General features: G+C 48.4%; 2 protein-coding genes across 2 annotated transcripts; both read left to right on the forward strand.

Moving 5' to 3' along the window:
• Positions 1-30172: 30172 nt before the first annotated feature.
• Positions 30173-31070, forward strand: LOC149390079 (uncharacterized). The gene is made up of 2 exons (XM_089618941.1): positions 30173-30602; positions 30678-31070. Exons 1-2 carry the CDS (start codon positions 30237-30239, stop codon positions 31068-31070), a joined length of 759 nt encoding a protein of 252 aa, XP_089475067.1. The 5' UTR covers positions 30173-30236.
• Positions 31071-50636: 19566 nt separating this feature from the next.
• Positions 50637-51534, forward strand: LOC149390080 (uncharacterized). The gene is made up of 2 exons (XM_089618942.1): positions 50637-51066; positions 51142-51534. Exons 1-2 carry the CDS (start codon positions 50701-50703, stop codon positions 51532-51534), a joined length of 759 nt encoding a protein of 252 aa, XP_089475068.1. The 5' UTR covers positions 50637-50700.
• Positions 51535-71578: the final 20044 nt, after the last annotated feature.

The raw sequence follows: 71578 nt of genomic DNA on the forward strand, positions 1-71578 counted from the left end.
ATTTTATCAAGTCTTAAATAAAACTTAAATACTAAACCAAAGACTAATCATAAACTTGTTTCAACTTAATTAAGCAACCTGTCTCTCAAACCTCTCTCGATCATCCTTTCCTCAAATAAACTCGAAACCAAAAAAACTACATTAATTGGATACGTAACCTCGACATCACCTTACCATTAACAAGCACAAATGGGTACTCACCACCCCGTGTTATCCTCAAACGAATGATGATTCGACTCAAGAGAACAAAAAGGCCTTGGCGGCCTGGCTCTGATCCGATGAGATTGTGAGGTGCTTAGCATCAATGAACAATGTGTTGCAACAACAACATCGTGACATCGAGACTGCCGCCAACATGCTCTATAATCTCCCTGAGATGTTTCGAGGGCAAAGGAGTCAAGCAAGGCAAAAAGCAGTCCGACAATTTATGAACTGTAGCATGAAGGGTAGGACTCCTTTCAGGAACCATATGATGCTGATCATTAGTTACCAGAATAAGATGGAAATCCTAAGATCTAAGATTAACAAGGAGACCAAAATAGATATGATCTTGGAAACTCTCCTCAAATCTTTTGATACCTTCAAGTGGAACTACTCCATGTACAAGCTAGAGTACATTGTTACCGAGCTTATACAGGAGCTTCACACTGCTGAAGGTCTCACGAAGAGAAAGATGAATCAAGGAGAGGCACATACTACTGAGCACAAAGCCTCCGCCGCTGGAACTAAGAAGAGACCTCACAAGTCCGAGAAGAAGAATTGTCATGCCTATCTCAAAGCAAAGGAACATAGTATTGTACTAATTACCGAAGCATGCTTAGTAGCTGTTAATGTATCAACGTGGATTCTCGACTCCACTGCTACTAACCATATTTGTTGTTCCTTAAATGGTTTCAAGAAAACCAAAAGCTTAGAGGAAGTGTTGTCGCCGTTTTTCGGACAACTATTTAGGAATCAAAGACGGTTAGACCCAAGGCAGGACCAAGTGGTCTCGTCTTGACTCGAGCGTGTCGGGCTTGGAATCCCAAGCCGTCCCTTAGCTGTAGGTGGTGTCTATCTCGTCCAAGCACCTAAAAAGGAAGAATGAACAGGTGTGAACTACAAAGGGGAAACAGAGGGGTCGCCTCTGTTTACCTCTCCGACGCTCAACATTAGTAGGATTGAGGTGGATATAGAGGGTTCAAGTGTTTAGAGGCCGAGACTTGAGAGAAACGAGCGAGGTATGAGTTCGGCAACGTTTCGGTACTCAAGAATGGATTACCTCGACTGGGGGGGAGACCCTCGGTATATATAGGCGACCGAGGGGCATTTTGGGCATGGAGCTGGAGGCCGGCTCTGGGTCGTCCATGGAGCTGGAGGCCGGCTCTGGGTCATCCATGGAGCCGGAGGCCGGCCCTGGGTCGGCCATGGAGCCGAATGCCGGCCCTGGGTCGGCCATGGAGCTGAAGGCCGGCCCTGGGTCGGCCATGGAGCCGAAGGCCGGCCCTGGGTCGGCCATGGAGCCGAAGGCCGAGCTCATGAGGCCGAGGTCCAGCTCATGAGGCCGAGGTCGAGCTCGTGAGGCCGAGTGGAGGTCGAGCTCGTGAGGCCGAGGTCGAGCTCGTGAGGCCGAGGTCGATCTCGTGAAGCCGAGTGGAGGTCAAGCTCATGAGGCAGAACGGAGGTCGAGCTCATGAGGCCGAGGATAGCCAAGCTCGGCCTTTGGCCGAGGCTATCGGGCCGATGGCCGAGGATAGCCAAGCTCAGCCTTTGGCCGAGGATATCGGGCTGATGGCAGAGGATAGCCAAGCTCGGCCTTTGGCCGAGGCTATCGGACCGCTGGCCGAGGATAGCCAAGCTCGGCCATTGGCCGAGGCTTTCGGGCCGAGGGCCGAGGATAGCCAGGCTCGGCCATTGGTTTGAGCTGGCCCCCTGGTTGGGTCAGGGTTTCGCCGTTCAAGACCTCGCACCAGTCACGCGGGTCGAAGAGATGCCTTGTCCTAAACGGGCCGAAAACATTAGCCCCCCGAGTTTCCGGTCGAGCGTAGGTCGACTGGAAACTCAAAACCTACGCTTTCATGCGGATGCGGGATGAACGCCCTCGGGTTTGCGAGCATGCCGTAGAAGGGCTTTCAATGCAAAGCGCGGGGACGGCCTCCGGTGCGTCACGAAGGACGGCTTTATGCGTGTCTTATGTTCTCGACATACTATCGTAGTCGACTCGCACGGTTTTGTCGGTGCGCGTCTTACTTTCCCGACTTACCAGCGCAGGCGTAATCGATTTGCGCGGCTTGGCAATGCGTGGCTTATTTTCTCGATTTACCAACGAAGGCGTAATCGATTCGCACAGCTTGGGCCTCAGGGGGGCCTTGGTGTCACGTTGGTGTGAACAGGTTTTCCGTGGACGCATGCTAGACCAGTTTCGTCCGGCGGGCGCAGGCCTTTCAAATCCATTTGTAACTCGCTGCCTTTCGGCTCACGAGCTGGGCGGCGAGCGCGGTGCCACATTTGTGTAACCAAGTTTCCCGTGGACGCTGGCTAGACCAGGTACGTCCGGCAGACACAAGCCTTTGAAACCCATTTGTGACTAGCTGCCTATCGGCGCACGAGCTAGGCGACGAGCGCGGTGCCGCATTTGTGTGGCCAGGTTTCCCGTGGACGCTGGCTAGACCAGGTACGCCCGGCGGACGCAAGTCTTTGAAACCCATTTGTAACTTGCTGCCTTTCGGCTCACGAGCTGGGCGGCGAGCGCGGTGCCACATTTGTGTGGCCAGGTTTCCCAAAGACGCTGGCTAGACCAGATACGTCCGGCGGACGCAAGCCTTTGATACCCATTTGTGACTCGCTGCCTTTCGGCCCACGAGCTGGGCGGCGAGCGCGGTGCCACATTTGTGTGGCCAGATTTCCCGTGAACGCTGGCTAGACCAGATACGTCCGGCGGACGCAAGCCTTTGGAACCCATTTGTAACTCGCTGCCTTTGGGCTCACGAGCTGGGCGGCGAGCGCGGTGCCACATTTGTGTGGCCAGGTTTCCCGTGGACGCTGGCTAGACCAGATACGTCCGGCGGACGTAAGCCTTTGAAACCCATTTGTAACTCGCAGTCTTTCGGCTCACGAGCTGGGCGGCGAGCACAGTGCCACATTTGTGTCGCCAGGTTTTCCGTGGACGCTGGCTAGACCAGATACGTTCGGCGGACGCAAGCCTTTGAAACCCATTTGTAACTCGCTGCCTTTCGGCTCACGAGCTGGGCAGCGAGCGCGGTGCCACATTTGTGTTGCCAGGTTTCCCGTGGATGCTGGCTAGACTAGGTACGTCCGGCGGACACTAGCCTTTGAAACCCATTTGTGACTCGCTGCCTATCGGCGCACGAGCTGGGCGGCGAGCGCGGTGCCACATTTGTGTGGCCAGGTTTCCCGTGGACGCTGGCTAGACCAGGTACGTCCGGCGGACGCAAGTCTTTGAAACCCATTTGTAACTTGCTGCCTTTCGGCTCACGAGCTGGGCGGCGAGCGCGGTGCCATATTTCTGTGGCCAGGTTTCCCAAAGACGCTGGCTAGACCAGATACGTCCGGCGGACGCAAGCCTTTGAAACCCATTTGTGACTCGCTGCCTTTCGGCCCACGAGCTGGGCGGTGAGCGCGGTGCCACATTTGTGTGGCAAGATTTCCCGTGGACGCTGGCTAGACCAGATACGTCCGACGGACGCAAGCCTTTGGAACCCATTTGTAACTCGCTGCCTTTGGGCTCACGAGCTGGGCGGCGAGCGCGATGCCACATTTGTGTGGCCATGTTTCCCGTGGACGCTGGCTAGACCAGATACGTCCGGCAGACGCAAGCCTTTGAAACCCATTTGTGACTCGCTGCCTATCGGCGCACGAGCTGGGCGGCGAGCGCGGTGCCACATTTGTGTGGCCAGGTTTCCCGTGGACGCTGGCTAGACCAGGTACGTCCGGCGGACGCAAGTCTTTGAAACCCATTTGTAACTTGCTGCCTTTCGGCTCACGAGCTGGGCGGCGAGCGCGGTGCCACATTTGTGTGGCCTGGTTTCCCAAAGACGCTGGCTAGACCAGATACATCCGGCGGACGCAAGCCTTTGATACCCATTTGTGACTCGCTGCCTTTCGGCCCACGAGCTGGGCGGCGAGCGCGGTGCCACATTTGTGTGGCCAGATTTCCCGTGGACGCTGGCTAGACCAGATACGTCCGGCGGACGCAAGCCTTTGGAACCCATTTGTAACTCGCTGCCTTTGGGCTCACGAGCTGGGCGGCGAGCGCGGTGCCACATTTGTGTGGCCAGGTTTCCCGTGGACGCTGGCTAGACCAGATACGTCCGGCGGACGTAAGCCTTTGAAACCCATTTGTAACTCGCAGTCTTTCGGCTCACGAGCTGGGCGGCGAGCACAGTGCCACATTTGTGTCGCCAGGTTTTCCGTGGACGCTGGCTAGACCAGATACGTTCGGCGGACGCAAGCCTTTGAAACCCATTTGTAACTCGCTGCCTTTCGGCTCACGAGCTGGGCGGCGAGCGCGGTGCCACATTTGTGTTGCCAGGTTTCCCGTGGATGCTGGCTAGACTAGGTACGTCCGGCGGACACTAGCCTTTGAAACCCATTTGTGACTCGCTGCCTATCGGCGCACGAGCTGGGCGGCGAGCGCGGTGCCACATTTGTGTGGCCAGGTTTCCCGTGGACGCTGGCTAGACCAGGTACGTCCGGCGGACGCAAGTCTTTGAAACCCATTTGTAACTTGCTGCCTTTCGGCTCACGAGCTGGGCGGCGAGCGCGGTGCCACATTTCTGTGGCCAGGTTTCCCAAAGACGCTGGCTAGACCAGATACGTCCGGCGGACGCAAGCCTTTGAAACCCATTTGTGACTCGCTGCCTTTCGGCCCACGAGCTGGGCGGCGAGCGCGGTGCCACATTTGTGTGGCAAGATTTCCCGTGGACGCTGGTTAGACCAGATACGTCCGGCGGACGCAAGCCTTTGGAACCCATTTGTAACTCGCTGCCTTTGGGCTCACGAGCTGGGCGGCGAGCGCGATGCCACATTTGTGTGGCCATGTTTCCCGTGGACGCTGGCTAGACCAGATACGTCCGGCAGACGCAAGCCTTTGAAACCCATTTGTGACTTGCTGCCTTTCGGCTCACGAGCTGGGCGGCGAGGGCGATGCCACATTTGTGTGGCCAGGTTTCCCGTGGACGCTGGCTAGACCAGATACGTCCGGCGGACGCAAGCCTTTGAAACCCATTTGTGACGCGCTGCCTTTCGGCTCACGAGCTGGGCGGCGAGCGTGATGCCACATTTGTGTGGCCATTCCACCTTACGAGCGTGGCACCCTTGGGTGCGCGTGTCGTGTGATAGGTGGGGTTAGGTGTAGACTTGATCCCCCGGCGAGTTTGGCACCTTAATGCACTGGTCGCGTTTTCGGGTTGAGTCTCTTGGGTCGAGTCTTGTGCCCTTGCGAATGCGACGCCATGGCGCGCGCGTCATGCCTGGGGACTCGATTGGCCCATTCTTACTCTCACGAGAGCGTCGTGGAGCAAATTTTGGTTTACCATTTAGGGGTGATTTTTCTTGCTTGTGTGAGAGCACTTAGATTTATCATTGAATCTTGTGAGTCTATCGTTGACTGGTGACTCAAGAAGTCGTGTATGTTTTACACAAGGATTCGTAAGTCGACTTTTGGGTTTGTGACGTGACTCGAGGAGTGAACCCGACTCGCGGGGCCGTGTGTAGAGTTGGCACGAGGACTTATTAGTCGACTCATGGACTCGGGGCTCAATTTTCGAGGAGATCCGTAGAGTCGGCGCGAGGAGTATCAGTCGACTTGCGGACTCGGAACTCGACTCGAGGAGTGGACTCAACTCGAGGAGATATGTAGAGTCGGCGCGAGGAGTATCAGTCGACTCGCGGACTCGGGACTCGACTCGAGGAGTGGACTCAACTCAAGGAGATACGTAGAGTCGGCGCGAGGAGTATCAGTCGACTCGCGGACTCGGAACTCGACTCGAGGAGTAAACTCAACTCGAGGAGATATGTAAAGTCAGTGCGAGGAGTATCAGTCGACTCGCGGACTCGGGACTCGACTCGAGGAGTGGACTCAACTCGAGGAGATACGTAGAGTCGGCGCGAGGAGTACAGTCGACTCGCAGACTCGGAACTCGACTCGAGGAGTAAACTCAACTCGAGGAGATATGTATAGGGTGTGTTTCTCTTTGGGACCTCCGTCCTGACCATCGGCCCCTTGAAACTTTGCTACACTTTTGTTTTTGTTTGTTGGTGTTTTTTTTTTGTTGAGTGAATGAGTTTTAGTCTCGTTGAGCATTGTTTCCCATTAGCCCCCCGATTTTCTTGTGTACTCGTAAAGGAGGCTAGAAATTATAATGCACCAAGATAAAGGCTTCGAGGCGAAATGTAATCTAATCACCATGTCGAAATAGTCAAAAATTACATTCCCAGGCCATTGGCCTTACTGAAATTTGAAATTGTCTTAAAACCGGAAATAAAATGACATAATGTGAACAGGAGCGGGCTTCTACTGTAGTACCAGCTTCCGTAGCTTGACCGAGCTAGAGGATGGTGCTCACCATCATTTCCTTCCCCTTTCCGTCCACGCCTTGGATGTAGCACATCCTCTCCATCGACTGGTCTCCCAACATGATGGCAATCCCCTTCTCAGTCAGGAACTTCATCATCAGGTGATAGGTGGACGTTATGGCCTTCAACCGGTTGAGATTCGGGTGGCCGATGATGATGTTGTACGCCGAGGGTTGGTCCACGACCAGGAATGATACAATGCGAGTGACCTCGAGCCCCCCCCGGTGTCCCGAAGGTGACCGGGAGGTCGATAGTGCCCTCCGTCATAACCCTCTCCCCGGAGAAGCCAAAGAGTGGGGTCGAGATTGGGGTCGGTCTCAGTCCGATCAGCTTCATCCTGTCCAACGCTGATTTGAAGATGATGTCGGCAGAGCTGCTGTTATCAATCAGGATTCTTCAGACGAGATTGTTGGCGACCGGGGCCGAGACGACTATTGCGTCATTGTGCGGGTGGAGAACTCGTGCCGCCTCTTGGCTGGTGAAGAACATGGATTTGAACGGGGCCGGGGGAGGAGCCTCACACGTGAGGTTGATGTAGTGCGCTACCTTCCCTTGGGAGACTTCTCGCACGTACTTCTTTCTTTGCGTGCTCGAGTCCCCGAACTCTGGGCCGCCCATGATTGAGCCCACGACGTGCAGTTGTGAGCTCTCCGGTCCTTGGTTCGCCACTTGGTCCGTAACGGTTACCGTCGTCGGACCTTTCCTCTCTTGCCGTGGGCGGCCTCCGTTTGCCGCGGCCGTCCCGATTGTCCTAAGGACGTACTCTTTCAGTTTCCCATCCTGAATGAGGGCTTCGATCTGGCGCTTGAGCTGGTAACACTCGGACGTCAGGTGCCCATGGTCTTGGTGGTACTCGCAGAACTTGCTTCGGTCCCGCTTCACGGGATCCTTTGTGAGCGGAGTTGGGCTCCCTAGTTCGTCACGGTGCGAGCTAGGATCCGCTCTCGCGAAGTGTTCAGAGGGGTAAACGCCGAAAACTTCCGGAGGCTATCGACGTGCGGGGGTCTAGGCCCAGGGAGGGAGTGACCGTTAGGGGTCTGGCCTCCCTTATTCCTCTTCTTTCGAGGGTCAGGACGATCTTCATTTTGATCGTCCCGGCGACGACCGCTTAGCCCCCCGGACCATCGGCCGTCTCGGTCGTCGAAGTAGTCCTCGATTCCCATGTACGTGCGGGCTCTCGTCATTAGCTCCACCATGTCTCGCGGGACTTTTCCGACGATAGACTTGAGGAAATTGCTCGTGTGAACTCCCTCGGTGATTCCCGTGATGGCATCTTTGTCATCGAACCCTTCGACCTTGTGAGACTCCTCGGTGAAGCGAGCGAGGTATTGTCTCAACGTTTCATCTCTCCCCTGCCGGATGGAGATGAGGTGGGTCTTTGACTTCTTTTGTGCCACAAGGGTGGCGAATCGAGCAAGGAAAGCCTCTCGTATATCCAGGAAAGATGAGATGCTTCCCGGCCTCAGGCTTCGGAACCACTCAAACCCCGACCCCGTGAGGGTCAGGCTGAAAGCTTGACAGAGAGTGGCGTCTGTCTGTCCTTGCATCGTCATCCACGCCTCGTAGTGTTGGATGTGGAAGTTTGGGTCAGTCCGTCCATCATAGGGAGGGACGGCAACTTGAAGTTCCCCACGCAAGGCTGCGCGAGGATTTGAGCGGCGAAGGGAGAGTATGACTCCTCGATCCACCAGTAAGGCCTTTGCCTCCCTGATTCCCTCATCTCGATGATTTGGTTTTGGAGGCTCTGAATCATTGTGACGCCGGGGCCACGGGAGTCGGCGGCTGGCGCTCGTTGCACGCTTGGTCCACGATATTGGCCTGAGGTTGGCCGAGAGTTGCGGCGGGGAGCGCGTCCCTCCGAGAGTTGAGCCTTTGGCGGAGATCCTCCCCTCGAGAGTTTCTCTGCGCCGTCAAGCACTCTCTAAGGTCCATGCTCGGCGCGTGGCGGGGCGAGTTCGCCCTTGGTCGGGCCGTGCGGCGAGCGCTTCGGCTATCGGCCCCATCATCACCCAGAATCGCTCTCTCCTCGGCGAGGGGCCGTGTCCGGCCGCCTCTTGAAACCGAGGGGTGAGTCCCCAGGAATGTGACCGTGCCTGTCGTCGCGACGGACCGGCCAAGGCACCATTGGGCCTCTCGGGTCGCGAATGGGTGAGGCTAGCAGTCGCCTCGTCGGTCCTTGACTCCCCCACGTAGTCGGGGTCGGAGTCGTCACTGGCGGATCGATCCTCGACGTCGTAGCCGAGGAGATCGGCAATGAGCGAGCCATCGACACCGGGGCGGTCTAGAAGCTCTGCGAGCCGCCGAGCCGTGTCCTCTCGGAGCGCGGCCTCGGGGTTGTTCGCCGGGTCTTGGGGCCGGCTCTCGTTATCACGAGGTTGCCCTTGAGCGAGGCTTCGAAGGCCGTACCTCGAACTCGTCGCTCGAGTGCCGGCGAAGGTAGTGGGAAGGTGACTCATCTCTCGAGAGTCGTAAGAGTAGTGAGAGTATGGAATGGAAGGGAGAGCGCGCTAAGGTCGGTGGTCCCTCCTTCTAGCACCAAAATGTTGTCGCCGTTTTTCGGACAACTATTTAGGAATCAAAGACGGTTAGACCCAAGGCCGGACCAAGTGGTCTCGTCTTGACTCGAGCGTGTCGGGCTTGGTATCCCAAGCCGTCCCTTAGCTGTAGGTGGTGTCTATCTCGTCCAAGCACCTGAAAAGGAAGAAAGAACAGGTGTGACCTACAAAGGGGAAACAGAGGGGTTGCCTCTGTTTACCTCTCCGACGCTCAACATTAGTAGGATTGAGGTGGATATAGAGGGTTCAAGTGTTTAGAGGCCGAGACTTGAGAGAAACAACCGAGGTACGAGTTCGGCAGCGTTTCGGTACTCAAGAATGGATTACCTCGATTGGGGGGAGACCCTCGGTATTTATAGGCGACCGAGGGGCATTTTGGGCATCCCCTTGGCTGAAGGCCGGCCCTGGGGCGGCCATGGAGCTGGAGGCCGGCTCTGGGTCGTCCATGGAGCTGGAGGCCAGCTCTGGGTCGTCCATGGAGCTGGAGGCCGGCTCTGGGTCGCCCATGGAGTCGGAGGCCGGCCCTGGGTCGGCCATGGAGCCAAAGGCCGGCCCTGGGTCGGCCATGGACTTGAAGGCCGGCCCTGGGTCGGCCATGGAGCCGAAGGCCGAGCTCATGAGGCCGAGGTCGAGCTCGTGAGGCCGAGTGGAGGTCGAGCTCGTGAGGCCGAGGTCGAGCTCGTGAGGCCGAGTGGAGGTCGATCTCATGAGGCCGAACGGAGGTCGAGCTCATGAGGCCGAGGATAGCCAAGCTCGGCCTTTGGCCGAGGCTATCGGGCCGATGGCCGAGGATAGCCAAGCTCGGCCTTTGGCCGATGCTATCGGGCCGCTGGCCGAGGATAGCCAAGCTCGGCCATTGGCCGAGGGTTTCGGGCCGAGGATAGCCAGGCTCGGCCATTGGTTTGGGCTGGCCCCCTGGTTGGGTTAGGGTTTCGCCGTTCAAGACCTCGCACCAGTCACGCGGGTCGAAGAGATGCCTTGTCCTCGTTGGCCCTAGACGGGCCGACAACAGGAAGGCGACTTCTGTTTCAAATGGGGTGATGAGAGCCTGGTGTCTGCAAAGGCTTTGGGATCCGTGACGCTGTCTTTTGAAGACCATACTTTAAAGGGAAAATATCACGAGTATCCCTTGTGTTTAATCGAAATGCAAGATTTATCCCCTCTATTTTTAGAAATATCAGACATATCCCTCCAGTTTAATATAAATGATATATACATCCCCTAAAAAAATGTTATATTACAAATATCATCATTTTCGTTTATTTTTTACAAAAAAATAATTTGAAATCCCCCAAATACCCTTAATGAAATAATTTTTTATCTTCTATTCTATATACAAAAAAATTAAATTAAAAAAAATTCTTTATAAAAAGTTAAGGTTTTTTTTTATAAAGAGAGATTTTGATTTTTTTTTATTAAAATAGTAAATAAATATTTATTCTATTAAGGGTATTTTGAGGAGTTCAAATTATTTTTTTAAAAAAATAAACGAAAAGGGTGATATTTGTATTATAACATTTTTTTAGGGGATGTATATCTCATTTATATTAAACTGAAGGGATATGTCTGATATTTCTAGAAATAGAGGGGATAAATCTCGCATTTCGATTAAACACGAGGGGTACTCTAGATATTTTCCCTACTTTAAACTTGAATAATGTTTATTTTGTTCCTACCTTTAGGCAAGATTATTGTTTAAAGTTCGTTAAGAATGGAATTCGTATTTCGTTTCCAGTTAATTCTTTTGTCACTGATGCATGTATGAAGAATGGTCTTTTTGTTAGATTTATCCCACTCAACCCTCTCTTTTAGACACCGAAATAGATAACGATCTAATTACGGAGCCAAAGAGGATCAAACTTTCTGAATCCTCCGATCTAACAAAATCAACATACCTATGGTACTTAAGACGTGATCATATCAGTGGATCCACTCATTACAATTAGGTTGAATTCTTGAGTAGAATATAAATTTACTTGAACCGAGAGATTTTCAGTGTCAACTCTTTAGCGGAGTCAGTTGACATTAAGCTAAACTTTGAAAAGGTTTGTGTTATCGGCCCGTCTCGGACCGACGAGGACAAAAGCGTCACTTCAACCCACATGACCAGCGCAAGGCCTCGGACGGCCACCGGACGGCAAAACCTTGCCTCGGCTGTTGGCCGGCCCAAACCAATATCCGGCCCAAGGATGACTCGGCCATTGGCCGACTCAAGTTTCACTCGGCCGTTGGCCTGCCCAAACCTTTGGCCGGCCAATGGCCGACTCAAGTTTCACTCGGCCATTGGCCGGCCCAAACCTTTGGCCGGCCAATTGCCGACTCAAGTTTCATTCGGCCATTGGTCGGCCCAAACCTTTGGCCGGCCCAAACCCTTCAACCGGCCAATGGCCAACCCAAGTTCACCCGGCCATTGGCCGGCCCAAACCCTTCAACCGGCCAATGGCCGACCCAAGTTCACCCGGCCATTGGCCGGCCCAAACCCTTCAGCCGGCCAATGGCCGACCCAAAGACTCACTCGGCCAAGGGGTTGCCAAAAACACCCCTTGGTCGCCTATAAATACAGAGGTCCGCCCTCTCCTAAAGGTAATCCATCTTTGAGTCCTGAAACGCTGTCGAACTCGTACTTCACTCGTTTCGCTCATTTTTTGCTTCTCACCCTCTAAAACCTCAATACTCCACCTCAATCACACTAATGTTGAGCGTCGGAGAGGTAAAAAAAAGGCACCCCTCTGTTTTCCCTTCTTAGTTCATGGTTCTCTTATCTTTTTCAGGTGTGCCGGCGAACTCAAGGACCATTCACAACAAAGGGGAGACTCGAGATATCGAGTCCGACACGCCCAAGCCAAAGCGAGACCGCTTGGTCCGGCCTTGGGTCTAACCGCTTGAGGCTTCTAAATCGTTGTCCGAAAATGAGCGACAACATTTTGGCGCTAGAAGGAGGGGATCTCCCGAACTTGGAAACGCATTCCCTCTACTACTCTTCTTCTATCTTCGATGAAAAAACTCTCGATAAATGAGTCAATTGTCCGTCACCTCCGCGGCGAAGCGAGCGACTAGCTCGAGACACGCCTAGGGAAGCTTGGCACGCCGGATTTGGGATCAAGGGCCTCATGATAACAAGAGCCTACCCCTCGAACCAGCCATCAATGAACCGGCCGGCGACGCCAACGACGCTCTCCATGAAGACACGGCCTAGAGACTCTCTAAACTGCTCGAGCGGCCAGGGGTGAATGGCGCACTCATCGCCGACCTCCTCGGCTACAGCATCATCGACGACGTTAACCATGACAAGAAAGACCCCAACTACAAGGCAAAATCAAAAACCAATGAGACCAACCTCGACCGCGCAACTCACGAAAGTGAACGCGCACGCACGCCTTCAAAGGGACACCCTCAGGCGACCGCACCAAGACATCAATCATTGATTGAACGCATACAAGCGCCCTCGAGGGGACACCCTCGAGAGACCACATCAAGGCGTCAAAGATTGAATAATACTCAAGGACACTCAATCTCAAGGTCACGAAAGAAACGTTCCGAGCTTACCATTTGTGTCCAAAACCCCCGAAGAGATGACGACATCGATGGCCGTGGCGTCCGTCGAGGACGTCACTTGAATGATATACCCTTGCCAGGGGTGATAGGAACGGCCAGCGGAGACTTGAGAGACCGCCTCAATTCCCGAAGGGAACCTCATGGGAGTGAATTGAGAGAAAAACTCAATGCCCAATGCGATATCGTAAGAGAATTCATCTCGGGACACCAACCACCCAACGTTGTTAATCGAGCGCCCAACAAGAAGCGTGTTGCCACACTCGTGGCACTAGCCGTCGGTCCCAAGTTGCGAAGGAAAAGGCACAAAAATGGTCAGGTCCCAAATGACCATCCTTCTCCGACCCCGAGGCGATCCTTTGTCCCTCTCAACAACGACACCCGACCGGATCCTCAGCTTACACAAAGAGAAGCTAGGATCTCCGCCTCCAACGAAAAGGGACCCCGCAATGCGGGACAGGAGCAAACAGTGCGAATATCACCAACACCACGGACACGTGACAACTGAATGCTACCAGCTTAGAAAGCAAATTGATTCCCAGATTCGAGGCGGGGGTCTCTAAGAATGCATGGCATGCGCTAGCAAGGTGACAAACCCGACTGAGCACCCGACTCGTCAAGGGGAAGGAAACATCATCACCGCTACGACAACCTCCACGACAGACAATGGCTCAGAAACCTAGGGCATGAGAGCAATGAGATGGTGAGTGTGGTTTATCTACTAAAGAACAAGTTCCCACAATTTGTAGCTACGATTGTTACAGCTTTCGCCGTTAAACTCACGCCTAACTTGCCCGACTTTGTGATCATTTCATTTCAAACATGTAATTTTCTTTTTTCTGAAAAATCCAAATGTCAAGGAAAGCTGTAAACAACCTTCTCATTGCAATAAAAAGTTGTTCCACCCATTTTCACGTATTATTGTATATCCCTTACATGAGAGTTTTCTGGTTCTCATCTCACAAACACAAGAAACTCGAGGGGCTAATAGGGAGCAATACTCAATGAAACCCTCAAAAACAAAAAAGTATAACAAAGTCTCAAGGGGCCGATGGTTAGGCCGGAGGTCCCAAAGAGAAACAATCTCCATCCACGAGTCGACTAATAATTCCTCGTGTCGACTCCACACATGACTCCTCGAGTTGAGTTCCGAGTCCACGAGTCGACTGATAAGTCCTCGTGCCGACTCTACACATGACTCCTCGAGTTGAGTTCCGAGTCCACGAGTCGACTGATGACTCCTCGTGTTGACTCTCCACATGACTCCTCGAGTTGAGTTCACTCCTCGAGTTGAGTTCCGAGTCCACGAGTCGACTGATGACTCCTCGCGTTGATTCTACATATGACTCCTCGAGTTGAGTCCCAAGTCCACGAGTCGACTGATGACTCCTCATGTTGACTCTACACATAACTCCTCGAGTTAAGGTCACTCCTCTAGTTGAGTTCCGAGTCCACGAGTCGACTAATGACTCCTCATGTTGACTCTACACATAACTCCTCGAGTTTAGGTCACTCCTCGAGTTGAGTTCCGACTCTACGAGTCGACTAATAAGTCCTCGTGCCGACTTAATACATAACTCCTCGAGTTGAGTTCTGAGTCCACGAGTCGACTGATGACTCCTCGTGTTAACTCTACACATGACTCCTCGAGTTGAGTTCCAAGTCCACGAGTCGACTGATAACTCCTCGTGCCGACTCTACACATGACTCCTTGAGTTGAGGTCACTCCTCGAGTTGAGTTCCGAGTCCACGAGTCGACTGATGACTCCTCGTGTTGACTCTACACGTAACTCCTCGAGTAGACTTCGCTCCTCGAATTTAGTTCCAGGTCCACGAGTCGATTGATAAGTCCTCGTGCTGACTCAATACATAACTCCTCGAGTTGAGGTCACTCCTTGAGTTGAGTTCCGAGTCCATGAGTTGACTGATGACTCCTCGTGTTAACTCTACACATAACTCCTCGAGTTGAGGTCACTCCTCAAGTTGAGTTCTGAATCCACGAGTCGACTGATGACTCCTTGTGTTGACTCTCCACATAACTCCTCGAGTTGAGTTCGCTCCTCGAGTTAAGTTCCGAGTCCATGACTCGACTGATGACTCCTCGTGTTGACTCTCCACATAACTCCTCGAGTTGAGTTCGCTCCTCGAGTTGAGTTCCGAGTCCACGAGTCGACTGATGAGTCCTCGTGTTGACTCTCCACATAACTCCTCGAGTTGAGTTCGCTCCTCGAGTTGAGTTCCGAGTCCACGAGTCGACTGATGACTCCTCGTGTAGACTCCACATGACTCCTCAAGTTGAGTTCACTCCTCGAGTTGAGTTCCAAGTCCATGAGTCGACTAATAAGTCCTCGTGCCGACTCTAAACATGACTCCTCGAGTTGAGGTCACTCCTCGAGTTGAGTTCCGAGTCCACGAATCGACTGATGACTCCTCGTGTTGACTCTACAAGTAACTCCTCGAGTAGAGTTCACTCCTCGAATTGAGTTCTAGGTCCACGAGTCGACTGATAATTCCTCGTGCTGACTCAATACATAACTCCTCGAGTTGACGTCACTACTTGAGTTGAGTTCCTAGTCCACGAGTTGACTGATGACTCCTCGTGTTGACTCTACACATAACTCCTCGAGTTGAGGTCACTCCTCAAGTTGACTTCCGAATCCACGTGTCGACTGATGACTCCTCGTGTTGACTCTTCACATAACTCCTCGAGTTGAGTTCGCTTCTCGAGTTGAGTTCCGAGTCCACGAGTCGACTGATGACTCCTCGTGTTGACTCTCCACATAACTCCTCGAGCTGAGGTCGCTCCTCGAGTTGAGTTCCGAGTCCACGAGTCGACTGATGAGTCCTCGTGTTGACTCTCCACATAACTCCTCGAGTTGAGTTCACTCCTCGAGTTGAGTTTCGAGTCCACGAGCCGACAGATGACTCCTCGTGTTGACTCCATATGACTCCTCAAGTTGAGTTCACTCCTCGAGTTGAGTTCCAAGTCCATGAGTCGACTAATAAGTCCTCGTGCTGACTCTAAACATGACTCCTCGAGTTGAGGTCACTCCTCGAGTTGAGTTCCGAGTCCACGAGTCGAATGATGACTCCTCGTATTGACTCTACACGTGACTCCTCGATTTGAGTTAGCTCCTTGAATAAAGTTCCAGGTCCACGAGTCGACTGATAAGTCCTCGTGCCGACTCAATACATAACTCCTCGAGTTGAGGTCACTCCTTGAGTTGAGTTCCGAGTCCACGAGTCGACTGATGACTCCTCGTGTTGACTCTCCACATAACTCCTCGAGTTGAGTTCGCTTCTCGAGTTGAGCTCCGAGTCCACGAGTCGACTGATGACTCCTCGTGTTGACTCTACACATGACTCCTCAAGTTGAGTTCGCTCCTCGAGTGGAGTCCCGAGTCCACGAACTGGCTGACAAGCCCTCTTGTCTACTCTACGAGTAACTCCTTGAGTTGAGTTCATAAGTCGAGCCGAGTCTCGATTCACGGGTCGATTAACGAGATATCCCGTCGACTTTACGCATAATTCCTCGAGTTGAGTTTACTCTTCGAATTGAGTCACAAGCCCACGAGTCGACTTAAATGTCCTCGTGTCAAACATGCACAACTTCTTGAGTCACCGGTCAACGGTAGACTCACAAGACTCAAGGGTAAATCTACATGCTGTCTCACAAGCAACAAAAAATCATCCCTAAACGACGTGCTTAAGTCGCCCTTAACAGTGCACCAACATTCGCTTTACGACACTCTCGTGAGAGAAAGAATGGGCCAATTGAGTCCCCAAATGTGACGCGTGCGCCATGGCGTCGTGCTCACAAGGGCACAAGACTCGACCCAAGAGACTCAACCCAAAAACGTGACCAGTGCACTAAGGTGCCACACTCGCCGGGGGATCAAGTCTACACCTAACCCCGCCTATCACATGACACGCGCACCCAAGGGTGCAACGTTCATGAGGTGGTATGTTCACGCTCGCCGCCCAGCTCGTGCGCCAATAGGCAGCGAGTCACATATGGGTTTTAAAGGCATGCGCCCGCCGGACGAAACTGGTCTAGCCAAAGTCCACGGAAAACCTGGTCACGCAATGTGGCACCGAGGCCTTCCAAGGACCAGGCCATGCAAATCGATTACGCCTTCGTTGGTAAGTCGAGAAAATAAGCTGCGCACCATCGAGACGTGCAAATCGATTACGCATTCATTGGTAAATCGAGAAAATAAGCAGCGCACCACCAACAAAGCCGTGCAAATCGATTACGCCTTCATTGGTAAGTCGAGAAAATACGCCACGCACCGACAAGATGCGCGAATCCATTATGCCTTCGTCGGCAAATCGAGAAAATAAGACGCACATCAACAACACCATGCAAATCGATTACGATAGTGTGTCAAGAACATAAGACACGCAAAACAAAAGACAACAAAAGCCATCCCTCGCGACGCGCAAAAGCCATCCATCGCGACGTGCTAAAGTCGTCCTTCGCGACGCACAAAAGCCGTCCCTCACGACGCGCAAAAGCCGTCCCTCACGACGCGCAAAAGCCATCCCTCGCGACACACAAAAGCCATCCCACGTGACGCGCAAAAGCCGTCCCTCACAACGCGCAAAAGCCGTCCCTCGCGACGCAAAAAAGCCGTCCCTCGCGATGCATCAAAAGCCCTTTTACGGCGCGCTCACAAACCCGAGAGCGTTTGTCCCATATCCGCATGTCAGCGCAAGTACTGAGTTTCCACTCGACCCACGCTCGACCGGAAACTTGGGGGGCTAAGGTTATCGGCCCGTCTCATACCGACGAGGACAAAAGCGTGACTCCAACACACATGACCGGCGTAAGGCCTCGGACGGCCACCGGACGGCAAAACCTTGCCTCGGTTGTTGGCCGGCCCAAACCAATGGCCGGCCCAAGGATGACTCGGCCATTGGCCGGCCCAAGGTTGACTCGGCCATTGGCTGGCCCAAACCTTTGGCCGGCCAATGGCTGACTCAAGTTTCACTCGGCCGTTGGCCGGCCAATGGCCGACTCAAGTTTCACTCAGCCATTGGCCGGCCTAAACCTTTGGTCAGCCAATGGCCGACTCAAGTTTCACTCGGCCATTGGCCGGCCCAAACATTTGGCCGGCCAATGGCCGACTCAAGTTTCACGCCTTCAGCCGGCCCAAACCCTTCAGCCGTCCAATGGCCGACCCAAGTTCACCTGGCCATTGGCCGGCCCAAACCCTTCTGGCGGCCAATGGCCGACCCAAAGACTCACTCGGCCAAGGGGTTGCCCAAAACACCCCTTGCTCGCCTATAAATACAGAGGTCCTCCCTCTCCTAAAGGTAATCCATCTTTGAGTCCTGAAATGCTGTCGAACTCATACTTCACTCGTTTCGCTCATTTTTGGCCTCTCACCCTCTAAAACCTCTATACTCCACATCAATCCCACTAATGTTGAGCGTCGGAGAGGTAAACAGAGGCACCCCCTCTGTTTTCGCTTCTTAGTTCACGTTTCTCTTATCTTTTTCATGTGTGTTGGAGAACTCAAGGACCATCAAAGGGGAGACTCGTGATATAGAGTCCGACACACTCAAGCCAAAGCGAGACCACTTGGTCCGGCCTTGGGTCAAACCACTTGAGGCTTCTAAATCGTTGTCCGAAAACGAGCGACAACAGTTTGTGAACTTTTGAGTCCAAGTATTTAGCTCAAGCTTTCTTCATTTGGATCCATGAGGTCACTGTCACAAATCATATCGAGTAGGAATAGTTAAACTAGAAGCTGAGTCAAAACAAGAACGAGACAAGTTTTACGAAAATTGTCAAAAGGGTAATTTTGTCTTTTTGGACATGGCATGAAATGAATGTCAATAAATTTTTTGACATGGTCATATGATGACTTAAATCACTCGGCCATGATGTGTTCATTGGGCCTTGTGAATTAATTTCATTTCATAGAATTTTATTTGAAAATTCTTAATGGCTTTTCTTATGTTGTCATGAACAAGTAAAGAAAAATCTAGAAAGGCTTTCTAGAAGCCTTTTGGCCGTCCAACCCAAGGAAATGGGAGACTAAATTTCGTGCAGCCCTAATGTGAAAGAGAGTTTATTTTGTGCATTAATGTATGAAGATACTTGCCAAAAGAAAAAGAAGAAACAAATTTCCTCTATGTGGAAGGAGGGTAATCGGTCAAGCAAGGCAATGGAGGAAAAGAGGAAACAAATTCAAGCCTTCTAGAAGCCCCCTTGGCTGCCCAAATGAGAAAGGGACATAAGGCAATTTTGCTCATGAATATGTGATATTCTATAGAAGACGAAACTACCTTATTGAAGGTAAAGCCTCTCCTATAAATAGGGGCGTTATTCTTCTCATTTCATTCATCCCAAGTTTTAGAGATTGAGAGCTTCTCTCGCTAGCTTGGCCGCCCATCTCTCCTTCTCTCTCTTAGTTCTTTTCATTTTTGTTTTGGCACCTAGGTCCTCACTTGACCTAGCGAGTTTAGCTCTTCGACTTTGAGACTTGTTCTTGAGTCCTAGTGTTTAAAAGTGCCCACACACTAATTCCTATTTTTCTCGAGTGATTATAGTGATAGAAACTTTCGTGGTTGCTCGAGATGGCGAGGAAAGAAGAAAGACGTGCTGCGAGGGAGACGAACGTTTTCAACCTTCCAAAGGCTCATCAACGTTCAAGCTTCTAAAAAGGTTAGTAAATTATATGTGCTCATAATAGTTTATATTTACATGTGTTTGCTCTTTGTCTAGGTTAGTAAAATTGTTTTACTTGTCAAAAGAAAATTTTTAAAATTCCGCCGCTTACCCGAAGCGTTAAACTTTTTCTTAAACCCTAGATCAATTCCAACACATGTGTCACTAAGGCACTTGGATTTGTTTCCTCAATTGTTTTTCCTCTCTCTTGGCCGCCCACTATGTTTCCTCATAGAGGAAATTTGTTTCCTCTTTTTCTTTTGGCAAGTATCTTCGTACATCAATGCACAAAATAAACTCTCTTTTCCTCTTGATGTTGGACGGTTTGGTGCTTCTAGAACACTCTTCTAGATGTTTCTTTATTTGTTCATGACAATATAAGAAACACCCATGTAGAATTTTCACATAAAATTCCATGAAATAAAATTCAATCCTCAAGGCCCAATACACTAATGTAGCCGTGTGACTAGAATTTATTGTCATCATATGACAATGTCAAAAAAACTTATTTATTGATATTAATACCATCCTATGTCAAAAAAGACAAAATTACCCTTTAGACAATTTTCGTAAAACTTGTCTAGTTCAACATTTGAACCTGTTTTTACTTAGGTTTGTTGTTTAACTAATCCTACTCTAATGATGATTTGTGGTAGTGACCTCATGGATCCAAATGAACAAAGCTTGAGCTAGCATACTTGGACTCAAAAGTTCACAAACCTTTTCCAAGTTCTAGCTTAATGTCAACTGACTCCACTAAAGAGTTTACACTGAAAATCTCTCGGTTCAAATGAATATATTTTCTACTCAAAATTCTACTTAATTGCGATGAGTGGTTCCATTGAATATTATCTATGTTTACCCTTCATGAATATCATCAACTAGATGGGATTTATAAAATTACCATTTTACCCTCTTAGTTGTTATTTCCCTAACTCCTTTGTCACTTGTAGGGCCTCACGTCCGCGTACGACCCGGGCCTGGCCAGGCGTCTCGCCTCGCGCGCCCCGCGCCCTGGCCGAGGATGCGGCCCCCGCACGCACGCCACACCCCATCTGGTGGCCCTGAATGGGGCCGGCCCAAGGCCTCCTCCAAGCCTATAAATACCCACCTCCTCTTCACTTGAGGGGGACCTTGATTTGGAGATTTTGGGAGAATTCTCTCTTCTCTCTTCTCTCACCATTCTCTTAAGAAAGTCCAAGAGCTCTCTCTCCTCCTCTCCCGGCTCGGCTCAGAAATCCGAGAATGCACATGTTGCGTCCCAGCTTCTTGGCCCTTGAGTTAGAACTCTAAGCTACGAACCGGGTCCTTCTCTAAAGTCTTAGATTCTCAACATCCGAGTCCAAGATAGCCTCCACACCTACATTGAACTACGTACTAACCTGATCCCGGACTACGGGTACATAGGCAGCCAACATTTGGCACGGTCACACCCTCCAATACACACATCAGGGTCTCGAGGGTGCAACTCAGCCTTCGAGTTCACATTTTTGGCCCGAGCGCGATCACTTGGTCTAGCCTTGGATCAAACCGCTCGAGGTTTTAAATCGTTATTCATTTTCATGCGACAACATTTTGGTGCTAGAAGGAGGGGACTTCCCGACATATACAGTCCGAAATCCCTTCTACAACACGACCTCTTCTTTCTCGACTTGGGAACGACATGATCGATCAACCACCCGTTCGTTCTGACGGCGTGAACAACCCTGAGAACGCAACCGGAATGAAGAAATACTTCTTGCGCTCCTGAGTGCATGGCGACGGGGACTCTCTCAACGACGAGAGTCACACTCCCTCACCATCTCCACCTCAGGATAGCCACGATAACCGCATCCTTGAGATGGAGGAGAAGATCCGCCAACTAAGGGCGACCAATGTAAGGAACCACCGCCAACTGGCGGGCAAGGAACCTATGCAAGGTGTTCCTCAACGGGAACCCAAAGACTTCGTAGACCAAGGATATCACTACGATCTTGACTACGAGGGCTTGGAGATTTCGGCGAATATCGAGACTTCTGTAACTAAAGACGGGGAACTCCCCGTAGAGATCGAAGCCGGTCCTTCGAATCCACTACCTAAGACAAAGGCGATACCTGTTTCCTCCCAAGTCCCAAGAGGAGACTTCTCGACGTTTAGCCCATGACCGACTTCGTCAGAGAGGAAATGTCAGGGAAGGTCAAGCAAATCGGCGAGTGACGCGTGTTCCTTGAAGCTCACGCCACCATGCCACTGACCCTGGCCTAAGGGATTGGCTTACCGCCCAATGGAACAACCATGGTGAAGATCTACGAGAGAGGTTGAGTGCCCGCCAGGGTCACAACCCCACGGCCCCAATCAATGGGGACCCCGCCACAGCACAAAGGTCGAATGAAAGGCACCAGGTAACTCATCCCCAACAGGGAGTGACCCCGAACACTGGTCTTGACGTCGTCACCATTATTCACAATCTTCGCAATAAAGTGCATGATCTACATGAAGGCGGCTTGGTCGGTGACACATACGGGATCGTAGAAGAACACTCCTCGCCGTTCGCCGCCCAAATCATCGCTGAGGTGTGCACGGGAAACTACAAACTCCCGAATCTCCCTCTCTATTGTGGAAAAACCGATCCCACTTATCACATCCAACACTACAAAACTTGGATGATGATGCAGGGTGTCTCACATGGGGCTCTTGTTGTCAATGGTGCCCACAAGAAAAGTTGTAGTCTTTATTTTGTACATTTGATGTAATAAAGTCTCATGAAGACTCTTTCTTGTAATTACTTATTCATTAATAAAAATTTGAAACGTTCATTCATTCCTCCTTGTCTGCTTGAAGCTTTATGATAAAACATTAGTCTTCAGTCCGTAAACAAACTTAACAACTTACGAAGAGACAAATGTAGATTTGCATGAACAAACTCTTCGTAGTTTGCTTAAAACGATATATTCGCAATCTAAGGGTCAAAGGGCTATTGACCTCAGTACGATTGTTAGGAGAATCTATGATGTCTGGTTATGGGCATTGAGAGTTGGTGACTCTATAGTTCTTCTAGGTATCTTCCGAAGGTACTGAATTGACCAGTGCACTTCTAGAGACAAGATAAGAACAAACCATTTAACCTCTTATGTCTCGAAGTCACTACGTATGAATTGCATCGTGCTTACCTTAATCCTGAAATGAGACATGCCATTCCACACCTTACGTATTCTCATTTGAGAAAGTCAGAGTTCGGACTCACTATGTGATTCCGAACAAGGCCTATTGGTGAAGTACTAAGTTTCGAGAATGTCATGAATAACTTTGTGAAGTTCTTATAGATATGGAATTCTTTAGTGGAGTCAGTTGACATTAAGCTAAACTTGGAAAAGGTTTGTGAACTTTTGAGTCCAAGTGTTTAGCTCAAGCTTTGTTCATTTATATCCATGAGGTCACTGTCACAAATCATATCGAGTAGGAATAGTTAAACTAGAAGCTAAGTCAAAACAAGAACGAGACAAGTTTTGTGAAAATTGTCAAAAGGGTATTTTTGTCTTTTTAGACATAGGATGAAATGAATGTCAATAAATTTTTTGACATTGTCATATGATGACAAATGAAATTAAAATCACACAGCCAACTTAAAGAATTTGGGCCTTGAGGATTAATTTCATTTCATAGAATTTTACTTGAAAATTCTTAACGGGTTTTTCTTATGTTGTCATGAACAAATGAAGAAACATCTAGAAGCTCCTTCTAGAAGCTCAAATTTCGTCCAACCCAAGGAAAATAAGGCTGACTTTCATTCATGCCATAGTGGGAAAGAGAGTTTATTTTCTGCATTAATGTATGAAGATACTTCCCAAAAGAAAAAAGAGGAAACAAATTTCCTCTAGAAGGAAAGTGCAATTTCGGCCAACTAAGAGAGAAAGCAAATGAGGAAACAAATCCAAAGGCTTCTAGAAGCTCATTTGGACGTGCAAGGGGTATGAGGAAACTACCTTTTGAAGGTAATCCTCCTCCTATAAATACCCACCTCATTCCTCTCATTTCATTCATTCCACATAAGTTAGAGATTGAGAGACTCTCTCTCTAGACCTTGTGGCCGATTTCTCCTCTCTCTCTCTCTCTAGTTATTTTTCGTTTTTGTTTTGGCACCTAGGTCCTCATTTGACCTAGTGGTTTTAGCTCTTCGACTTTGAGACTTGTTCTCGAGTCGTCGTGTTTAAAAGTGCCCACACACTAATTCCTTTCTTTCTCGAGTGATTCATGTGATAGAAACTTTAGTGGTTGCTCGAGTTCCCGAGGAAGGAAGAGAGACGTGCTGCGCGGGGAGACGAACGTTGCAACCTTTTCCAAAAGCTTCTCAATGTTCAAGCTTCCAAAAGGTTAGTAATCTTTTATGCTCATATTAGTTTTTTATTTACATGTGCTTGCTCTTTGTCTAGGTTAGTAAAAACTGTTTTACTTGTAAAAGAAATTTTTTAAAATTACGCCGCTTACCGAAGCGTTAAACTTTTTCTTAAACCCTAGATCATTTCCAACAGCTCTACGCCAAGCTTTTAGTCTTACCCTCACCGGACCCGGTTTTGAGTGGTTCAAGAATTTAAGATCAGGGAGCATCCAATCATTCAAAGACCTAAAGTACATGTTCCTAGCACGATTTGCTACATCGATGGTTCAAAAGAAAACCAAGATGTACATAAGGTCAATCAGGCAAGAGAATAACGAGTCCTTGAGATAGTATCTCACTCGGTTCACCGCGGAATCGAACAAGGCCGACCACTTCGATGACAGTGACGCAATAACAGCCATCATCAAGAGCTTGCGCAATGGGGACTTCTTAAAGTCCATCGTAGGCAGAGTTCCTGCTACAATAGCCGAGTTAATGAACCGAGCCAAGACATTCATGGGGTTGAAGATTACCTCGACCGCCGTAGTAGCAATAATCAAAACTCCCGCCGTCGAGACGAGTCCGACAATGAGCAGGGCAACCCCCAAAAGAAAGTGAATAAGGGAGGTCAAGCTTCCGATTGCCGACCCTCTACGTCTCAAAAGCCGCGTCTTGCGAACAATTTCAGAGACTATTCATATTTCACATCTTTGAACGCCCCAGTAGACCGAATCTAAGTTGCAGCACGTGATAAATTCACCACTCCAACTCCAATGAAAGGCGACCCCACATCTCGCGATCGGTGCCGTTATTGTGAGTTGCACCAGGATATGGTCATATGACCGCTCAATTCTTTGAGCTCAAGTGACAGATTGAGACATTGATCCAAAGAGGCGAGCTCAAAGAGTTTGTTCTCCGAATGATAGGTGCTGCCCACCAACGATAGGCCACAACATAGGAAGGGTGGAGGAACCAACACTAACATCGACCACGCCACGGTCGCAGCTACGGCCGACACACAACTCCACGTCGTCACCACCATACTAGGTGGCCTGCAAGACGGGGATTCAACCCGGCAAAGGAAAAAGCTCCTTAGGTCTACCTCTCGAGAAGACCTTACCAGGAAGGTTAACCTCACCTATGAGGAACCTTCGTCCGTACCATACGAGACGATACAATTCACCAATGAGGAGGCTAAGCGAGTAATACATCCACACAATGATGCAATTGTTGGAATTTATCTAGGGTTAAGAAAAAGTTTAACGCTTCGATCAAGCAGCGAAACTTTAAAAAATTTCTTTAAAACAAGTCAAACGATTTTACTAACCTAGACAAAGAGCAAGTACATATAAATTAAAAACTGTTATGAGCATTATAAATTTACTAACCTTTTAGAAGCTTGAACGTTGAGAAGCCTTCAGAAGATTGAAACGTTCGTCTCCCCTCGCAGCACGTCTCTCTTCTTTCCTCGGGAACTCGAGCAACCAGTTTCTATCACTAAAATCACTCGAGAAAAAAGGAATTAGTGAGTGGGCACTTTTTAAACAAGACGACTCAAGAACAAGTCTTGGAGTCGAAGAGCAAAACACTAGGTCAAGTGTGGACCTAGGTGCCAAAACAAAAACGAAAGAAAACTAGAGACAAAAGGAGGGGGGGCGGCAAAGCTAGAGAGAGAAGCTCTCAAATCTCTAAAACTTGGGATTAATGAAATGAGAAGAATGGGGGCTCTATTTATAGGAGAGGCTTTACCTTCAATAAGGTAGTTTCCTCCTCTATAGAATATCACATATTCATGAGTAAATATTTCCTCTTTCTCGTTCTCATTTTGGGCGTGTGACTTGAGCCTTCTAGAAGCAAAATTGTTTCCTCTTTTGCTTGCCTTGGCCGCCCATCATAGTTTCCTCCTAGAGGAAATTTGTTTCCTCTTTTTCTTTTGGCAAGTATGTTCATACATTAATGTAAAAAATAAACTCTCTTTCACACTATGGCATGAATGAAATTCAGCCTTCTTTTCCTTGGGTTGAACGTGCAAGGCTTCTAGAATGGGTTTCTAGATTTTTCTTCATTTGTTCATGACAACATAAGAAAAGGCCCATTAAGAATTTTCAAGTAAAATTCTATGAAATGAAATTAATCTTCAAGGCCGAATAAACTATTCATGCCCGAGTGGTTTAAGTTTCATTTGTCATCATATGACAATGTCAAAAAATTTATTGACATTCATTCCGTCCTATGTCCTAAAAGACAAAAATACCCTTTAGACAATTTTCGTAAAACTTGTCTCGTTCTTGTTTTGACTTAGCTTCTAGTTTAACTATTCCTACTCGATATGATTTGTGATAGTGACCTCATGGATCCAAATGAACAAAGCTTGAGCTAAAACACTTTGACTCAAAAATTCACAAACCTTTTCCAAGTTTAGCTTAATGTCAACTGACTCCACTAAAGAGTAGACAGTAAAAATCTATCGGTTCAAATGAATTTATTTTCTACTCAAGTATTCAACCTAATTGTAATGAGTGGATCCACTGAATATTATCTATCAGCTAGTCGGGATTTATGAAATTACCAATTTACCCTTCTAGCTATTGTTTCCACAACGCCTTTGTCGCTTGTGAATAAGTTAGAAACAATGTATTGACGAGGAGCTAACAAGTCACATTTTTTTGTTAGAATTTCCCAAAGTGGTTAGACCCAAGGCCGGACCAAGTGGTCTCACTTCGGCTCGAGCGTGTCGAACTTGGTATCCCAAGTCGTCCCTTAGCTGTGGATGAAGCTCACGTCGTCTCGATACCTGAAAAGCAGTAGACGATACGTGAACTACAAAGGGGAAACAGAGGGGTTGCCTCTGTTTACCTCTCCGACGCTCAACATTAGTATGGTTGAGGTAGAATGTAGAGGGTTTAGGTGTTTAGAGGCCGAGACTTGAGAGAAATGAGCGACCTACGAGTTCGACAGCGTTTCAGTAATCAAATTCAGATTACCGGGACCAAGGGAGGGACCTCGGTATTTATAGGCGACCAAGGGGTGTTTTGGGCAACCCCTTGGCCGAGGATAGCCTTGGCTCGACCATTGGCCGAGCCTGGCCCTTGGGCCGACTAATGGCCAAGGCTATTTGGGCCGGCCATTGGCCGAGGCTGGCCCTAGGGCCGGCCAATGGCCGGTGGTAGCTTGGCTCGACCATTGGCCGAGGCTGGCCCTTGGGCCGGCCAATGGCCGAGGCTATTTGGGTCGGCCATTGGCCGAGGCTAGCCCTAGGGTCGGCCAATGGCGGGGGGTAGCTTGGCTCGGGCATTAGCCGAGGCTGACCCTTGGGCCGGCCAATGGCCGAGGCAATTTGGGTCGGCCATTGGCCGAGGCTGGCCCTAGGGCCGGCCAATGGCCGGGGGTAGCTTGGCTTAGCCATTGGCCGAGGCTGGCCCTTGGGCCGGCCAATGGCCGAGGCAACTTGGGTCGGCCATTGGCCGAGGCTGGCCCTAGGGCCGCCCAATGGCCGGGGGTAGCTTGGCTCGGCCATTGGCCGAGGCTGGCCTTTGGGCCGGCCAATGGCCAAGGCTATTTGGGCCGGCCATTGGCCGAGGCTGGCCCTAGGGCCGGCCAATGGCCGGGACGAGCTACCGAGACACGTTTTGACGTCGCTTTGCCTTCGTTCGGCCGCGATCGGGGTCAGGTCGATAACATTAGCCCCCCGAGTTTACTGCCGAGTGAAACTCTTGCGGTAAACTCAAGATTCTCGTCGTCGCCGGCCCACCGGAGCAGCCCGTTGTGAAAAGGTTTGTTCGAAACCCTTTAATTATTATTTTTTCTTTTCTCCGGTCACTTTTTGTCTTGTCTCGTTGCACGTGTCAATGGACCCTACCAACCACTTGTCGGGGTGTGGGTCCATCGAAGATGACCTCTTCCCTTTGCTCGGGAATCAAGACGTAAACTTAGACGATTTTTTGGCGCAATTTTCATCTCCCTTGGTTTCCCACAACGTGCCGCCTTTACGTTCTTCGAGCAACCAAGTGGCAGAGATGACCGGGGGCAATTTTCAATCAGTCGCAGCATGGCTGGCCAATGAGGAGGAGGACACGCGCACCGGGGACGGCCCTTTCCGTCAGGGGGATGCCGGCCCAGGGGTGCCGGGCGCCGAGAAGGGCAGGGCCGGTCAGGGTCGAGGTGCGCCCGGTGAGGCAGGTTTGGGCGAAGGTGCGCCGGCCCTCGCCGGCTTCGTCTGCGCCGGGGGCGTCGCCGGGGGAGACCCAGACGGCGTTGGGGACACGTGCGGCCTTGGTGGAGGCGTGCTCGACAAGGCGGGCTCAGGCGAAGGTGTGCCGACCCTCGTCGGCCTCGTCTGCGCTGGAGGCATCGCCGGAGGAGACCCCAGCGGCGCTGGGGACGCGCGCGGCCACGGTGGAGGCGCACTCGGTGAGGCGGGCTTGGGCGAAGGTGCGCCGGCCCTCGTCGACCTTGTCTGCACTAGGGGCGTCGCCGGAGGAGACCCCAGTGGTGCTGGTGGAGCGCCTGCCCCGGGAGAAGTCGCACTGGTCGAGCCGAGCGCCGGGGGCATCGCGTCGGCCCTGGGTGGAGGCGCGCTCGGCGAGGCAGGCTCGGGCGAAGGTGCGCCGGCCCTCGTCGGCCTCGTCTGCGCTGGGGGCGTCACCGGAGGAGACCCCAGTGGCGCTGGTGGAGCGCCTGCCCCGGGAGAAGTCGCGTCGGTCGAGCCGGGAGCCGGGGGCGTCGCGTCAGCCCCTGGTGGCGACGCCGGGGCTGTCTGGCAGGTGAGCGGTGGCGTGGGTGGCCCAGGTAGCTTGGACCCGACCTCTCTCGAGGGGGGCGCACTGGTGGAGGCCGACGGGAGGCGGGCGGCGCTGCTGGCGGGGACGCCGGCGCCGGAGACGAGGAACGCCGGCCGGACAATGCCGGCCGGGGGGCGGTGACTCGGCCAACGCCTGGGCAAACCCTAGGCCCACCTGGGCCGGGCCTGCGTGATGAGGACCTTGCCGGCCAGGAGCCTGGCCGGGCCGCTGGTTGGACGCGCGCGAGGAGGCCCTCACCGGCCAGGAGCCGGGCCGGGCCGCCGGGCCAGGCGTGCACGAGGAGGGCCTAACCGGCCAGGCGCAGGGCCGGGCCGCCGGGCTGGACGCGTGTGAGGAGTACCTAACCGGCCAGGCGCCGGGCCAGGCCGCCGGGCTGGACGCGCGCGAGGATGGCCCGACCGGCCAGGAGTCGGGCCGGGCCGCCAGGCTGGACGCGCACGGGGCGAGTACCGGGACGCCCGGGTGGGACTCACGGGCCGAGGGCCCAGCCGACCGGGGGCCGGGCCGGGCTGACGAGCTGGAGGCATGTGCTGAGGGCGAGGGATCGCCCGGATCGGGCCCACGCGTGGAGGAGCTAACCAGCTAGGAGGTGGGCTGGGTCCTCGGGCTGGACGCACACGCAGGGGGGGTCACGGCCGGTCAGGGCCTGGGTCGGCCCGACGGAGGTGGCTTAGCCGGCCGGCAGCCAGGCGCGCACCTGGGCGGCCACGCCGGGGCCGAGAGGAGCCGACCAGTCCGACCAGGCGACCGTGACGCTTCAACCGCCGAGCTCTCTAGCGGCCCGTCGTGCCACCACGCCACACCTGCGGCGACGCTTTCCTCAACCCCACGGGAGGAAATGCGGGCCCTATCCTTCCCGATCGGAGAGTCGGCAACACGTGGCGGCCTCGACTACTAGGGCGGTGACATTCCGAGTTCGCTCTCGATCGCCAGCTTCACGAGCCTGAGGAGGCGTTATGGTATCCCGGACTCAGTGTCAATCCTGCGACCGTTACCCGACGATCTTCCTACTCGCTCCCGGAAGGGACATGCCGCCATTCACAAGGCGAGCCTTCATAGAGGGCTACGGTTACCCTTCCAGCCGGTGATCCAAGAGCTATTGATTCGGTTGGGGGTGCACGCGTCACAGATGTCTCCGTCCTTTTATCGGGTAGTCGCTCCGTGCCACATGACTCTATCGAGCAAAGAAAAGGGCGATCACCGCAGACGATATTCAAGATCTCGTGGTCGTTCGCGGGGTCCCGGGGAAACCAAGTTTCTACTCAGCGTTCCCTCGGAAGCGCATCTCCATCGTTACCAAGGTTACCTCGAAGCATCGGTACCCTTGGGTGTGGGTGTCTGAGTCGGCCTTCGGGGCGGCACATTTATCGTTCGGGCCAGCGACCGACTTTTCCCCCGTCGGGGACGCCGAGGATTCCGAACTCGTAGCCGCGATCAAGGTAATCCCGGACTCGAGGCGGCAGGGGTCATTGTTCGAGTCCCCGGACCTAATGGCGAGGACTGGGTGGTTCGTGCCGGGCGGCGACGTTCCTCCACACCCTGGCCCCGATGCGGAGGTTGTGGAGGATCCTGAATCAGAGGCGGGGGGTTCGTCTGCCCCTCCCCCCGATGCGGGGGGTACTAGCCATGCATACGCTTTCGCGTTATCGCACGTTTCGTTGTCCTATGCATATCGTTACGTTCTAACCGACTGACACCCTTTCTCCTTTGCAGATACCATGGCCCGACGACATCGACCGCGCACACAAGTGCCGAGAGTGGCACCTACCGCCGAAGCTACGACCGCGGCTCATCCCCGAGCCGAGGCTCGCCACGGGGGGTCGCCACCACGGGCGAGGAATGAGGCGATCTCTTCCAACAAGCGACCGTCGTCGTCAACCTCCTTCGGATCACCCTCCGGCCACAAGCGTGCCCACACATCGGCGGTGCCGGACAGCATGGATTCGATGCTCCTAGCGGAGGCGGCAGAGCTGAGGGACCAGTGCTCCCGAGGGATCCTTGAAACCTCTCTGCAAGATTTCAAGGGTCTACTGACGACGAGCGACCTTGAGCATTTCCAAAATGGGATCGGAGATGCCCGTAAGGTATGATTCGTTTGCTCGTCTCATGTGTAATCATTATACTTATTCGGATTATTCTTATATCACTTGCTCCCACAGATGCTCGCACGCCAAGAGCGGAGTGACCGCATTCTCCGGGACCTGTTGCGGCGCATGCAGATCATGGAGAAGGACAAGGAGAGCGCGGTGGCCGCCCATGCTGCCGCTCTAGCGAGGGTCCGTACTGCCCGAGAGTTTCAAGCGCTCGAGGAGGAGTTGGACCGAGTTCGCGGGGAATCGGCGGCCGAGAAATCGCTTCGCATGGTCGATCAGGCGTCCCGGGAGAAGGCGGAGCAGGCGGCTGACACCTTCTTAGGGAAGAAGAGGAAACTCCAGGCGGCACTCTCGAGCCGGTATGAGGAGCTGAGCATCGTCCACGCTCAACTATCGGCTAGCGAGATCTCTCGGGTCAGGGCCGAGAAGGAGAGGGATTATCTGCAGGCGGAGGTGTAGACCCTCATCGAGGAGAAGGACGATGCCGTGCGATCTAAGATAGACTTGGAGGACGACTGGGACCTCGCGCAGGAGGTGGCTCGCTATGAGGCGGCCATACGGGTCCAGGACGCGACCGCGAAGGAGAATGCGTCTCGCGGGACCACGTTTTCCTTCTTCGATGCCACGTTCCCTCCTTTGGATGACGAGCCGCAGGAGGGCGACCTGTGCCCTCGAGCTCCCGTGGAGGCCGCCCAGTCGACGAACCGCCAGTTTGACGGAGAATCCATTGGCGGGTCTGGCGCCCCTCGCCCCGAGGATGATGACGAGTAGATCGACTTCGGCTCAGAGTAACCACACTTCGCGCATTTGTTCAGCGCTCGCCTTACGTTTCCTTTCGGATATTTGTTATGCTTCTTTTGCTTGACATTCGGTGTGTTTTTCTTGTTGGGTTGTTTATGTGACATTGTTTGCTTTGGTCAAAGCTTTTCTTATCTGTTATGCGTCTTATTTTCTCAACACGCTATGCTTTAGCGTAATCGATTCGCGCAATCCAATTAGTGCGCGTCTTACGAACTCGGCTTACTATATCCAGCGTAACCGGTTTGCACGGCTTACTACCACACCTGGCGGCGAGGTTTCCCGCGGACGCTGGCTAGACCAGTTTCGCCCGGCGGGTGCGACTCTTTGCCATCCATTTGTGACTCGTTACCTATCGGCGTGTGCGAGTTGGGTGGCCGTCGCACCCGTCTTCCGATGAGTACGCTACCTATCGGCATGCGCATTATGCGTCGGGACGGGCTTGTTGTAAACTCAGTTCCCAGCGAGCGTGGTACCTGTCGGTACGCGTGTCGCGTTTTGGGTTTTGACTGCTGGGATCGGCGGTCTGGTGCGCGGACGCGATCGGCTGACGCCTAACTACCTATCGGTACGTGGGGCATCGAATCGTGGGAGAGCGTCACACGATGATCGGAGGTCCGGTGCGCGGATCCGATTTGTTGACGTTTTGCTACCTTTCAGCGCGTGAAACGTGGAGTCGCGCAAGTGCGTTGCACGAAAAATGTGCCTGTTATCCTTATTAGCCCCCCGATTTTATTGTGTGCTCGTAGAGGAGACTAGAAATTATAATATAACAGGATAAAAGTTTCGAAGTGAAATGTAATTCAATCATTATGTCGAAATAGTCAAACGTTACATTCCCAGGCCGTTGGCCGTACTTGAAATTGAAAATTGTTCGTTGCTAAAAATGAAAACAAGACGAAAATAAATGAACGTCGGGGAAGCAGTGCCCCTATTGGTAGTATTGCCGCAGGTGCTCTGCGTTCCACGGATGTGTGAACACGAGTCCCTCCAGGTTCTCGAGCTCGTACGTGCCGTTGTGGATGGCTCGGCGCACACGGTATGGGCCTTACCATGTGGGGCCCAGAACTCCCGCACCTTGCACCTTGGTGTTTTGGAACACCCTTCTAAGGACGAGGCTTCCGTCGGCGAACTTTCGCAGCTTGACCTTGGAGTTGTAGTACTTCTCGACCTTCATCTTCTGTGCAGCAAGGCGGGTGAGTGCGTCTGTCCTCTTCTCGTCTATGAGGTCTAGCTCTATGATTGCGTCATTGTTGGCGGCTTCTTCATATTCCTCGATACGCAGGGTTGGCAGCTTGGTCTCGACGGGTACCACGGCCTCAACGCCGAACGCGAGAGCGAAAGGGGTTTCGCCGGTCGCATTTCGGGCGGTGGTTCGGTATGCCCACAAGACCATGGGAAGCTCGTCAGCCCAAGCCCCCTTTCTTTCTTCCAGCTTCTTTTTCAAGTTTTCTTTGATCGTTTTGTTGACCGCCTCGACTTGACTGTTGGCTTGTGGATGGCGGGAAGAGGAGAAAGTCTTGCTAATGCCCAGTTGTTCGCACATGTCTCGGAGGCGCGCGTTGTCAAATTGATTTCCGTTGTCGATCACAATTGACGCGGGGATCCCGAAGCGGCAGACAATGTTCTTCCATATGAAGCTCGACGTGTTCGCCTCGGTGATCTTCGCTAGCGGTTCGGCCTCTACCCACTTTGTGAAGTAGTCGATTGCCACGATCGCATGCTTGTATTGCCTCGGGGCCATGGGCAGCGCACCAATGAGGTCGATTCCCCAATTCGCGAAGAGTCGCGGCATAATGATCAGGCATAGCGGGGCCGGCGCTTGGCACGGGATGTGGGCGAACCTTTGACATTTGTCGCATTTTTTGGCCCACTCGTGGGAGTCCTTTTTCAAGGTTGGCCAAAAATATCCGAGTCTTAGGAGCTTCAATGCCAAAGATTGTCCAGCGGCATGGTTTCCGCACACTCCTTCGTGCACTTCGCGGAGTGCTTTCTTCGCCTCGACTTCGGTCAAGCAGCGGAGAAGGGGCATGGAGTAGCCTCTCTTGAACAGGTTGTCCTCCCTCGTTGTGTATTTCGGCGCCAAGCTTCTCAGCTTTTTGGCCTCTTCTTTGTCTTCGGGGACGACTCCTCGCTTAAGGAATTCCACGAGCGGCGTCATCCACGAGGGGGGCGGAGTCCCGTGAACTACCCCTACGTCGTCTCTCGAGACGTAGGGTCGGGTCAATACTTCTATCGGGACACTGCCCTCTCCCTCCTCGTCTATCCCGGACGCGAGGCGCGCCAGGGCGCCAGCGTCGATGTTCGACTCTCGGGAAACTTGGACGATCTCGAACCAAGACAGGCTCTAGATTCCTCCGGGTCTTTGACAAGTACACGATCATGTTTGGCTCTTTAGCAACGTAGTCGCCCTTAACCTGATTCACAATCAACTACGAGTCGCAGTGGATGCAAAGGTCTTGGACGCCTAGCTTGTTCGCTAGCTCCAAGCCAACGATCCGCCTCGTTGTTGGAAGCCTTGAACTCGAACCGCAATGCGTATCTCAATTTTTCCCTATCGGGATTTATGAGCACAACGCCGGCGCCAGCCCCCCGGGCGTTTGATGCGCCATCTACGTGCAAGTCCCAGACCGGCCCTATCGGACCGTTGGTCCTCTTCTTCGACGACTCGCCGTGGTCGTTCTCCTTGTCTTCCTTGTTCTCGTCGCCTTTTTCACCCTCGTCAGTTGAGGGTGCGCTTGTGAATTCGGCTATGAAGTCGGCGAGGGCCTGACCCTTGATGGCGGTTCTCGGTTGGAACTCGACCCCGTACTCGCCCAACTCCTGGGACCATATGGCCATTCGAGAAGAGGTCCCTTTTTGCAGGGCCTTCTCGATGGGATGTCCCGTGCGTACCACGATGGGGTGCGCTTGGAAGTGTTGTCAATGGTGCCCACAAGAAGAGTAGTAGTGTCTATTTATGTACATTTGATGTCATATAGTCTTACGAAGACTCTTGCTTGTAATTGCTTATTCATTAATAATAAAGTTGAAACGTTCATTCAATCTTCCTTGTCTGAAGCTTTATGATAAAACCTTAGTCTTTTAGTCCATAAACAAACTAAACAACTTACGAAGAGACAAATGTAGATTTGCATGAACAAACTCTTCGTAGTTTGCTTAAAACGATATATTCGCAATCTTAGGGTCAAAGGACTATTGACCTCGGTATGATTGTTAGAAGAATCTATGATGTCTGGTTATGAGGCATTGAGAGTTGGAGACTCTATAGTTCTTCTAGGTATCTTCCGAAGGTACTGAATTGACCAGTGCACTTCTAGAGACAAGATAAGAACAAACCATTTAACCTCTTATGTCTCGAAGTCACTATGTATGAGACATGCCATTTCACAGCTTAGTATTCTCATTTGAGAAAGTCAGAGTTCGGACTCACTATGTGATTCCGAACAGGGCCTATTGGTGAAGTACTAAGTTGTGAGTCTGTCATGAGTAACTTTGTGAAGTTCTCATAGATATGGAATTCATGTACAAGATTGCTGAAATGCAATGTATGTCACCTCATGCTTTGTTCCTTGGAGTGTGAATAAATGAACTGGCCAGTGTCCAAATTGAGTCCTGACTCTTTTGGATGAAACAATGTGACTTGTTAGCTCCTCGTCAATACATTGTTTCTAACTTATTCACAAGCGACAAAGGAGTTGAGGAAATAACAGCTAGAAGGGTAAAATGGTAATTTAGTAAATCCCGACTAGCTGATGACATTCATGAAGGGTAAACATAGATAATATTCAGTGGATCCGCTCATCATAATTAGGTTGAATTCTTGAGTAGAAAATAAATTCATTTGAACCGAGAGATTTTCAGTGTCAACTCTTTAGTGGAGTCAGTTGGCATTAAGCTAAACTTGGAAAAGGTTTGTGAACTTTTGAGTCCAAGTGTTTAGCTCAAGCTTTGTTCATTTGGGTCCATGAGGTCACTGTCACGTATCACATCGAGTAGGAATAGTTAAACTGGAAGCTAAGTCAAAACAATAGCGAAAATTGTCGAAAGGGTATTTTTGTCCTTTTGGACATAGGACGAAATGAATGTCAATAAATTTTTTTGACAAGGTCATTTGATGACAAATGAAACTTAAAACACTCAGCCATTAATAGTTTATTGGGCCTTGAGGATTAATTTCATTTCATAGAATTTTACTTGAAAATTCTTAATGGGCTTTTCTTATGTTGTCATGAACAAATGAAGAAACATCTAGAAGCTCCTTCTAGAAGCTCAAATTTCGTCCAACCCAAGGAAAATAAGGCTGAATTTCGTTCATGCCATAGTGGGAAAGAGAGTTTATTTTGTGCATTGATGTATGAAGATACTTGCCAAAAGAAAAAGAGGAAACAAATTTCCTTAAGAAGGAAAGTGCATTTTTGGCCAACTAAGAGGAAATCAAATGAGGAAACAAATCCTAAGCCTTCATGAGGCATGTTGGACGTGCAAGGCAATAGGAAAAGAGGAAACTACATTTTGAAGGTAATCCTCCTCCTATAAATAGGAGCCTCATTCCTCACATTTCATTCATCCAAGTTTAAGAGATTTGAGAGACTCTCTCTCTCTAGAACTTTGGCCGAAACTCCTCTCTCTCTCTCTCTAGTTTATTTTCGATTATTCTTGTTTTGGAACCTAGGTCCTCACTCGACCTAGTGTTTAGCTCTGCGACTTCAAGACTTGTTCTTAAGTCGTAGTGTTTAAAAGTGCCCACTCACTAATTCTTTTATTTCGAGTGATTTAGTGATAGAAACTTTCATGGTTGCTCGAGGTGCCGAGGAAAGAAAGAGGGACGTGCTGCGAGGGGAGACGAGCGTTGCAACTTTCTAAGAGCTTCTCAAAGATTAAGCTTCAAGAAAGGTTAGTAAACTTCTTAGCTCATAATAGTTTTTAATTACGTGTACTTGCTCTTTTGTCTAGGTTAGTAAAAACTGTTTTTACTTGTAAAAGAAAATTTTTAAAATTCCGCCGCTTACCGAAGCGTTAATTATTTTCTTAAACCCTAGATCGATTCCAACAGGAAGTAGGGTCGGAGCTTTCTCGCACTCATGACAAGGGCGAGGGACAATCTCTCGATTTCCGGGTATCGGGTCTCGGCGTCGAGGAGCGCCTTGCTAACGTAATAGACCGGCCATTGTACCTTGTTTTCCTCGCGTATGAGAATCGCGCTCACGGCCCTATCGGAAACAGCAAGGTAAATGTACAAGGTTTCGCCATCCTTCTGTTTTGCGAGGAACGGGGGGGAGGTGAAATAGGCTTTCATATCGCGGAATGCTTCCTCGCACTCCTTCGTCCATACAAACCCACCGGTCTTCTTCAGTGCCTTGAAAAACGGTTGGCACCTATCGGTGGCTTTGGAAACGAATCGCGTCAGGGCGGCGATCCTTCCCGTCAAACTCTGAACTTCTTTCACTTTTTGCAGCGACCTCATCTCTAAGATCGCCCTAATCTTCTCGGGGTTAGCCTCGATCCCGCGGCGGCTGACCATGTAGCCTAAGAATTTTCCGGACTCAACCCCAAAAGCACACTTGTTGGGGTTGAGCTTCATCCTGTAGCGTCGCAGGATCGTGAAAATCTCTCTATGGTCTCGAACGTGGTCGTGGGCCTTGAGGCTTTTGACAAGCATATCGTCCACGTAGACCTCCATAGTTTTTCCAATTTGATTGGCGAACATTCGATTCACCAACCTTTGATACGTTGCTCCCGCGTTTTTGAGGCCAAAAGGCATGACCTTGTACCAGTAGAACCCGCGGTTCGTAACAAAGGTGGTCTTGATCTGATCCGGCTCGTGCATGCGGATCTGATTGTAGCCTGAGTAGGCGTCCATGAAGCTCAACAACTCGTGGCCCGCCGTGGCGTCCACAAGTTGCTCGATCCTCGGGAGAGGGAAGCTGTCTTTCAGGAAGGCTTTGTTGAGATCTTTGTAGTCGATACAGATCCTCCACTTCCCGTTTGGCTTCTTGACCATCACCACATTGGACACCCACTTGGGGTGCTCCGCCTCCCTGATGAAGTCGGCGGCGAGAAGTTTGTCAACCTCTTCACCAGTGGCTTGGTACCTTTCTCCGCTGAACGCCCATCGCGGTTGAACGCGCTCAGTCACTCTCTTGTCATCGTTGAGACGGTGAACCATTATCTTGTTGGAATCGATCTAGGGTTTAAGAAAATAATTAACGCTTCGGGAAGCGGCGGAATTTTAAAAATTTTCTTTTACAAGTAAAAACGGTTTTTACTAACCTAGACAAGTGCAAGTACATGTAATTAAAAACCAATATGAGCATAGAAGTTTACTAACCTTTCTTGACGCTTGATCTTTGAGAAGCTCTTAGAAATTTGAAACGCTCGTCTCCCCTCGCAGCACGTCTCTCTTCCTTTCCTCGGAACCTCGAGCAACCACGAAAGTTTCTATCACTAAATCACTCGAAATAAAGGAATTAGTGAGTGGGCACTTTTAAACACTACGACTTAAGAACAAGTCTTGAAGTCGCAGAGCTAAACACTAGTTCGAGTGAGGACCTAGGTGCCAAAACATGAAAAATCGAAAATAACCTAGAGAGAGAGAGAGAGGAGGGGCGGCGAAGCTAGAGAGAGAAGCTCTCAATCTCTAAAACTTGGGATGAATAAAATGTGAGGAATAGGGCTCCTATTTATAGGAGAGGTTTTACCTTCAATAAGGTACTTTCCTCTTCTATAGAATATCACATATTCATAAGCAAAAATCCCTTATTTCCCATTCCATGTTGGGCGCCCAAGGCTGCCTCCTAGAGGCTTGGATTTGTTTCCTTTTTTGTTCCTTGCCTTGCCCATTACTCTCTTGGCCGAAATTCCTTGTGCATCTACATGCAAATTTGTTTCCTCTTTTTCTTTTGGCAAGTATCTAAATACATTTATGCGCAAAATAAACTCTCTTTCCTTGGGTATTATGGGCGCCTATTCTCATCTAGAAAGGCCTTCTAGAAGCTTTTCCACTTGTTCATGACAACATGAAAAAGGCTCATTAAGAATTTTCAATAAAATTCTTATGAAATGAAATTAATTCACGAGGCCCAATAATCAAGTTATGGCCGAGTGACATTAAGTCATCAAATGAACTTGTCAAAAAATTTATTGACATTCATTTCATCATATGTCTCAAAAGACAAAATTACCCTTTTGACAATTTTCGTTCTTGTTTTGACTTAGCTTCCAGTTTAACTATTCCTATCGATGTGATTCGTGACAGTGACCTCATGGACCCAAATGAACAAAGCTTGAGCTAAACACTTGGACTCAAAAGTTCACAAACCTTTTTCAAGTTTAGCTTAATGCCAACTGACTCCACTAAAGAGCTGACACTGAAAATCTCTCGGTTCAAATGAATTTATTTTCTACTCAAGAATGCGACCTAATTATGATGAGCGGATCCACTGAATATTATCTATGTTTACCCTTCATGAATGTCATCAGCTAGTCGGGATTTACTAAATTACCATTTTACCCTTCTAGCTGCTATTTCCTCAACTCCTTTGTCGCTTGTGAATAAGTTAGAAACAATGTATTGACGAGGAGCTAACAAGTCACATTGTTTCATCCAAAAGAGTCAGGACTCAATTTGGACACTGGCCAGTTCATTTATTCACACTCCAAGGAACAAAGCATGAGGTGACATACATTGCATTTCAGGAATCTTGTACATGAATTCCATATCTATGAGAACTTCACAAAGTTACTCATGACAGACTCACAACTTAGTACTTCACCAATAGGCCTTGTTCGGAATCACATAGTGAGTCCGAAATTTGACTTTATCAAATGAGAATACTAAGGTGTGAAATGGCATGTCTCATTTCAGGATTAAGGTAAGCATGATGCAATTCATACATAGTGACTTCGAGACATAAGAGGTTAAATGGTTTGTTCTTATATTGTCTCTAGAAGTGCACTGGTCAATTCAGTACCTTCGGAAGATACCTAGAAGAACTATAGAGTCCCCAACTCTCAATGCCTCATAACCAGACATCATAGATTCTTCTAACAATCGTACTGAGGTCAATAGTCCTTTGACCCTAAGATTGCGAATATATCGTTTTAAGCAAACTACGAAGAGTTTGTTCATGCAAATCTACATTTGTCTCTTCGTAAGTTGTTTAGTTTGTTTATGGACTAAAAGACTATGGTTTTATCATAAAGCTTCAGACAAGGAAGATTGAATGAACGTTTCAACTTTTTATTAATGAATAGGCAAATACAAGCAAGAGTCTTCGTAAGACTATATGACATCAAATGTACATAAATAGACACTACTACTCTTCTTGTGGGCACCGTTGACAACAAACTCCCACTTGACTCAAAGAAGATGTGAGTAGTCCTACATGTCTAATCCCTCTCGAAGTTGGTCGAAGACCATGTTCGCTAGGGCCTTGGTGAATGGATCTGCCAGAGATCTACTTCACCTCCACGTCTCCGCGCTGCGCGATCTCTCGAATCAAATGGTATTTCCTCTCAATATGCTTAGAGCGCTTATGGCTTCTAAGTTCCTTTGAGTTAGCGACAGCCCCACTATTATCACAATAAAGGGTCATGGGCTCGTCGACGTTTGGAACATCTTCCAAATACTTAAGGAATTTTCTAAGCCATATAGCCTCTTTGGAAGCTTCACAAGCAGCCACATATTTTGCTTCCATTGTGGAGTCAGCAATGCAAGATTGCTTCATACTTCTCCACACAACAGCTCCACCATTACGGATGAATACAGATCCCGAAGTGGATTTCCTGGAATCCTTATCCGCTTGAAAATTGGAGTCGGTATATCCCGTCATAGTCAGGTCAGTACCTGAGTATGTAAGCATCAAGTTCCTTGTTCTTCAAAGATACTTAAGAACATGCTTAACAACATTCCAATGCTCGGGTCCAGGGTTGGATTGGAAACGGCTAACTACGCCAACGGCGAAACAGATGTCAGGTCTAGTGCAAAGCATAGCATACATGAGGCTTCCTACGGCAGAGGCGTAAGGAATTTTCCTCATGTCTTCAATCTCTTGTGCAGTCTTGGGAGACTGGTCCTTAGAGAGTGCAACTCCATGCCTAAAGGGTGTTTGGCCCTTCTTGGAGTCTTGCATCGAGAAGCGATCCATTACCTTATCAGTATAAGATGCTTGAGAGAGCGACAGGGTCCGGTTTTTCCTATCTCGAAATATTTGGATCCCCATAATGTACGCGGCTTCTCCTAGATCATTCATATCGAATTGCTTTGCCAGCCAGACCTTAACCTCAGATAACTTACCCACGTTATTACCAATGAGTAGTATATCATCGACATATAGTACCAGAAACACAACTTTGCCTTCGTGTATTAACTTGTAAACACAAGGCTCATCTATTGACTGTTCAAAGCCGAAGCTCTTTACAGTTTCATCGAATCTAATATTCCATGACCTAGATGCTTGCTTTAGTCCATAAATGGATTTAAGCAACTCACAAACCTTGGTCTCTTGACCTTCTACCACGAAACCGTCTGGTTGAGCCATGTAAATGCGCTCTTCAAGATTGCCATTCAGAAAGGCTGTCTTGACATCCATTTGCCAGATCTCATAGTCGAGAGCTGCAGCTATGGATAGGAGTATGCGGATGGATTTAAGCATCGCGACTGGTGAGAAGGTTTCTTCATAGTCAATCCCTTCTTGTTGGGTACAACCCTTCGCCACAAGTCGTGCTTTGAACGTCTCGACGTTCCCATCAGGACCCCTTTTTCTTCTTGTATATCCACTTACACCCTACGGGTTTAATCCCTTCAGGAAGGTCTACAAGTTTCCAGACTTTGTTGACATACATCGAGTGCATTTCAACTTTCATGGCGTCAAGCCAAAGGTTTGATTCAGAACAAGCCATCGCTTGGCTATAGGAAACAGGGTCATCCATGTCGGAGACGGCTACACGAGAGTCTCCATAAGACATGTACCTGTCAGGCTTTTGAGTAGCCCTCCCACTACGTCAAAGTACTACTTGACGAGATTCTGATGAGTTAGGTTGTGTTTCAGTTGGGGTAAGAACAGTTCTTACAGATGAGGTAGAAACTTCCTCACCCAACTTTTCTTCAAGCACAATTTTGCTTCTAGGTTTTGCATCCTTCATGAAGTCCTCCTCAAGGAAACGAGCATTCGTGCTAACGAAAGTCTTATCGTCCTCGGGACTATAGAAAATGAAACCTTTGGTTTCCTTTGGATATCCCACAAACAGGCACAATTCTGACCTACTAGCCAACTTGCTAGTCTTTTGCCTTAGCACATGTGCAGGGCAACCCCAAATTCGGATGTGGCCCAAACTTACTTTACGGCCAGTCCATCTTTCATAAGGAGTATCAGGAACCTTTTTAGATGGAACTTGGTTCAGAATGTAAGCGGTTGTTTCGAGGGCATATCCCCAAAAGGAAGGAGGGAGTGATGAGTAACTCATCATTGATCTAACCATCTCCATTAGAGTTCGGTTCCTTCTCTCTGACACTCCGTTTTGTTGAGGTGTGCCAGGTGCGGTAAGCTGAGAAGCGATTCCTTCTTCTTTAAGAAAGTCATCGAACTCTCCAGACATATACTCACCACCTCGATCAGATCGAAGGGTTTTGATCACTTTGCCAGTTTGCTTTTCCACTAAAGCCCTAAAGACCTTAAATACGTTAAAGGTCTCGGATTTGTGTTTAAGCAAATAGACAAACCCATATCGTGAGTAATCATCGGTGAAGGTGACGAAGTATTCGTATCCTCCACGTGCATGTTGGCTGAGCGGACCACATACATCAGAATGTATTAGTTCCAGCAACTCAGTGGCTCTTCGATCCTTATCGGAGAAAGGTCGCTTAGTCATTTTTCCTTCTATGCAGGATTCACAAGTAGGTAGTGAACCTATTGCAGAGGCTTGGAGTGGACCGTCCCTCACAAGTCTCTTAATCCTTTCTAGACTGATATGACCAAGTCTTAAGTGCCATAGGTGTGTTGATTTTGTTAGATCGGAGGATTCAGAAAGTTTGATCCTCTTTGGCTCCCTAATTAGATCATTATCTATTTCGGTGTCTAAAAGAGAAGGTTGAGTGGGATAGATGTAGAAAAGAGCATTCTTCATACATGCATCAGTGACAAAAGAATTATCAGGAAACGAAATACGAATTCCATTCTTAATGAACTTTAAACAATAATCTTGCTCACGAAGACGAGCAACGGATATTAAGTTCTTCCCAAAGGTAGGAACAAAATAAACATTATTCAAGTTTAAAGTGCGGTCTTCAAAAGACAGCGTCACGGATCCCACAGCCTTTGCAGACACCAGGCTCCCATCACCCCATTTGAAACAGAACTCGCCTTCCTCTAAGCTTTTGGTTTTCTTGAACCCATTCAAGGAACAACAAATATGGTTAGTAGCAGCGGAGTCAAGAATCCACGTTGATACATTATCAGCTACTAAGCATGCTTCGGTATCTAGTACAATACTATGTTTCTTTGCTTTGAGATAGGCAGGACAGTTCTTTTTATCGGCCTTGTGAGGTCTCTTCTTAGTTCCAGAGGCGGAGGCTTTTTGCTCAGTAGCATGTGCCTGTCCTTGATTCCTCTTTCTCTTAGTGAGACCTACAGCAGTGTGAAGTTCCTCCATAAGCTTGGTAACAGTGTACTCTTGCTTGTTAATGGAGTAGTTCATCTTGGAGGTATCAAGAGATGCGGGGAGAGTTTCCAAGATCATATCTATGACATTCTTCCCTTTAATCTCAGATCCTAGGATTTCCTTTTTATTTAGAAAACTAATGATCAGTATCATAAAGTCTCCAACAGGAGTCCTAGCCTTCATGTGACAGTTCATAAAATGTAGGACTGCTTGTTGCCTTGTTTGACGTCCTTGCCCTCCAAACATCTCAAGGAGATTGTAGAGCATTTCGGCAGCAGTCTCGATGTTACGATGTTGCTCTTTTAGCATATTGTTCATAGATGCCAAGATATAGCACCTCACAATCTCATCGGATCGAAGCCAGGCCGCTAAGGCGTCATTGTCCTCTTGAGTTGAATCATCATTCGTCAGAGGAGGACACGGGATGGTGAGTACCCATTTCTGCTTGTTAACGGTAGGTATTATGTCGAGGTTACGTTTCGAGTCTATGTAGTTTTCATTTTCGAGTTTGTTCGAGGAAAGAATGAAAGAGAGAGAGTTGGGAGACATATTGCCTATAAAAGTTGAAACAAGTTTATGATTAGTCTTTGGTTTAGAATTTAAGTTTGTTTAAGACTTTATAAAATCCAAAGGTGTTATGAACGAAATGATACTTTACTCCTTCGAGGGAAGGCCGCAACGAGTCTCCTTTCATAAGTAAATGACTCATCATTAATGCATAGCCAAGATGTCAATACATCAATTTTGACTAGCCACCTTGTAAATTGGTTTGATCACTCACATCCTTTCGCAGGGCCTCGAGGGAGGATTACTAGGGATTGAGTCTAAGTGTGTAACCAACCACTTAGTCCAAAAGATTGACTTTGAAAAACAATCCGCCGAGGGGAGGCCTTGTCATCATCGTCTCACTCTCGGACGTAGCTCATTGAGCAATGATCAGAGCAAAGCGCCCTTGAGTACTCTCATTTAAGAGAGGGCCACGAGGGTGACTCTTAGTCCGGCGACACTTGCACTTTTCATTAGTGTTGGGGAACGAGGGTTACAAACAACAAGTATAACCCTCCCACTTAGTTTTTGGTGTTGGTTCATCGACTCTTATAAGTTCGGAAACGCATTTCCTAGTTAAAGAGCGAAAGAGCGGACAACTAGAAGAGAATCCTAGATCGACATGTTCAGAGCAGTATTAGTGCATAAAAGCACAAGGTACATACTCGATCTTTTCCTATTTTCTATTTCGGGAAAGTGCATGAGGGAAGTGTGAACTTCAACTCACTCGAACACTTGAAAGTTTGAGATTACACATCTTTTTATTTTTCGGCTTGTCTACAAGGAGACCTCCCACTCAAAATTTTTAAGAGCATATAGATTTTGAACATATGTGATATAGATATAGTTTTGAAAACATTTTGAAAACTTATTTGATTTGGATGACAAAATATTTTCAAGTTTGAAAGTGAAAACGGTTTTTCAAAATTCAAACTAGTTTTGTAAAAATTCAATTTCAATTAAACTTTCAAAAATCAAAACATTTTAATCTTACACATCATGTTTATAATCATATGAAAAACATTTTTTCTCAAGAAAATTTTCTCATTAGAGTTCTATAACTCATGGTAGTGGGGTTTGAAAATCCGGATTTCTAAAAAACTGGAGTTTCAGACAGCCGCGCACCTCGGAGTAAAATCACCATATCTGGCGGCTCCGATGTCCTTTTGAGCCGAAACCGGTGGCATTGGACAGAGGACAGACAGAGCTTTAATGTGATTCAAGAATCATTAAATTTAGATTTCTGAGCTGAGAGTTATGCCACTTTTAATGCGGGTTTACTCCAGCTCGAAGAAAAAGAAATAAATTAAAGCTTGGTCCTTTTTTAGGTGCGAAAAAGAATCGAGTGTAACGGAACGTTTTAAGATGTTGTTTAAAGCTTTTATTTGTGTTTTATTAGCAGGGTAATAACATAGAATAAAAGAAATAACAACATGCATAAAACGATTCAAGTAAAAATAAGAAACTAGCAAGATATCAAAACTAGTCACAAAATTTTACTCGAAATTTCTCAAACGTTTAAAACACGTTTTTCAATATAAAAAATTAAAAACTTTTAGAACTGATTCTAATGTGTTTTAAAAACATCCCAAACTCATAGAAAATCAACATGCTTTTTAATTTAAAGGCAAGAGCAATAAATTAAAAAAAATCTAAGATTACAATTCTAACTTGTCACAAAATTAGTAAACTTTCGAAAACGATTTTCAAGCTCATAATTTTAAAAACATGTACATGCATATCTTTGACCATAGCTCTGATACCATTTGTTGGGATCGATCTAGGGTTTAAGAAAATAATTAACGCTTCGGGAAGCGGCGGAATTTTAAAAATTTTCTTTTACAAGTAAAAACGGTTTTTACTAACCTAGACAAGTGCAAGTACATGTAATTAAAAACCAATATGAGCATAGAAGTTTACTAACCTTTCTTGAAGCTTGATCTTTGAGAAGCTCTTAGAAATTTGCAACGCTCGTATCCGCTCGCAGCACGTCTCTCTTCCTTTCCTCGGAACCTCGAGCAACCACGAAAGTTTCTATCACTAAATCACTCGAAATAAAGGAATTAGTGAGTGGGCACTTTTAAACACTACGACTTAAGAACAAGTCTTGAAGTCGCAGAGCTAAACACTAGGTCGAGTGAGGACCTAGGTGCCAAAACATGAAAAATCGAAAATAACCTAGAGAGAGAGAGAGAGGAGGGGCGGCCAAGCTAGAGAGACAAGCTCTCAATCTCTAAAACTTGGGATGAATAAAATGTGAGGAATGGGGCTCCTATTTATAGGAGAGGTTTTACCTTCAATGAGGTACTTTCCTCTTCTATAGAATATCACATATTCATGAGCAAAAATCCCTTATTTCCCATTCCATGTTGGGCGCCCAAGGCTGCCTCCTAGAGTCTTGGATTTGTTTCCTTTTTTGTTCCTTGCCTTGCCCATTACTCTCTTGGCCGAAATTCCTTGTGCATCTACATGCAAATTTGTTTCCTCTTTTTCTTTTGGCAAGTATCTAAATACATTAATGTAAAAAATAAACTCTCTTTCACACTATGGCATGAATGAAATTCAGCCTTCTTTTCCTTGGGTTGAACGTGCAAGGCTTCTAGAATGGGTTTCTAGATTTTTCTTCATTTGTTCATGACAACATAAGAAAAGGCCCATTAAGAATTTTCAAGTAAAATTCTATGAAATGAAATTAATCTTCAAGGCCGAATAAACTATTCATGCCCGAGTGGTTTAAGTTTCATTTGTCATCATATGACAATGTCAAAAAATTTATTGACATTCATTCCGTCCTATGTCCTAAAAGACAAAAATACCCTTTAGACAATTTTCGTAAAACTTGTCTCGTTCTTGTTTTGACTTAGCTTCTAGTTTAACTATTCCTACTCGATATGATTTGTGATAGTGACCTCATGGATCCAAATGAACAAAGCTTGAGCTAAAACACTTTGACTCAAAAATTCACAAACCTTTTCCAAGTTTAGCTTAATGTCAACTGACTCCACTAAAGAGTAGACAGTAAAAATCTATCGGTTCAAATGAATTTATTTTCTACTCAAGTATTCAACCTAATTGTAATGAGTGGATCCACTGAATATTATCTATCAGCTAGTCGGGATTTATGAAATTACCAATTTACCCTTCTAGCTATTGTTTCCACAACGCCTTTGTCGCTTGTGAATAAGTTAGAAACAATGTATTGACGAGGAGCTAACAAGTCACATTTTTTTGTTAGAATTTCCCAAAGTGGTTAGACCCAAGGCCGGACCAAGTGGTCTCACTTCGGCTCGAGCGTGTCGAACTTGGTATCCCAAGTCGTCCCTTAGCTGTGGATGAAGCTCACGTCGTCTCGATACCTGAAAAGCAGTAGACGATACGTGAACTACAAAGGGGAAACAGAGGGGTTGCCTCTGTTTACCTCTCCGACGCTCAACATTAGTATGGTTGAGGTAGAATGTAGAGGGTTTAGGTGTTTAGAGGCCGAGACTTGAGAGAAATGAGCGACCTACGAGTTCGACAGCGTTTCAGTAATCAAATTCAGATTACCGGGACCAAGGGAGGGACCTCGGTATTTATAGGCGACCAAGGGGTGTTTTGGGCAACCCCTTGGCCGAGGATAGCCTTGGCTCGACCATTGGCCGAGCCTGGCCCTTGGGCCGACTAATGGCCAAGGCTATTTGGGCCGGCCATTGGCCGAGGCTGGGCCTAGGGCCGGCCAATGGCCGGTGGTAGCTTGGCTCGACCATTGGCCGAGGCTGGCCCTTGGGCCGGCCAATGGCCGAGGCTATTTGGGTCGGCCATTGGCCGAGGCTAGCCCTAGGGTCGGCCAATGGCGGGGGGTAGCTTGGCTCGGGCATTAGCCGAGGCTGACCCTTGGGCCGGCCAATGGCCGAGGCAATTTGGGTCGGCCATTGGCCGAGGCTGGCCCTAGGGCCGGCCAATGGCCGGGGGTAGCTTGGCTTAGCCATTGGCCGAGGCTGGCCCTTGGGCCGGCCAATGGCCGAGGCAACTTGGGTCGGCCATTGGCCGAGGCTGGCCCTAGGGCCGCCCAATGGCCGGGGGTAGCTTGGCTCGGCCATTGGCCGAGGCTGGCCTTTGGGCCGGCCAATGGCCAAGGCTATTTGGGCCGGCCATTGGCCGAGGCTGGCCCTAGGGCCGGCCAATGGCCGGGACGAGCTACCGAGACACGTTTTGACGTCGCTTTGCCTTCGTTCGGCCGCGATCGGGGTCAGGTCGATAACATTAGCCCCCCGAGTTTACTGCCGAGTGAAACTCGTGCGGTAAACTCAAGATTCTCGTCGTCGCCGGCCCACCGGAGCAGCCCGTTGTGAAAAGGTTTGTTCGAAACCCTTTAATTATTATTTTTTCTTTTCTCCGGTCACTTTTTGTCTTGTCTCGTTGCACGTGTCAATGGACCCTACCAACCACTTGTCGGGGTGTGGGTCCATCGAAGATGACCTCTTCCCTTTGCTCGGGAATCAAGACGTAAACTTAGACGATTTTTTGGCGCAATTTTCATCTCCCTTGGTTTCCCACAACGTGCCGCCTTTACGTTCTTCGAGCAACCAAGTGGCAGAGATGACCGGGGGCAATTTTCAATCAGTCGCAGCATGGCTGGCCAATGAGGAGGAGGACACGCGCACCGGGGACGGCCCTTTCCGTCAGGGGGATGCCGGCCCAGGGGTGCCGGGCGTCGAGAAGGGCAGGGCCGGTCAGGGTCGAGGTGCGCCCGGCGAGGCAGGTTTGGGCGAAGGTGCGCCGGCTCTCGCCGGCTTCGTCTACGCCGGGGGCGTCGCCGGGGGAGACCCAGACGGCGTTGGGGACACGTGCGGCCTTGGTGGAGGCGTGCTCGACAAGGCGGGCTCAGGCGAAGGTGTGCCGACCCTCGTCGGCCTCGTCTGCGCTGGAGGCATCGCCGGAGGAGACCCCAGCGGCGCTGGGGACGCGCGCGGCCACGGTGGAGGCGCACTCGGTGAGGCGGGCTTGGGCGAAGGTGCGCCGGCCCTCGTCGACCTTGTCTGCACTAGGGGCGTCGCCGGAGGAGACCCCAGTGGTGCTGGTGGAGCGCCTGCCCCGGGAGAAGTCGCACTGGTCGAGCCGAGCGCCGGGGGCATCGCGTCGGCCCTGGGTGGAGGCGCGCTCGGCGAGGCAGGCTCGGGCGAAGGTGCGCCGGCCCTCGTCGGCCTCGTCTGCGCTGGGGGCGTCACCGGAGGAGACCCCAGTGGCGCTGGTGGAGCGCCTGCCCCGGGAGAAGTCGCGTCGGTCGAGCCGGGAGCCGGGGGCGTCGCGTCAGCCCCTGGTGGCGACGCCGGGGCTGTCTGGCAGGTGAGCGGTGGCGTGGGTGGCCCAGGTAGCTTGGACCCGACCTCTCTCGAGGGGGGCGCACTGGTGGAGGCCGACGGGAGGCGGGCGGCGCTGCTGGCGGGGACGCCGGCGCCGGAGACGAGGAACGCCGGCCGGACAATGCCGGCCGGGGGGCGGTGACTCGGCCAACGCCTGGGCAAACCCTAGGCCCACCTGGGCCGGGCCTGCGTGATGAGGACCTTGCCGGCCAGGAGCCTGGCCGGGCCGCTGGTTGGACGCGCGCGAGGAGGCCCTCACCGGCCAGGAGCCGGGCCGGGCCGCCGGGCCAGGCGTGCACGAGGAGGGCCTAACCGGCCAGGCGCAGGGCCGGGCCGCCGGGCTGGACGCGTGTGAGGAGTACCTAACCGGCCAGGCGCCGGGCCAGGCCGCCGGGCTGGACGCGCGCGAGGATGGCCCGACCGGCCAGGAGTCGGGCCGGGCCGCCAGGCTGGACGCGCACGGGGCGAGTACCGGGACGCCCGGGTGGGACTCACGGGCCGAGGGCCCAGCCGACCGGGGGCCGGGCCGGGCTGACGAGCTGGAGGCATGTGCTGAGGGCGAGGGATCGCCCGGATCGGGCCCACGCGTGGAGGAGCTAACCAGCTAGGAGGTGGGCTGGGTCCTCGGGCTGGACGCACACGCAGGGGGGGTCACGGCCGGTCAGGGCCTGGGTCGGCCCGACGGAGGTGGCTTAGCCGGCCGGCAGCCAGGCGCGCACCTGGGCGGCCACGCCGGGGCCGAGAGGAGCCGACCAGTCCGACCAGGCGACCGTGACGCTTCAACCGCCGAGCGCTCTAGCGGCCCGTCGTGCCACCACGCCACACCTGCGGCGACGCTTTCCTCAACCCCACGGGAGGAAATGCGGGCCCTATCCTTCCCGATCGGAGAGTCGGCAACACGTGGCGGCCTCGACTACTAGGGCGGTGACATTCCGAGTTCGCTCTCGATCGCCAGCTTCACGAGCCTGAGGAGGCGTTATGGTATCCCGGACTCAGTGTCAATCCTGTGACCGTTACCCGACGATCTTCCTACTCGCTCCCGGAAGGGACATGCCGCCATTCACAAGGCGAGCCTTCATAGAGGGCTACGGTTACCCTTCCAGCCGGTGATCCAAGAGCTATTGATTCGGTTGGGGGTGCACGCGTCACAGATGTCTCCGTCCTTTTATCGGGTAGTCGCTCCGTGCCACATGATGCTCTATCGAGCAAAGAAAAGGGCGATCACCGCAGACGATATTCAAGATCTCGTGGTCGTTCGCGGGGTCCCGGGGAAACCAAGTTTCTACTCAGCGTTCCCTCGGAAGCGCATCTCCATCGTTACCAAGGTTACCTCGAAGCATCGGTACCCTTGGGTGTGGGTGTCTGAGTCGGCCTTCGGGGCGGCACATTTATCGTTCGGGCCAGCGACCGACTTTTCCCCCGTCGGGGACGCCGAGGATTCCGAACTCGTAGCCGCGATCAAGGTAATCCCGGACTCGAGGCGGCAGGGGTCATTGTTCGAGTCCCCGGACCTAATGGCGAGGACTGGGTGGTTCGTGCCGGGCGGCGACGTTCCTCCACACCCTGGCCCCGATGCGGAGGTTGTGGAGGATCCTGAATCAGAGGCGGGGGGTTCGTCTGCCCCTCCCCCCGATGCGGGGGGTACTAGCCATGCATACGCTTTCGCGTTATCGCACGTTTCGTTGTCCTATGCATATCGTTACGTTCTAACCGACTGACACCCTTTCTCCTTTGCAGATACCATGGCCCGACGACATCGACCGCGCACACAAGTGCCGAGAGTGGCACCTACCGCCGAAGCTACGACCGCGGCTCATCCCCGAGCCGAGGCTCGCCACGGGGGGTCGCCACCACGGGCGAGGAATGAGGCGATCTCTTCCAACAAGCGACCGTCGTCGTCAACCTCCTTCGGATCACCCTCCGGCCACAAGCGTGCCCACACATCGGCGGTGCCGGACAGCATGGATTCGATGCTCCTAGCGGAGGCGGCAGAGCTGAGGGACCAGTGCTCCCGAGGGATCCTTGAAACCTCTCTGCAAGATTTCAAGGGTCTACTGACGACGAGCGACCTTGAGCATTTCCAAAATGGGATCGGAGATGCCCGTAAGGTATGATTCGTTTGCTCGTCTCATGTGTAATCATTATACTTATTCGGATTATTCTTATATCACTTGCTCCCACAGATGCTCGCACGCCAAGAGCGGAGTGACCGCATTCTCCGGGACCTGTTGCGGCGCATGCAGATCATGGAGAAGGACAAGGAGAGCGCGGTGGCCGCCCATGCTGCCGCTCTAGCGAGGGTCCGTACTGCCCGAGAGTTTCAAGCGCTCGAGGAGGAGTTGGACCGAGTTCGCGGGGAATCGGCGGCCGAGAAATCGCTTCGCATGGTCGATCAGGCGTCCCGGGAGAAGGCGGAGCAGGCGGCTGACACCTTCTTAGGGAAGAAGAGGAAACTCCAGGCGGCACTCTCGAGCCGGTATGAGGAGCTGAGCATCGTCCACGCTCAACTATCGGCTAGCGAGATCTCTCGGGTCAGGGCCGAGAAGGAGAGGGATTATCTGCAGGCGGAGGTGTAGACCCTCATCGAGGAGAAGGACGATGCCGTGCGATCTAAGATAGACTTGGAGGACGACTGGGACCTCGCGCAGGAGGTGGCTCGCTATGAGGCGGCCATACGGGTCCAGGACGCGACCGCGAAGGAGAATGCGTCTCGCGGGACCACGTTTTCCTTCTTCGATGCCACGTTCCCTCCTTTGGATGACGAGCCGCAGGAGGGCGACCTGTGCCCTCGAGCTCCCGTGGAGGCCGCCCAGTCGACGAACCGCCAGTTTGACGGAGAATCCATTGGCGGGTCTGGCGCCCCTCGCCCCGAGGATGATGACGAGTAGATCGACTTCGGCTCAGAGTAACCACACTTCGCGCATTTGTTCAGCGCTCGCCTTACGTTTCCTTTCGGATATTTGTTATGCTTCTTTTGCTTGACATTCGGTGTGTTTTTCTTGTTGGGTTGTTTATGTGACATTGTTTGCTTTGGTCAAAGCTTTTCTTATCTGTTATGCGTCTTATTTTCTCAACACGCTATGCTTTAGCGTAATCGATTCGCGCAATCCAATTAGTGCGCGTCTTACGAACTCGGCTTACTATATCCAGCGTAACCGGTTTGCACGGCTTACTACCACACCTGGCGGCGAGGTTTCCCGCGGACGCTGGCTAGACCAGTTTCGCCCGGCGGGTGCGACTCTTTGCCATCCATTTGTGACTCGTTACCTATCGGCGTGTGCGAGTTGGGTGGCCGTCGCACCCGTCTTCCGATGAGTACGCTACCTATCGGCATGCGCATTATGCGTCGGGACGGGCTTGTTGTAAACTCAGTTCCCAGCGAGCGTGGTACCTGTCGGTACGCGTGTCGCGTTTTGGGTTTTGACTGCTGGGATCGGCGGTCTGGTGCGCGGACGCGATCGGCTGACGCCTAACTACCTATCGGTACGTGGGGCATCGAATCGTGGGAGAGCGTCACACGATGATCGGAGGTCCGGTGCGCGGATCCGATTTGTTGACGTTTTGCTACCTTTCAGCGCGTGAAACGTGGAGTCACGCAAGTGCGTTGCACGAAAAATGTGCCTGTTATCCTTATTAGCCCCCCGATTTTATTGTGTGCTCGTAGAGGAGACTAGAAATTATAATATAACAGGATAAAAGTTTCGAAGTGAAATGTAATTCAATCATTATGTCGAAATAGTCAAACGTTACATTCCCAGGCCGTTGGCCGTACTTGAAATTGAAAATTGTTCGTTGCTAAAAATGAAAACAAGACGAAAATAAATGAACGTCGGGGAAGCAGTGCCCCTATTGGTAGTATTGCCGCAGGTGCTCTGCGTTCCACGGATGTGTGAACACGAGTCCCTCCAGGTTCTCGAGCTCGTACGTGCCGTTGTGGATGGCTCGGCGCACACGGTATGGGCCTTACCATGTGGGGCCCAGAACTCCCGCACCTTGCACCTTGGTGTTTTGGAACACCCTTCTAAGGACGAGGCTTCCGTCGGCGAACTTTCGCAGCTTGACCTTGGAGTTGTAGTACTTCTCGACCTTCATCTTCTGTGCAGCAAGGCGGGTGAGTGCGTCTGTCCTCTTCTCGTCTATGAGGTCTAGCTCTATGATTGCGTCATTGTTGGCGGCTTCTTCATATTCCTCGATACGCAGGGTTGGCAGCTTGGTCTCGACGGGTACCACGGCCTCAACGCCGAACGCGAGAGCGAAAGGGGTTTCGCCGGTCGCATTTCGGGCGGTGGTTCGGTATGCCCACAAGACCATGGGAAGCTCGTCAGCCCAAGCCCCCTTTCTTTCTTCCAGCTTCTTTTTCAAGTTTTCTTTGATCGTTTTGTTGACCGCCTCGACTTGACTGTTGGCTTGTGGATGGCGGGAAGAGGAGAAAGTCTTGCTAATGCCCAGTTGTTCGCACATGTCTCGGAGGCGCGCGTTGTCAAATTGATTTCCGTTGTCGATCACAATTGACGCGGGGATCCCGAAGCGGCAGACAATGTTCTTCCATATGAAGCTCGACGTGTTCGCCTCGGTGATCTTCGCTAGCGGTTCGGCCTCTACCCACTTTGTGAAGTAGTCGATTGCCACGATCGCATGCTTGTATTGCCTCGGGGCCATGGGCAGCGCACCAATGAGGTCGATTCCCCAATTCGCGAAGAGTCGCGGCATAATGATCAGGCATAGCGGGGCCGGCGCTTGGCACGGGATGTGGGCGAACCTTTGACATTTGTCGCATTTTTTGGCCCACTCGTGGGAGTCCTTTTTCAAGGTTGGCCAAAAATATCCGAGTCTTAGGAGCTTCAATGCCAAAGATTGTCCAGCGGCATGGTTTCCGCACACTCCTTCGTGCACTTCGCGGAGTGCTTTCTTCGCCTCGACTTCGGTCAAGCAGCGGAGAAGGGGCATGGAGTAGCCTCTCTTGAACAGGTTGTCCTCCCTCGTTGTGTATTTCGGCGCCAAGCTTCTCAGCTTTTTGGCCTCTTCTTTGTCTTCGGGGACGACTCCTCGCTTAAGGAATTCCACGAGCGGCGTCATCCACGAGGGGGGCGGAGTCCCGTGAACTACCCCTACGTCGTCTCTCGAGACGTAGGGTCGGGTCAATACTTCTATCGGGACACTGCCCTCTCCCTCCTCGTCTATCCCGGACGCGAGGCGCGCCAGGGCGCCAGCGTCGATGTTCGACTCTCGGGAAACTTGGACGATCTCGAACCAAGACAGGCTCTAGATTCCTCCGGGTCTTTGACAAGTACACGATCATGTTTGGCTCTTTAGCAACGTAGTCGCCCTTAACCTGATTCACAATCAACTACGAGTCGCAGTGGATGCAAAGGTCTTGGACGCCTAGCTTGTTCGCTAGCTCCAAGCCAACGATCCGCCTCGTTGTTGGAAGCCTTGAACTCGAACCGCAATGCGTATCTCAATTTTTCCCTATCGGGATTTATGAGCACAACGCCGGCGCCAGCCCCCCGGGCGTTTGATGCGCCATCTACGTGCAAGTCCCAGACCGGCCCTATCGGACCGTTGGTCCTCTTCTTCGACGACTCGCCGTGGTCGTTCTCCTTGTCTTCCTTGTTCTCGTCGCCTTTTTCACCCTCGTCAGTTGAGGGTGCGCTTGTGAATTCGGCTATGAAGTCGGCGAGGGCCTGACCCTTGATGGCGGTTCTCGGTTGGAACTCGACCCCGTACTCGCCCAACTCCTGGGACCATATGGCCATTCGAGAAGAGGTCCCTTTTTGCAGGGCCTTCTCGATGGGATGTCCCGTGCGTACCACGATGGGGTGCGCTTGGAAGTGTTGTCAATGGTGCCCACAAGAAGAGTAGTAGTGTCTATTTATGTACATTTGATGTCATATAGTCTTACGAAGACTCTTGCTTGTAATTGCTTATTCATTAATAATAAAGTTGAAACGTTCATTCAATCTTCCTTGTCTGAAGCTTTATGATAAAACCTTAGTCTTTTAGTCCATAAACAAACTAAACAACTTATGAAGAGACAAATGTAGATTTGCATGAACAAACTCTTCGTAGTTTGCTTAAAACGATATATTCGCAATCTTAGGGTCAAAGGACTATTGACCTCGGTATGATTGTTAGAAGAATCTATGATGTCTGGTTATGAGGCATTGAGAGTTGGAGACTCTATAGTTCTTCTAGGTATCTTCCGAAGGTACTGAATTGACCAGTGCACTTCTAGAGACAAGATAAGAACAAACCATTTAACCTCTTATGTCTCGAAGTCACTATGTATGAGACATGCCATTTCACAGCTTAGTATTCTCATTTGAGAAAGTCAGAGTTCGGACTCACTATGTGATTCCGAACAGGGCCTATTGGTGAAGTACTAAGTTGTGAGTCTGTCATGAGTAACTTTGTGAAGTTCTCATAGATATGGAATTCATGTACAAGATTGCTGAAATGCAATGTATGTCACCTCATGCTTTGTTCCTTGGAGTGTGAATAAATGAACTGGCCAGTGTCCAAATTGAGTCCTGACTCTTTTGGATGAAACAATGTGACTTGTTAGCTCCTCGTCAATACATTGTTTCTAACTTATTCACAAGCGACAAAGGAGTTGAGGAAATAACAGCTAGAAGGGTAAAATGGTAATTTAGTAAATCCCGACTAGCTGATGACATTCATGAAGGGTAAACATAGATAATATTCAGTGGATCCGCTCATCATAATTAGGTTGAATTCTTGAGTAGAAAATAAATTCATTTGAACCGAGAGATTTTCAGTGTCAACTCTTTAGTGGAGTCAGTTGGCATTAAGCTAAACTTGGAAAAGGTTTGTGAACTTTTGAGTCCAAGTGTTTAGCTCAAGCTTTGTTCATTTGGGTCCATGAGGTCACTGTCACGTATCACATCGAGTAGGAATAGTTAAACTGGAAGCTAAGTCAAAACAATAGCGAAAATTGTCGAAAGGGTATTTTTGTCCTTTTGGACATAGGACGAAATGAATGTCAATAAATTTTTTTGACAAGGTCATTTGATGACAAATGAAACTTAAAACACTCAGCCATTAATAGTTTATTGGGCCTTGAGGATTAATTTCATTTCATAGAATTTTACTTGAAAATTCTTAATGGGCTTTTCTTATGTTGTCATGAACAAATGAAGAAACATCTAGAAGCTCCTTCTAGAAGCTCAAATTTCGTCCAACCCAAGGAAAATAAGGCTGAATTTCGTTCATGCCATAGTGGGAAAGAGAGTTTATTTTGTGCATTGATGTATGAAGATACTTGCCAAAAGAAAAAGAGGAAACAAATTTCCTTAAGAAGGAAAGTGCATTTTTGGCCAACTAAGAGGAAATCAAATGAGGAAACAAATCCTAAGCCTTCATGAGGCATGTTGGACGTGCAAGGCAATAGGAAAAGAGGAAACTACATTTTGAAGGTAATCCTCCTCCTATAAATAGGAGCCTCATTCCTCACATTTCATTCATCCAAGTTTAAGAGATTTGAGAGACTCTCTCTCTCTAGAACTTTGGCCGAAACTCCTCTCTCTCTCTCTCTAGTTTATTTTCGATTATTCTTGTTTTGGAACCTAGGTCCTCACTCGACCTAGTGTTTAGCTCTGCGACTTCAAGACTTGTTCTTAAGTCGTAGTGTTTAAAAGTGCCCACTCACTAATTCTTTTATTTCGAGTGATTTAGTGATAGAAACTTTCGTGGTTGCTCGAGGTGCCGAGGAAAGAAAGAGGGACGTGCTGCGAGGGGAGACGAGCGTTGCAACTTTCTAAGAGCTTCTCAAAGATTAAGCTTCAAGAAAGGTTAGTAAACTTCTTAGCTCATAATAGTTTTTAATTACGTGTACTTGCTCTTTTGTCTAGGTTAGTAAAAACTGTTTTTACTTGTAAAAGAAAATTTTTAAAATTCCGCCGCTTACCGAAGCGTTAATTATTTTCTTAAACCCTAGATCGATTCCAACAGGAAGTAGGGTCGGAGCTTTCTCGCACTCATGACAAGGGCGAGGGACAATCTCTCGATTTCCGGGTATCGGGTCTCGGCGTCGAGGAGCGCCTTGCTAACGTAATAGACCGGCCATTGTACCTTGTTTTCCTCGCGTATGAGAATCGCGCTCACGGCCCTATCGGAAACAGCAAGGTAAATGTACAAGGTTTCGCCATCCTTCTGTTTTGCGAGGAACGGGGGGGAGGTGAAATAGGCTTTCATATCGCGGAATGCTTCCTCGCACTCCTTCGTCCATACAAACCCACCGGTCTTCTTCAGTGCCTTGAAAAACGGTTGGCACCTATCGGTGGCTTTGGAAACGAATCGCGTCAGGGCGGCGATCCTTCCCGTCAAACTCTGAACTTCTTTCACTTTTTGCAGCGACCTCATCTCTAAGATCGCCCTAATCTTCTCGGGGTTAGCCTCGATCCCGCGGCGGCTGACCATGTAGCCTAAGAATTTTCCGGACTCAACCCCAAAAGCACACTTGTTGGGGTTGAGCTTCATCCTGTAGCGTCGCAGGATCGTGAAAATCTCTCTATGGTCTCGAACGTGGTCGTGGGCCTTGAGGCTTTTGACAAGCATATCGTCCACGTAGACCTCCATAGTTTTTCCAATTTGATTGGCGAACATTCGATTCACCAACCTTTGATACGTTGCTCCCGCGTTTTTGAGGCCAAAAGGCATGACCTTGTACCAGTAGAACCCGCGGTTCGTAACAAAGGTGGTCTTGATCTGATCCGGCTCGTGCATGCGGATCTGATTGTAGCCTGAGTAGGCGTCCATGAAGCTCAACAACTCGTGGCCCGCCGTGGCGTCCACAAGTTGCTCGATCCTCGGGAGAGGGAAGCTGTCTTTCAGGAAGGCTTTGTTGAGATCTTTGTAGTCGATACAGATCCTCCACTTCCCGTTTGGCTTCTTGACCATCACCACATTGGACACCCACTTGGGGTGCTCCGCCTCCCTGATGAAGTCGGCGGCGAGAAGTTTGTCAACCTCTTCACCAGTGGCTTGGTACCTTTCTCCGCTGAACGCCCATCGCGGTTGAACGCGCTCAGTCACTCTCTTGTCATCGTTGAGACGGTGAACCATTATCTTGTTGGAATCGATCTAGGGTTTAAGAAAATAATTAACGCTTCGGGAAGCGGCGGAATTTTAAAAATTTTCTTTTACAAGTAAAAACGGTTTTTACTAACCTAGACAAGTGCAAGTACATGTAATTAAAAACCAATATGAGCATAGAAGTTTACTAACCTTTCTTGACGCTTGATCTTTGAGAAGCTCTTAGAAATTTGCAACGCTCGTCTCCCCTCGCAGCACGTCTCTCTTCCTTTCCTCGGAACCTCGAGCAACCACGAAAGTTTCTATCACTAAATCACTCGAAATAAAGGAATTAGTGAGTGGGCACTTTTAAACACTACGACTTAAGAACAAGTCTTGAAGTCGCAGAGCTAAACACTAGTTCGAGTGAGGACCTAGGTGCCAAAACATGAAAAATCGAAAATAACCTAGAGAGAGAGAGAGAGGAGGGGCGGCGAAGCTAGAGAGAGAAGCTCTCAATCTCTAAAACTTGGGATGAATAAAATGTGAGGAATAGGGCTCCTATTTATAGGAGAGGTTTTACCTTCAATAAGGTACTTTCCTCTTCTATAGAATATCACATATTCATAAGCAAAAATCCCTTATTTCCCATTCCATGTTGGGCGCCCAAGGCTGCCTCCTAGAGGCTTGGATTTGTTTCCTTTTTTGTTCCTTGCCTTGCCCATTACTCTCTTGGCCGAAATTCCTTGTGCATCTACATGCAAATTTGTTTCCTCTTTTTCTTTTGGCAAGTATCTAAATACATTTATGCGCAAAATAAACTCTCTTTCCTTGGGTATTATGGGCGCCTATTCTCATCTAGAAAGGCCTTCTAGAAGCTTTTCCACTTGTTCATGACAACATGAAAAAGGCTCATTAAGAATTTTCAATAAAATTCTTATGAAATGAAATTAATTCACGAGGCCCAATAATCAAGTTATGGCCGAGTGACATTAAGTCATCAAATGAACTTGTCAAAAAATTTATTGACATTCATTTCATCATATGTCTCAAAAGACAAAATTACCCTTTTGACAATTTTCGTTCTTGTTTTGACTTAGCTTCCAGTTTAACTATTCCTATCGATGTGATTCGTGACAGTGACCTCATGGACCCAAATGAACAAAGCTTGAGCTAAACACTTGGACTCAAAAGTTCACAAACCTTTTTCAAGTTTAGCTTAATGCCAACTGACTCCACTAAAGAGCTGACACTGAAAATCTCTCGGTTCAAATGAATTTATTTTCTACTCAAGAATGCGACCTAATTATGATGAGCGGATCCACTGAATATTATCTATGTTTACCCTTCATGAATGTCATCAGCTAGTCGGGATTTACTAAATTACCATTTTACCCTTCTAGCTGCTATTTCCTCAACTCCTTTGTCGCTTGTGAATAAGTTAGAAACAATGTATTGACGAGGAGCTAACAAGTCACATTGTTTCATCCAAAAGAGTCAGGACTCAATTTGGACACTGGCCAGTTCATTTATTCACACTCCAAGGAACAAAGCATGAGGTGACATACATTGCATTTCAGGAATCTTGTACATGAATTCCATATCTATGAGAACTTCACAAAGTTACTCATGACAGACTCACAACTTAGTACTTCACCAATAGGCCTTGTTCGGAATCACATAGTGAGTCCGAAATTTGACTTTATCAAATGAGAATACTAAGGTGTGAAATGGCATGTCTCATTTCAGGATTAAGGTAAGCATGATGCAATTCATACATAGTGACTTCGAGACATAAGAGGTTAAATGGTTTGTTCTTATATTGTCTCTAGAAGTGCACTGGTCAATTCAGTACCTTCGGAAGATACCTAGAAGAACTATAGAGTCCCCAACTCTCAATGCCTCATAACCAGACATCATAGATTCTTCTAACAATCGTACTGAGGTCAATAGTCCTTTGACCCTAAGATTGCGAATATATCGTTTTAAGCAAACTACGAAGAGTTTGTTCATGCAAATCTACATTTGTCTCTTCGTAAGTTGTTTAGTTTGTTTATGGACTAAAAGACTATGGTTTTATCATAAAGCTTCAGACAAGGAAGATTGAATGAACGTTTCAACTTTTTATTAATGAATAGGCAAATACAAGCAAGAGTCTTCGTAAGACTATATGACATCAAATGTACATAAATAGACACTACTACTCTTCTTGTGGGCACCGTTGACAACAAACTCCCACTTGACTCAAAGAAGATGTGAGTAGTCCTACATGTCTAATCCCTCTCGAAGTTGGTCGAAGACCATGTTCGCTAGGGCCTTGGTGAATGGATCTGCCAGAGATCTACTTCACCTCCACGTCTCCGCGCTGCGCGATCTCTCGAATCAAATGGTATTTCCTCTCAATATGCTTAGAGCGCTTATGGCTTCTAGGTTCCTTTGAGTTAGCGACAGCCCCACTATTATCACAATAAAGGGTCATGGGCTCGTCGACGTTTGGAACATCTTCCAAATACTTAAGGAATTTTCTAAGCCATATAGCCTCTTTGGAAGCTTCACAAGCAGCCACATATTTTGCTTCCATTGTGGAGTCAGCAATGCAAGATTGCTTCATACTTCTCCACACAACAGCTCCACCATTACGGATGAATACAGATCCCGAAGTGGATTTCCTGGAATCCTTATCCGCTTGAAAATTGGAGTCGGTATATCCCGTCATAGTCAGGTCAGTACCTGAGTATGTAAGCATCAAGTTCCTAGTTCTTCAAAGATACTTAAGAACATGCTTAACAACATTCCAATGCTCGGGTCCAGGGTTGGATTGGAAACGGCTAACTACGCCAACGGCGAAACAGATGTCAGGTCTAGTGCAAAGCATAGCATACATGAGGCTTCCTACGGCAGAGGCGTAAGGAATTTTCCTCATGTCTTCAATCTCTTGTGCAGTCTTGGGAGACTGGTCCTTAGAGAGTGCAACTCCATGCCTAAAGGGTGTTTGGCCCTTCTTGGAGTCTTGCATCGAGAAGCGATCCATTACCTTATCAGTATAAGATGCTTGAGAGAGCGACAGGGTCCGGTTTTTCCTATCTCGAAATATTTGGATCCCCATAATGTACGCGGCTTCTCCTAGATCATTCATATCGAATTGCTTTGCCAGCCAGACCTTAACCTCAGATAACTTACCCACGTTATTACCAATGAGTAGTATATCATCGACATATAGTACCAGAAACACAACTTTGCCTTCGTGTATTAACTTGTAAACACAAGGCTCATCTATTGACTGTTCAAAGCCGAAGCTCTTTACAGTTTCATCGAATCTAATATTCCATGACCTAGATGCTTGCTTTAGTCCATAAATGGATTTAAGCAACTCACAAACCTTGGTCTCTTGACCTTCTACCACGAAACCGTCTGGTTGAGCCATGTAAATGCGCTCTTCAAGATTGCCATTCAGAAAGGCTGTCTTGACATCCATTTGCCAGATCTCATAGTCGAGAGCTGCAGCTATGGATAGGAGTATGCGGATGGATTTAAGCATCGCGACTGGTGAGAAGGTTTCTTCATAGTCAATCCCTTCTTGTTGGGTACAACCCTTCGCCACAAGTCGTGCTTTGAACGTCTCGACGTTCCCATCAGGACCCCTTTTTCTTCTTGTATATCCACTTACACCCTACGGGTTTAATCCCTTCAGGAAGGTCTACAAGTTTCCAGACTTTGTTGACATACATCGAGTGCATTTCAACTTTCATGGCGTCAAGCCAAAGGTTTGATTCAGAACAAGCCATCGCTTGGCTATAGGAAACAGGGTCATCCATGTCGGAGACGGCTACACGAGAGTCTCCATAAGACATGTACCTGTCAGGCTTTTGAGTAGCCCTCCCACTACGTCAAAGTACTACTTGACGAGATTCTGATGAGTTAGGTTGTGTTTCAGTTGGGGTAAGAACAGTTCTTACAGATGAGGTAGAAACTTCCTCACCCAACTTTTCTTCAAGCACAATTTTGCTTCTAGGTTTTGCATCCTTCATGAAGTCCTCCTCAAGGAAACGAGCATTCGTGCTAACGAAAGTCTTATCGTCCTCGGGACTATAGAAAATGAAACCTTTGGTTTCCTTTGGATATCCCACAAACAGGCACAATTCTGACCTACTAGCCAACTTGCTAGTCTTTTGCCTTAGCACATGTGCAGGGCAACCCCAAATTCGGATGTGGCCCAAACTTACTTTACGGCCAGTCCATCTTTCATAAGGAGTATCAGGAACCTTTTTAGATGGAACTTGGTTCAGAATGTAAGCGGTTGTTTCGAGGGCATATCCCCAAAAGGAAGGAGGGAGTGATGAGTAACTCATCATTGATCTAACCATCTCCATTAGAGTTCGGTTCCTTCTCTCTGACACTCCGTTTTGTTGAGGTGTGCCAGGTGCGGTAAGCTGAGAAGCGATTCCTTCTTCTTTAAGAAAGTCATCGAACTCTCCAGACATATACTCACCACCTCGATCAGATCGAAGGGTTTTGATCACTTTGCCAGTTTGCTTTTCCACTAAAGCCCTAAAGACCTTAAATACGTTAAAGGTCTCGGATTTGTGTTTAAGCAAATAGACAAACCCATATCGTGAGTAATCATCGGTGAAGGTGACGAAGTATTCGTATCCTCCACGTGCATGTTGGCTGAGCGGACCACATACATCAGAATGTATTAGTTCCAGCAACTCAGTGGCTCTTCGATCCTTATCGGAGAAAGGTCGCTTAGTCATTTTTCCTTCTATGCAGGATTCACAAGTAGGTAGTGAACCTATTGCAGAGGCTTGGAGTGGACCGTCCCTCACAAGTCTCTTAATCCTTTCTAGACTGATATGACCAAGTCTTAAGTGCCATAGGTGTGTTGATTTTGTTAGATCGGAGGATTCAGAAAGTTTGATCCTCTTTGGCTCCCTAATTAGATCATTATCTATTTCGGTGTCTAAAAGAGAAGGTTGAGTGGGATAGATGTAGAAAAGAGCATTCTTCATACATGCATCAGTGACAAAAGAATTATCAGGAAACGAAATACGAATTCCATTCTTAATGAACTTTAAACAATAATCTTGCTCACGAAGACGAGCAACGGATATTAAGTTCTTCCCAAAGGTAGGAACAAAATAAACATTATTCAAGTTTAAAGTGCGGTCTTCAAAAGACAGCGTCACGGATCCCACAGCCTTTGCAGACACCAGGCTCCCATCACCCCATTTGAAACAGAACTCGCCTTCCTCTAAGCTTTTGGTTTTCTTGTACCCATTCAAGGAACAACAAATATGGTTAGTAGCAGCGGAGTCAAGAATCCACGTTGATACATTATCAGCTACTAAGCATGCTTCGGTATCTAGTACAATACTATGTTTCTTTGCTTTGAGATAGGCAGGACAGTTCTTTTTATCGGCCTTGTGAGGTCTCTTCTTAGTTCCAGAGGCGGAGGCTTTTTGCTCAGTAGCATGTGCCTGTCCTTGATTCCTCTTTCTCTTAGTGAGACCTACAGCAGTGTGAAGTTCCTCCATAAGCTTGGTAACAGTGTACTCTTGCTTGTTAATGGAGTAGTTCATCTTGGAGGTATCAAGAGATGCGGGGAGAGTTTCCAAGATCATATCTATGACATTCTTCCCTTTAATCTCAGATCCTAGGATTTCCTTTTTATTTAGAAAACTAATGATCAGTATCATAAAGTCTCCAACAGGAGTCCTAGCCTTCATGTGACAGTTCATAAAATGTAGGACTGCTTGTTGCCTTGTTTGACGTCCTTGCCCTCCAAACATCTCAAGGAGATTGTAGAGCATTTCGGCAGCAGTCTCGATGTTACGATGTTGCTCTTTTAGCATATTGTTCATAGATGCCAAGATATAGCACCTCACAATCTCATCGGATCGAAGCCAGGCCGCTAAGGCGTCATTGTCCTCTTGAGTTGAATCATCATTCGTCAGAGGAGGACACGGGATGGTGAGTACCCATTTCTGCTTGTTAACGGTAGGTATTATGTCGAGGTTACGTTTCGAGTCTATGTAGTTTTCATTTTCGAGTTTGTTCGAGGAAAGAATGAAAGAGAGAGAGTTGGGAGACATATTGCCTATAAAAGTTGAAACAAGTTTATGATTAGTCTTTGGTTTAGAATTTAAGTTTGTTTAAGACTTTATAAAATCCAAAGGTGTTATGAACGAAATGATACTTTACTCCTTCGAGGGAAGGCCGCAACGAGTCTCCTTTCATAAGTAAATGACTCATCATTAATGCATAGCCAAGATGTCAATACATCAATTTTGACTAGCCACCTTGTAAATTGGTTTGATCACTCACATCCTTTCGCAGGGCCTCGAGGGAGGATTACTAGGGATTGAGTCTAAGTGTGTAACCAACCACTTAGTCCAAAAGATTGACTTTGAAAAACAATCCGCCGAGGGGAGGCCTTGTCATCATCGTCTCACTCTCGGACGTAGCTCATTGAGCAATGATCAGAGCAAAGCGCCCTTGAGTACTCTCATTTAAGAGAGGGCCACGAGGGTGACTCTTAGTCCGGCGACACTTGCACTTTTCATTAGTGTTGGGGAACGAGGGTTACAAACAACAAGTATAACCCTCCCACTTAGTTTTTGGTGTTGGTTCATCGACTCTTATAAGTTCGGAAACGCATTTCCTAGTTAAAGAGCGAAAGAGCGGACAACTAGAAGAGAATCCTAGATCGACATGTTCAGAGCAGTATTAGTGCATAAAGGCACAAGGTACATACTCGATCTTTTCCTATTTTCTATTTCGGGAAAGTGCATGAGGGAAGTGTGAACTTCAACTCACTCGAACACTTGAAAGTTTGAGATTACACATCTTTTTATTTTTCGGCTTGTCTACAAGGAGACCTCCCACTCAAAATTTTTAAGAGCATATAGATTTTGAACATATGTGATATAGATATAGTTTTGAAAACATTTTGAAAACTTATTTGATTTGGATGACAAAATATTTTCAAGTTTGAAAGTGAAAACGGTTTTTCAAAATTCAAACTAGTTTTGTAAAAATTCAATTTCAATTAAACTTTCAAAAATCAAAACATTTTAATCTTACACATCATGTTTATAATCATATGAAAAACATTTTTTCTCAAGAAAATTTTCTCATTAGAGTTCTATAACTCATGGTAGTGGGGTTTGAAAATCCGGATTTCTAAAAAACTGGAGTTTCAGACAGCCGCGCACCTCGGAGTAAAATCGCCATATCTGGCGGCTCCGATGTCCTTTTGAGCCGAAACCGGTGGCATTGGACAGAGGACAGACAGAGCTTTAATGTGATTCAAGAATCATTAAATTTAGATTTCTGAGCTGAGAGTTATGCCACTTTTAATGCGGGTTTACTCCAGCTCGAAGAAAAAGAAATAAATTAAAGCTTGGTCCTTTTTTAGGTGCGAAAAAGAATCGAGTGTAACGGAACGTTTTAAGATGTTGTTTAAAGCTTTTATTTGTGTTTTATTAGCAGGGTAATAACATAGAATAAAAGAAATAACAACATGCATAAAACGATTCAAGTAAAAATAAGAAACTAGCAAGATATCAAAACTAGTCACAAAATTTTACTCGAAATTTCTCAAACGTTTAAAACACGTTTTTCAATATAAAAAATTAAAAACTTTTAGAACTGATTCTAATGTGTTTTAAAAACATCCCAAACTCATAGAAAATCAACATGCTTTTTAATTTAAAGGCAAGAGCAATAAATTAAAAAAAATCTAAGATTACAATTCTAACTTGTCACAAAATTAGTAAACTTTCGAAAACGATTTTCAAGCTCATAATTTTAAAAACATGTACATGCATATCTTTGACCATAGCTCTGATACCATTTGTTGGGATCGATCTAGGGTTTAAGAAAATAATTAACGCTTCGGGAAGCGGCGGAATTTTAAAAATTTTCTTTTACAAGTAAAAACGGTTTTTACTAACCTAGACAAGTGCAAGTACATGTAATTAAAAACCAATATGAGCATAGAAGTTTACTAACCTTTCTTGAAGCTTGATCTTTGAGAAGCTCTTAGAAATTTGCAACGCTCGTATCCGCTCGCAGCACGTCTCTCTTCCTTTCCTCGGAACCTCGAGCAACCACGAAAGTTTCTATCACTAAATCACTCGAAATAAAGGAATTAGTGAGTGGGCACTTTTAAACACTACGACTTAAGAACAAGTCTTGAAGTCGCAGAGCTAAACACTAGGTCGAGTGAGGACCTAGGTGCCAAAACATGAAAAATCGAAAATAACCTAGAGAGAGAGAGAGAGGAGGGGCGGCCAAGCTAGAGAGACAAGCTCTCAATCTCTAAAACTTGGGATGAATAAAATGTGAGGAATGGGGCTCCTATTTATAGGAGAGGTTTTACCTTCAATGAGGTACTTTCCTCTTCTATAGAATATCACATATTCATGAGCAAAAATCCCTTATTTCCCATTCCATGTTGGGCGCCCAAGGCTGCCTCCTAGAGTCTTGGATTTGTTTCCTTTTTTGTTCCTTGCCTTGCCAATTACTCTCTTGGCCGAAATTCCTTGTGCATCTACATGCAAATTTGTTTCCTCTTTTTCTTTTGGCAAGTATCTAAATACATTTATGCACAAAATAAACTCTCTTTCCTTGGGTATTATGGGCGCCTATTCTCATCTAGAAAGGCCTTCTAGAAGCTTTTCCACTTGTTCATGACAACATGAAAAAGGCCCATTAAGAATTTTCAATAAAATTCTTATGAAATGAAATTAATTCACGAGGCCCAATAATCAAGTTATGGCCGAGTGACATTAAGTCATCAAATGAACTTGTCAAAAAATTTATTGACATTCATTTCATCATATGTCTCAAAAGACAAAATTACCCTTTTGACAATTTTCGTTCTTGTTTTGACTTAGCTTCCAGTTTAACTATTCCTATCGATGTGATTCGTGACAGTGACCTCATGGACCCAAATGAACAAAGCTTGAGCTAAACACTTGGACTCAAAAGTTCACAAACCTTTTCCAAGTTTAGCTTAATGCCAACTGACTCCACTAAAGAGCTGACACTGAAAATCTCTCGGTTCAAATGAATTTATTTTCTACTCAAGAATTCGACCTAATTATGATGAGCGGATCCACTGAATATTATCTATGTTTACCCTTCATGAATGTCATCAGCTAGTCGGGATTTACTAAATTACCATTTTACCCTTCTAGCTGTTATTTCCTCAACTCCTTTGTCGCTTGTGAATAAGTTAGAAACAATGTATTAACGAGGAGCTAACAAGTGACATTGTTACATCCAAAAGAGTCAGGACTCAATTTGGACACTGGCCAGTTCATTTATTCACACTCCAAGGAACAAAGCATGAGGTGACATACATTGCATTTCAGCAATCTTGTACATGAATTCCATATCTATGAGAACTTCACAAAGTTACTCATGACAGACTCACAACTTAGTACTTCACCAATAGGCCTTGTTCGGAATCACATAGTGAGTCCGAACTTTGACTTTCTCAAATGAGAATACTAAGGTGTGAAATGGCATGTCTCATTTCAGGATTAAGGTAAGCATGATGCAATTCATACATAGTGACTTCGAGACATAAGAGGTTAAATGGTTTGTTCTTATATTGTCTCTAGAAGTGCACTGGTCAATTCAGTACCTTCGGAAGATACCTAGAAGAACTATAGAGTCCCCAACTCTCAATGCCTCATAACCATACATCATAGATTCTTCTAACAATCGTACTGAGGTCAATAGTCCTTTGACCCTAAGATTGCGAATATATCGTTTTAAGCAAACTACGAAGAGTTTGTTCATGCAAATCTACATTTGTCTCCTCGTAAGTTGTTTAGTTTGTTTATGGAATAAAAGACTATGGTTTTATCATAAAGCTTCAGACAAGGAAGATTGAATGAACGTTTCAACTTTTTATTAATGAATAGGCAAATACAAGCAAGAGTCTTCGTAAGACTATATGACATCAAATGTACATAAATAGACACTACTACTCTTCTTGTGGGCACCGTTGACAACATATCTCGGGGTCGATCCCCGGCATGCCTGTTGTCAATGGTGCCCACAAGAAGAGTTGTAGTGTGTATTTATGTACATTTGATGTCATATAGTCTTACGAAGACTCTTGCTTGTAACTGCTTGTTTATTAATAAAAGTTGAAACGTCCATTCAATCTTCCTTGTCTGAAGCTTTGTGATAAAACCTTAGTCTTTTAGTCCATAAACAAAGTTAACAACTTACGAAGAGACAAATGTAGATTTGCATGAACAAACTCTTCGTAGTTTGCTTAAAACGATATATTCGCAATCTAAGGGTCAAAGGACTATTGACCTCAGTACGATTGTTAGGAGAATCTATGTTGTCTGGTTATGGGGCATTGAGAGTTGGAGACTCTATAGTTCTTCTAGGTATCTTCCGAAGGTACTGAATTGACCAGTGCACTTCTAGAGACAAGATAAGAACAAACCATTTAACCTCTTATGTCTCGAAGTCACTACGATGAATTGCATCGTGCTTACCTTAATCCTTAAATGAGACATGTCATTTCACACCTTAGTATTCTCATTTGAGAAAGTCAGAGTTCGGACTCACTATGTGATTACGAACAAGGCTTATTGGTGAAGTACTAAGTTGCGAGAATGTCATGAGTAACTTTGTGAAGTTCTCATAGATATGGAATTCATGTATAAGATTGCTGAAATGCAATGTATATCACCTCATGCTTTGTTCCTTGGAGTGTGAATAAATGAACTGGCCAGTGTCCAAATTGAGTCTTGACTCTTTTGGATGAAACAATGTGACTTGTTAGCTCCTCGTCAATACATTGTTTCTAACTTATTCACAGGCGACAAAGGAGTTCAGGAAATAACAGCTAGAAGGGTAAAATGGTAATTTTGTTAATCCCGACTAGCTGATGATATTCATGAAGGGTAAACACTGATAATATTCTGTAGATCCACTCATTACAATTAGGTTGAATTCTTGAGTAGAAAATAAATTCATTTGTACCGAGAGATTTTCAGTGTCAACTCTTTAGTGGAGTCAGTTGACATTAAGCTAAACTTGGAAAAGGTTTGTGAACTTTTGAGTCCAAGTATTTAGCTCAAGCTTTGTTCATTTTGATCCATGAGGTCACTGTCACGAATCACATCGAGTAGGAATAGTTAAACTAGAAGCTAAGTCAAAACAAGAACGAAAATTGTCGAAAGGGTAATTTGTCTTTTTGGACATGGCATAAAATGAATGTCAATAAATTTTTTGACAATGTCATATGATGACATATTATATCACACTGCCATAACATGCTTATTGGGTCTTGTGAATTAATTTCATTTCATAGAATTTTACTTGAAAATTCTTAATGGGCTTTTCTTATGTTGTCATAAACAATTAAAGAAAAACCTAGAAAGCCTTTCTAGAAGGCTTTTGGCCGTCCAACCCAAGTGAATGGGAGACCAAATTTCATGCAGCCCTTAGTGTGAAAGAGAGATTATTTTGTGCATTAATGTATGAAGATACTTGCCAAAAGAAAAAGAGGAAACAAATTTCCTCTAGGAGGATATGACATGGGCGGCCAAGGCAAGTAAAATAGGAAACAATTTTGCTTCTAGAAGCCAAGGCTCACACGCCCAAATGAGAAAAGGAAATAAAGAATATTTGCTCATGAATATGTGATATTCTATAGAAGAGGAAACTACCTTATTGAAGGTAAAGCCTCTCCTATGAATAGGAGCCTTATTCTTCTCATTTACTCAATTCCACATAAGTTAGAGATTGAGAGCCTCTCTCTCTAGAACTTGTGGTTGCCACCCCTTCCTCTCTCTCTCTCTAGTTTATTTTCGATTTTTGTTTTGGCACCTAGGTCCTCATTTGACCTAGTGTTTAGCTCTGCAACTTCAAGACTCGTTCTTAAGTCGTAGTGTTTAAAAGTGCCAACTCACTGATTCCTTTTATTTCGAGTGATTTAGTGATAGAAATCATCGTGGTTGCTCGAGTTGCCGAGGAAAGAAAGAGAGACGTGCTGCGAGGGGAGACGAGCGTTGCAAACTTTCCAAAAGCTTCTCAAAGTTCAAGCTTCAAGAAAGGTTAATAAACTTCTATGCTCATTATAGTTTTTATTTATATGTACTTGCTCTTTGTCTAGGTTAGTAAAAAACTGTTTTTACTTGAAAATAAAATTTTTAAAATTCCGCCGCTTTGCCAAGCGTTAAACTTTTTCTTAAACCCTAGATCAATTCCAACAATGTCGGCGTATGTCCACGCAAAGACATCTTTGAACTCGCGGAGGAAGGCGGCGAGCTGGGTTCGGATCTCGGACGGGAGTTGGGCGCCTACCTTGACCACTTGGTCAGGCTTGGCGTCGTCCAACACGACGGGAACGAGGTCGTCCGGTGTCTCCACCTTTCAACGCTCGACATCGTCCCTCTGGTCCAGCTCTCCGAAGGTGCCTCCTTCCTCTATCTTGCATGGGAGCTTGTCCCTGAGCTGGAAGATGGTGCTCACCATCTTTTCCTTTTCTTTCCCGACCACGCCTTGAATGTAGCACATTCTTGCCATCGATTGGTCTCCCAACATCATGGCTATTCCCTTGTCAGTCGGGAATTTCATCATCAGGTGGTAAGTGGACGTAATGGCCTTCAATCAGTTGAGGGTAGGGCGGCCGATTATGATGTTATAAGCAGAGGGCTGGTCCACGACCAGGAACGACACGATGTGGGTGACCTCGAGCCCCCCCGGTGTCCCGAAGGTTACTGGGAGGTCGATAGTTCCCTCTGTCATGACCCTCTCCCCGGAGAAGCCGAAGAGTGGAGTCGAGATTGGGGTCGGTCTCATCCCGGACAGCTTCATCTTGTCCAGCGTCGACTTGAAGATTATATCGGCGGAGCTTTCGTTGTCGATTAGGATTCTCCAGACGAGGTTGTTGGCGATCGGGGCCGAGACGACTATCGCGTCGTTGTGTGGGTGGAGGACCCGCGCCGCCTCTTGGCCAGTAAAAAACATGGATTCGAACGGGGTCAGAGGAGGAGCCTCGTATGTGTGGTTGATGTAGTGCGCTATTTTCCCTTGGGAAACTTCACGCACGTACTTCTTCCTTTGCGTGGCCGAGTCTCCGAACTCCGGGCCGCCCATGATCGAACCCACAATGTGCAGTTGCGAGCTTTCCGGTTCTTCAATAGCTGCTCGGTCCGTGACGGTCACCGTCGCCGGACCCTTCCTCTCTTGCCGCGGGCGTTCTCCGTGCGTCGCGGCCGTCCCGACCGTTCTCAGGACATATTCTTTCAGCTTCCCATCTTGAATAAGGGCCTCGATCTGACGCTTGAGTTGGTAACATTCGGACGTCAGATGCCCGTGATCTTGATGGTATTCACAGTACTTGCCTCGATCCCTCTTCGCAGGATCCTTCGTGAGAGGAGTCGGACTTCCTAGCTTGTCACGGTGCAGAGCCAGGATCTGCTCTTACGGGGTATTTAGGGGGGTAAATGTCGAGAACTTTCGGAAGCTATCGACATGCGGTGGTCACGGCCCGGGGAGGGAGCGACCGTTAGGGGCCTGGCCTCCCTTGTTCCTCCTCTTTCG

This window comes from Urtica dioica, chromosome 7, assembly GCF_054948205.1.
Source record: "Urtica dioica subsp. dioica isolate 48M chromosome 7, U.dioica_male_clone48M_v1_H2, whole genome shotgun sequence".
Classification (NCBI taxonomy): Eukaryota; Viridiplantae; Streptophyta; class Magnoliopsida; order Rosales; family Urticaceae; genus Urtica; species Urtica dioica.

Coding starts and splice junctions, on each gene's coding strand:
- LOC149390079 (XM_089618941.1), top strand. CDS start 30,237: ATGGCCCGACGACATCGACCGCGCACACAAGTGCCGAGAGTGGCACCT. Junction 30,603..30,677: donor GGATCGGAGATGCCCGTAAG/GTATGATTCGTT, acceptor TTGCTCCCACAG/ATGCTCGCACGCCAAGAGCG.
- LOC149390080 (XM_089618942.1), top strand. CDS start 50,701: ATGGCCCGACGACATCGACCGCGCACACAAGTGCCGAGAGTGGCACCT. Junction 51,067..51,141: donor GGATCGGAGATGCCCGTAAG/GTATGATTCGTT, acceptor TTGCTCCCACAG/ATGCTCGCACGCCAAGAGCG.